Genomic DNA, 72,089 nt, shown 5'->3' on the forward strand with positions numbered 1-72,089 from the left:
TATTTAATTTATTAAATTATTCAAGAAGTTAATAATCCATACATTCCCCCCAACCCGAGCAAAATATTTAGGTTTATAAATTGGATAGGTATCGGTTGGGGTTAAACCTATTCATTGGTTGGGCCACGTCTGGTTTGGGCTTTGCCTTTATATCAACAGAACTTATTAAGGCCCGTCTAAGCCTAGACCAACCATCAAGCCTAGATTTTGAGCCTGTGCCCGACCATCATATAAAGCTCGGATTTTTTGTTGCATAATTAGTTATTTACTTATTTTAAATAGTTAAAATATTTTATTGATTTAATTTACTAGATTATTTAATTATGTCCCTCCCTATCTTACTGCTCGGTGTCCAATATTTAAGGGTTGTCAACAGGTGGGGATTGGTTTAGGTAGCTTGGATATTTTTTTATTTTATTAAATTAAATTATTCAATTATATATTTTACAAAATAAAAAAGTTATTATCCATAGATTTTTATTTATTTAATTAACTAATTGTCTTCATTAATTAATCATTTATTAACAAATTAAGAAGGTTGGTTCACAAGCAGTTCCAAGTTTTGGTTGGACTTTGTCTTTATTCAATAGAATATATTGAAGCCCAACTTTGAGCCCGACCCAACCATTAGACCTATCTCTTGAGTTGAGCCGACGAGGAAAGCGTTATTGTTTCTTACTCTCTTATTTCCTCACCAATTTATTTATTTATTTAATTTAGTTAGTTAAAAAATTTTATTTATTTAATTTGCTAAATGATTTAATTTTATCAAAAAATTAATTCACTATATCTGTCCCTCCCCTAGTCTAATATTTTGGGTTATCAATGGGTCGGGCATTGTTTTAGATAGATTGGATATTTATTTTTAATTTTACTAAATGAATTGATCATTATATATTGATTTTATTATTTAGGTTAATAAATTAGTTAATAACTTATTTTTCTCTTTCTCTGGATCCTTATTTTTTGGGTTATCAACGACTTCGGTCTAGTGTGGTATAGAATGTACCTATTCCGTTCGAACGATTAATGAAATTTTATTTATTTTACTAAACTAAATTATTCGTTTATATATTTAAATACTTTAGATAAACTATTATGTATAAATTTTTATTTATTTGATTCAACCCGACACCCAATAATAAATGAGTATATAGTAATTTTATTAAATTAAAGTTTTGATTTGTTTATTTTACATAATTTAGTAAAATATTATCCATAGATTTCTATTTTTTAATTTACAAAATTATTCAAGTAATTTATCATTTATTTAACCATTTTGTTATTTCGATCTGTCTCCCTAAGCCTAATATTTAGTGCTATTAGTAGGTTAGGTCTCAGCTTGGATTAAAATTATTAACGAGAACAAAAGAACATATTTATGCGCAAGTCTAAGTCCAGGTTGAACTTCGAGAATACATCTTGAGCATGAGCCTAAAGTTCATATAGAGCTTGAAACATGGTGAGGAAATTCCTTGTTCCTCTCATTTTCTCACCTAATTACTTATTTAGTTATTCTATTAAGTTAAAAATTATTTACTGAACTTACTAAATTAATTTACTTTATAAACAAATTATTTCTCTCCCTTTTCTCTCTCTCTCTCTCTCTCTCTCTCTCTCTCTCTCCCTCCTGAGTTACATATTTAGGGTTGTGAATGGGTTGGGTTTGGATTTAGATAGTTTGGATATTTATTTATTTTTCCAAGAGTATGTAAATTATTATCCATAGGTTTTATTTATTTACATAACTAAATTGTTCATCTAATTAATGATTTACTTTTTGAACAATGGATTAGTTCTGGTGTCGAATAGGTTGTACATGTCTTGCCCCAATAATAACTAAAAATTTATTTATTTATTTTACTAAATTAAATTATTCATTTATTTGTTTTAATATATTAAAAAAATTATTCTCTATAAAGTTTTATTTATCTAATTCAACATGTTACCAATACTTACGGTTGTCAATGGTGCAAGTTTGGTTGGGGATAGCTTGGACTAGTCTTGCACCAATCACAAGTGAATATTTATTTATATTTTTTTCTTAAAGTTAACTATTTATTTATCTATTTTATAAAATTAAGTAAATTATTATCCATAGATTTCTATTTACTTAATTTATTGAATTCTTTAATTAACTAATTAATTAATTATATTCCTAACAAATTATTTCTCTCTCTCTCTCTCTCTCTCTCCTAGAGACTATTTTTAGGGTAACTAATATGTTTTGTGAATATGGGATAGGATGTACCTATCCCGTGCCAATAATAAATGTAATTTTATTTATTTATTTTACTAAACCAAATTAATGATTAGTTATTTTACAAAATTAACTAAATTGGTATCCATAGGTTCCTATTTATTTAATTTATTAAATTATTCAAGAAGTTAATAATCCATACATTCCCCCCAACCCGAGCAAAATATTTAGGTTTATAAATTGGATAGGTATCGGTTGGGGTTAAACCTATTCATTGGTTGGGCCACGTCTGGTTTGGGCTTTGCCTTTATATCAACAGAACTTATTAAGGCCCGTCTAAGCCTAGACCAACCATCAAGCCTAGATTTTGAGCCTGTGCCCGACCATCATATAAAGCTCGGATTTTTTGTTGCATAATTAGTTATTTACTTATTTTAAATAGTTAAAATATTTTATTGATTTAATTTACTAGATTATTTAATTATGTCCCTCCCTATCTTACTGCTCGGTGTCCAATATTTAAGGGTTGTCAACAGGTGGGGATTGGTCTAGGTAGCTTGGATATTTTTTTATTTTATTAAATTAAATTATTCAATTATATATTTTACAAAATAAAAAAGTTATTATCCATAGATTTTTATTTATTTAATTAACTAATTGTCTTCATTAATTAATCATTTATTAACAAATTAAGAAGGTTGGTTCACAGGCAGTGCCAAGTTTGGGTTGGACTTTGTCTTTATTCAATAGAATATATTGAAGCCCAACTTTGAGCCCGACCCAACCATTAGACCTATCTCTTGAGTTGAGCCGACGAGGAAAGCGTTATTGTTTCTTACTCTCTTATTTCCTCACCAATTTATTTATTTATTTAATTTAGTTAGTTAAAAAATTTTATTTATTTAATTTGCTAAATGATTTAATTTTATCAAAAAATTAATTCACTATATCTGTCCCTCCCCAAGTCTAATATTTTGGGTTATCAATGGGCCGGGCATTGTTTTAGATAGATTGGATATTTATTTTTAATTTTACTAAATGAATTGATCATTATATATTGATTTTATTATTTAGGTTAATAAATTAGTTAATAACTTATTTTTCTCTTTCTCTGGATCCTTATTTTTTGGGTTATCAACGACTTCGGTCTAGTGTGGTATAGAATGTACCTATCCCGTTCGAACGATTAATGAAATTTTATTTATTTTACTAAACTAAATTATTCGTTTATATATTTAAATACTTTAGATAAACTATTATGTATAAATTTTTATTTATTTGATTCAAGCCGACACCCAATAATAAATGAGTATATAGTAATTTTATTAAATTAAAGTTTTGATTTGTTTATTTTACATAATTTAGTAAAATATTATCCATAGATTTCTATTTTTTAATTTACAAAATTATTCAAGTAATTTATCATTTATTTAACCATTTTGTTATTTCGATCTGTCTCCCTAAGCCTAATATTTAGTGCTATTAGTAGGTTAGGTCTCAGCTTGGATTAAAATTATTAACGAGAACAAAAGAACATATTTATGCGCAAGTGTAAGTCCAGGTTGAACTTCGAGAATACATCTTGAGCATGAGCCTAAAGTTCATATAGAGCCTGAAACATGGTGAGGAAATTCCTTGTTCCTCTCATTTTCTCACCTAATTACTTATTTAGTTATTCTATTAAGTTAAAAATTATTTACTGAACTTACTAAATTAATTTACTTTATAAACAAATTATTTCTCTCCCTCTCTCTCTCTCTCTCTCTCTCTCTCTCTCTCTCTCTCTCTCCCTCCTGAGTTACATATTTAGGGTTGTGAATGGGTTGGGTTTGGATTTAGATAGTTTGGATATTTATTTATTTTTCCAAGAGTATGTAAATTATTATCCATAGGTTTTATTTATTTACATAACTAAATTGTTCATCTAATTAATGATTTACTTTTTGAACAATGGATTAGTTCTGGTGTCGAATAGGTTGTACATGTCTTGTTTTAATATATTAAAAAAATTATTCTCTATAAAGTTTTATTATCTAATTCAACATGTTACCAATACTTACGGTTGTCAATGGTGCAAGTTTGGTTGGGGATAGCTTGGACTAGTCTTGCACCAATCACAAGTGAATATTTATTTATATTTTTTTCTTAAAGTTAACTATTTATTTATCTATTTTATAAAATTAAGTAAATTATTATCCATAGATTTCTATTTACTTAATTTATTGAATTCTTTAATTAACTAATTAATTAATTATATTCCTAACAAATTATTTCTCTCTCTCTCTCTCTCTCTCTCTCCTAGAGACTATTTTTAGGGTAACTAATATGTTTTGTGAATATGGGATAGGATGTACCTATCCCGTGCCAATAATAAATGTAATTTTATTTATTTATTTTACTAAACCAAATTAATGATTAGTTATTTTACAAAATTAACTAAATTGGTATCCATAGGTTCCTATTTATTTAATTTATTAAATTATTCAAGAAGTTAATAATCCATACATTCCCCCCAACCCGAGCAAAATATTTAGGTTTATAAATTGGATAGGTATCGGTTGGGGTTAAACCTATTCATTGGTTGGGCCACGTCTGGTTTGGGCTTTGCCTTTATATCAACAGAACTTATTAAGGCCCGTCTAAGCCTAGACCAACCATCAAGCCTAGATTTTGAGCCTGTGCCCGACCATCATATAAAGCTCGGATTTTTTGTTGCATAATTAGTTATTTACTTATTTTAAATAGTTAAAATATTTTATTGATTTAATTTACTAGATTATTTAATTATGTCCCTCCCTATCTTACTGCTCGGTGTCCAATATTTAAGGGTTGTCAACAGGTGGGGATTGGTCTAGGTAGCTTGGATATTTTTTTATTTTATTAAATTAAATTATTCAATTATATATTTTACAAAATAAAAAAGTTATTATCCATAGATTTTTATTTATTTAATTAACTAATTGTCTTCATTAATTAATCATTTATTAACAAATTAAGAAGGTTGGTTCACAGGCAGTGCCAAGTTTGGGTTGGACTTTGTCTTTATTCAATAGAATATATTGAAGCCCAACTTTGAGCCCGACCCAACCATTAGACCTATCTCTTGAGTTGAGCCGACGAGGAAAGCGTTATTGTTTCTTACTCTCTTATTTCCTCACCAATTTATTTATTTATTTAATTTAGTTAGTTAAAAAATTTTATTTATTTAATTTGCTAAATGATTTAATTTTATCAAAAAATTAATTCACTATATCTGTCCCTCCCCAAGTCTAATATTTTGGGTTATCAATGGGCCGGGCATTGTTTTAGATAGATTGGATATTTATTTTTAATTTTACTAAATGAATTGATCATTATATATTGATTTTATTATTTAGGTTAATAAATTAGTTAATAACTTATTTTTCTCTTTCTCTGGATCCTTATTTTTTGGGTTATCAACGACTTCGGTCTAGTGTGGTATAGAATGTACCTATCCCGTTCGAACGATTAATGAAATTTTATTTATTTTACTAAACTAAATTATTCGTTTATATATTTAAATACTTTAGATAAACTATTATGTATAAATTTTTATTTATTTGATTCAACCCGACACCCAATAATAAATGAGTATATAGTAATTTTATTAAATTAAAGTTTTGATTTGTTTATTTTACATAATTTAGTAAAATATTATCCATAGATTTCTATTTTTTAATTTACAAAATTATTCAAGTAATTTATCATTTATTTAACCATTTTGTTATTTCGATCTGTCTCCCTAAGCCTAATATTTAGTGCTATTAGTAGGTTAGGTCTCAGCTTGGATTAAAATTATTAACGAGAACAAAAGAACATATTTATGCGCAAGTCTAAGTCCAGGTTGAACTTCGAGAATACATCTTGAGCATGAGCCTAAAGTTCATATAGAGCCTGAAACATGGTGAGGAAATTCCTTGTTCCTCTCATTTTCTCACCTAATTACTTATTTAGTTATTCTATTAAGTTAAAAATTATTTACTGAACTTACTAAATTAATTTACTTTATAAACAAATTATTTCTCTCCCTCTCTCTCTCTCTCTCTCTCTCTCTCTCTCTCTCTCCCTCCTGAGTTACATATTTAGGGTTGTGAATGGGTTGGGTTTGGATTTAGATAGTTTGGATATTTATTTATTTTTCCAAGAGTATGTAAATTATTATCCATAGGTTTTATTTATTTACATAACTAAATTGTTCATCTAATTAATGATTTACTTTTTGAACAATGGATTAGTTCTGGTGTCGAATAGGTTGTACATGTCTTGCCCCAATAATATCTAAAAATTTATTTATTTATTTTACTAAATTAAATTATTCATTTATTTGTTTTAATATATTAAAAAAATTATTCTCTATAAAGTTTTATTATCTAATTCAACATGTTACCAATACTTACGGTTGTCAATGGTGCAAGTTTGGTTGGGGATAGCTTGGACTAGTCTTGCACCAATCACAAGTGAATATTTATTTATATTTTTTTCTTAAAGTTAACTATTTATTTATCTATTTTATAAAATTAAGTAAATTATTATCCATAGATTTCTATTTACTTAATTTATTGAATTCTTTAATTAACTAATTAATTAATTATATTCCTAACAAATTATTTCTCTCTCTCTCTCTCTCTCTCTCTCTCTCTCTCCTAGAGACTATTTTTAGGGTAACTAATATGTTTTGTGAATATGGGATAGGATGTACCTATCCCGTGCCAATAATAAATGTAATTTTATTTATTTATTTTACTAAACCAAATTAATGATTAGTTATTTTACAAAATTAACTAAATTGGTATCCATAGGTTCCTATTTATTTAATTTATTAAATTATTCAAGAAGTTAATAATCCATACATTCCCCCCAACCCGAGCAAAATATTTAGGTTTATAAATTGGATAGGTATCGGTTGGGGTTAAACCTATTCATTGGTTGGGCCACGTCTGGTTTGGGCTTTGCCTTTATATCAACAGAACTTATTAAGGCCCGTCTAAGCCTAGACCAACCATCAAGCCTAGATTTTGAGCCTGTGCCCGACCATCATATAAAGCTCGGATTTTTTGTTGCATAATTAGTTATTTACTTATTTTAAATAGTTAAAATATTTTATTGATTTAATTTACTAGATTATTTAATTATGTCCCTCCCTATCTTACTGCTCGGTGTCCAATATTTAAGGGTTGTCAACAGGTGGGGATTGGTCTAGGTAGCTTGGATATTTTTTTATTTTATTAAATTAAATTGTTCAATTATATATTTTACAAAATAAAAAAGTTATTATCCATAGATTTTTATTTATTTAATTAACTAATTGTCTTCATTAATTAATCATTTATTAACAAATTAAGAAGGTTGGTTCACAGGCAGTGCCAAGTTTGGGTTGGACTTTGTCTTTATTCAATAGAATATATTGAAGCCCAACTTTGAGCCCGACCCAACCATTAGACCTATCTCTTGAGTTGAGCCGACGAGGAAAGCGTTATTGTTTCTTACTCTCTTATTTCCTCACCAATTTATTTATTTATTTAATTTAGTTAGTTAAAAAATTTTATTTATTTAATTTGCTAAATGATTTAATTTTATCAAAAAATTAATTCACTATATCTGTCCCTCCCCAAGTCTAATATTTTGGGTTATCAATGGGCCGGGCATTGTTTTAGATAGATTGGATATTTATTTTTAATTTTACTAAATGAATTGATCATTATATATTGATTTTATTATTTAGGTTAATAAATTAGTTAATAACTTATTTTTCTCTTTCTCTGGATCCTTATTTTTTGGGTTATCAACGACTTCGGTCTAGTGTGGTATAGAATGTACCTATCCCGTTCGAACGATTAATGAAATTTTATTTATTTTACTAAACTAAATTATTCGTTTATATATTTAAATACTTTAGATAAACTATTATGTATAAATTTTTATTTATTTGATTCAAGCCGACACCCAATAATAAATGAGTATATAGTAATTTTATTAAATTAAAGTTTTGATTTGTTTATTTTACATAATTTAGTAAAATATTATCCATAGATTTCTATTTTTTAATTTACAAAATTATTCAAGTAATTTATCATTTATTTAACCATTTTGTTATTTCGATCTGTCTCCCTAAGCCTAATATTTAGTGCTATTAGTAGGTTAGGTCTCAGCTTGGATTAAAATTATTAACGAGAACAAAAGAACATATTTATGCGCAAGTCTAAGTCCAGGTTGAACTTCGAGAATACATCTTGAGCATGAGCCTAAAGTTCATATAGAGCCTGAAACATGGTGAGGAAATTCCTTGTTCCTCTCATTTTCTCACCTAATTACTTATTTAGTTATTCTATTAAGTTAAAAATTATTTACTGAACTTACTAAATTAATTTACTTTATAAACAAATTATTTCTCTCCCTCTCTCTCTCTCTCTCTCTCTCTCTCTCTCTCTCTCTCTCTCTCCCTCCTGAGTTACATATTTAGGGTTGTGAATGGGTTGGGTTTGGATTTAGATAGTTTGGATATTTATTTATTTTTCCAAGAGTATGTAAATTATTATCCATAGGTTTTATTTATTTACATAACTAAATTGTTCATCTAATTAATGATTTACTTTTTGAACAATGGATTAGTTCTGGTGTCGAATAGGTTGTACATGTCTTGCCCCAATAATATCTAAAAATTTATTTATTTATTTTACTAAATTAAATTATTCATTTATTTGTTTTAATATATTAAAAAAATTATTCTCTATAAAGTTTTATTATCTAATTCAACATGTTACCAATACTTACGGTTGTCAATGGTGCAAGTTTGGTTGGGGATAGCTTGGACTAGTCTTGCACCAATCACAAGTGAATATTTATTTATATTTTTTTCTTAAAGTTAACTATTTATTTATCTATTTTATAAAATTAAGTAAATTATTATCCATAGATTTCTATTTACTTAATTTATTGAATTCTTTAATTAACTAATTAATTAATTATATTCCTAACAAATTATTTCTCTCTCTCTCTCTCTCTCTCTCTCTCTCTCTCTCCTAGAGACTATTTTTAGGGTAACTAATATGTTTTGTGAATATGGGATAGGATGTACCTATCCCGTGCCAATAATAAATGTAATTTTATTTATTTATTTTACTAAACCAAATTAATGATTAGTTATTTTACAAAATTAACTAAATTGGTATCCATAGGTTCCTATTTATTTAATTTATTAAATTATTCAAGAAGTTAATAATCCATACATTCCCCCCAACCCGAGCAAAATATTTAGGTTTATAAATTGGATAGGTATCGGTTGGGGTTAAACCTATTCATTGGTTGGGCCACGTCTGGTTTGGGCTTTGCCTTTATATCAACAGAACTTATTAAGGCCCGTCTAAGCCTAGACCAACCATCAAGCCTAGATTTTGAGCCTGTGCCCGACCATCATATAAAGCTCGGATTTTTTGTTGCATAATTAGTTATTTACTTATTTTAAATAGTTAAAATATTTTATTGATTTAATTTACTAGATTATTTAATTATGTCCCTCCCTATCTTACTGCTCGGTGTCCAATATTTAAGGGTTGTCAACAGGTGGGGATTGGTCTAGGTAGCTTGGATATTTTTTTATTTTATTAAATTAAATTGTTCAATTATATATTTTACAAAATAAAAAAGTTATTATCCATAGATTTTTATTTATTTAATTAACTAATTGTCTTCATTAATTAATCATTTATTAACAAATTAAGAAGGTTGGTTCACAGGCAGTGCCAAGTTTGGGTTGGACTTTGTCTTTATTCAATAGAATATATTGAAGCCCAACTTTGAGCCCGACCCAACCATTAGACCTATCTCTTGAGTTGAGCCGACGAGGAAAGCGTTATTGTTTCTTACTCTCTTATTTCCTCACCAATTTATTTATTTATTTAATTTAGTTAGTTAAAAAATTTTATTTATTTAATTTGCTAAATGATTTAATTTTATCAAAAAATTAATTCACTATATCTGTCCCTCCCCAAGTCTAATATTTTGGGTTATCAATGGGCCGGGCATTGTTTTAGATAGATTGGATATTTATTTTTAATTTTACTAAATGAATTGATCATTATATATTGATTTTATTATTTAGGTTAATAAATTAGTTAATAACTTATTTTTCTCTTTCTCTGGATCCTTATTTTTTGGGTTATCAACGACTTCGGTCTAGTGTGGTATAGAATGTACCTATCCCGTTCGAACGATTAATGAAATTTTATTTATTTTACTAAACTAAATTATTCGTTTATATATTTAAATACTTTAGATAAACTATTATGTATAAATTTTTATTTATTTGATTCAAGCCGACACCCAATAATAAATGAGTATATAGTAATTTTATTAAATTAAAGTTTTGATTTGTTTATTTTACATAATTTAGTAAAATATTATCCATAGATTTCTATTTTTTAATTTACAAAATTATTCAAGTAATTTATCATTTATTTAACCATTTTGTTATTTCGATCTGTCTCCCTAAGCCTAATATTTAGTGCTATTAGTAGGTTAGGTCTCAGCTTGGATTAAAATTATTAACGAGAACAAAAGAACATATTTATGCGCAAGTCTAAGTCCAGGTTGAATTTCGAGAATACATCTTGAGCATGAGCCTAAAGTTCATATAGAGCCTGAAACATGGTGAGGAAATTCCTTGTTCCTCTCATTTTCTCACCTAATTACTTATTTAGTTATTCTATTAAGTTAAAAATTATTTACTGAACTTACTAAATTAATTTACTTTATAAACAAATTATTTCTCTCCCTCTCTCTCTCTCTCTCTCTCTCTCTCTCTCTCTCTCTCCCTCCTGAGTTACATATTTAGGGTTGTGAATGGGTTGGGTTTGGATTTAGATAGTTTGGATATTTATTTATTTTTCCAAGAGTATGTAAATTATTATCCATAGGTTTTATTTATTTACATAACTAAATTGTTCATCTAATTAATGATTTACTTTTTGAACAATGGATTAGTTCTGGTGTCGAATAGGTTGTACATGTCTTGCCCCAATAATATCTAAAAATTTATTTATTTGATTTACTAAATTAAATTATTCATTTATTTGTTTTAATATATTAAAAAAATTATTCTCTATAAAGTTTTATTATCTAATTCAACATGTTACCAATACTTACGGTTGTCAATGGTGCAAGTTTGGTTGGGGATAGCTTGGACTAGTCTTGCACCAATCACAAGTGAATATTTATTTATATTTTTTTCTTAAAGTTAACTATTTATTTATCTATTTTATAAAATTAAGTAAATTATTATCCATAGATTTCTATTTACTTAATTTATTGAATTCTTTAATTAACTAATTAATTAATTATATTCCTAACAAATTATTTCTCTCTCTCTCTCTCTCTCTCTCTCTCTCTCTCTCCTAGAGACTATTTTTAGGGTAACTAATATGTTTTGTGAATATGGGATAGGATGTACCTATCCCGTGCCAATAATAAATGTAATTTTATTTATTTATTTTACTAAACCAAATTAATGATTAGTTATTTTACAAAATTAACTAAATTGGTATCCATAGGTTCCTATTTATTTAATTTATTAAATTATTCAAGAAGTTAATAATCCATACATTCCCCCCAACCCGAGCAAAATATTTAGGTTTATAAATTGGATAGGTATCGGTTGGGGTTAAACCTATTCATTGGTTGGGCCACGTCTGGTTTGGGCTTTGCCTTTATATCAACAGAACTTATTAAGGCCCGTCTAAGCCTAGACCAACCATCAAGCCTAGATTTTGAGCCTGTGCCCGACCATCATATAAAGCTCGGATTTTTTGTTGCATAATTAGTTATTTACTTATTTTAAATAGTTAAAATATTTTATTGATTTAATTTACTAGATTATTTAATTATGTCCCTCCCTATCTTACTGCTCGGTGTCCAATATTTAAGGGTTGTCAACAGGTGGGGATTGGTCTAGGTAGCTTGGATATTTTTTTATTTTATTAAATTAAATTATTCAATTATATATTTTACAAAATAAAAAAGTTATTATCCATAGATTTTTATTTATTTAATTAACTAATTGTCTTCATTAATTAATCATTTATTAACAAATTAAGAAGGTTGGTTCACAGGCAGTGCCAAGTTTGGGTTGGACTTTGTCTTTATTCAATAGAATATATTGAAGCCCAACTTTGAGCCCGACCCAACCATTAGACCTATCTCTTGAGTTGAGCCGACGAGGAAAGCGTTATTGTTTCTTACTCTCTTATTTCCTCACCAATTTATTTATTTATTTAATTTAGTTAGTTAAAAAATTTTATTTATTTAATTTGCTAAATGATTTAATTTTATCAAAAAATTAATTCACTATATCTGTCCCTCCCCAAGTCTAATATTTTGGGTTATCAATGGGCCGGGCATTGTTTTAGATAGATTGGATATTTATTTTTAATTTTACTAAATGAATTGATCATTATATATTGATTTTATTATTTAGGTTAATAAATTAGTTAATAACTTATTTTTCTCTTTCTCTGGATCCTTATTTTTTGGGTTATCAACGACTTCGGTCTAGTGTGGTATAGAATGTACCTATCCCGTTCGAACGATTAATGAAATTTTATTTATTTTACTAAACTAAATTATTCGTTTATATATTTAAATACTTTAGATAAACTATTATGTATAAATTTTTATTTATTTGATTCAACCCGACACCCAATAATAAATGAGTATATAGTAATTTTATTAAATTAAAGTTTTGATTTGTTTATTTTACATAATTTAGTAAAATATTATCCATAGATTTCTATTTTTTAATTTACAAAATTATTCAAGTAATTTATCATTTATTTAACCATTTTGTTATTTCGATCTGTCTCCCTAAGCCTAATATTTAGTGCTATTAGTAGGTTAGGTCTCAGCTTGGATTAAAATTATTAACGAGAACAAAAGAACATATTTATGCGCAAGTCTAAGTCCAGGTTGAACTTCGAGAATACATCTTGAGCATGAGCCTAAAGTTCATATAGAGCCTGAAACATGGTGAGGAAATTCCTTGTTCCTCTCATTTTCTCACCTAATTACTTATTTAGTTATTCTATTAAGTTAAAAATTATTTACTGAACTTACTAAATTAATTATTTTATAAACAAATTATTTCTCTCCCTCTCTCTCTCTCTCTCTCTCTCTCTCTCTCTCTCTCTCTCTCCCTCCTGAGTTACATATTTAGGGTTGTGAATGGGTTGGGTTTGGATTTAGATAGTTTGGATATTTATTTATTTTTCCAAGAGTATGTAAATTATTATCCATAGGTTTTATTTATTTACATAACTAAATTGTTCATCTAATTAATGATTTACTTTTTGAACAATGGATTAGTTCTGGTGTCGAATAGGCCCCAATAATATCTAAAAATTTATTTATTTATTTTACTAAATTAAATTATTCATTTATTTGTACATGTGTTTTAATATATTAAAAAAATTATTCTCTATAAAGTTTTATTTATCTAATTCAACATGTTACCAATACTTACGGTTGTCAATGGTGCAAGTTTGGTTGGGGATAGCTTGGACTAGTCTTGCACCAATCACAAGTGAATATTTATTTATATTTTTTTCTTAAAGTTAACTATTTATTTATCTATTTTATAAAATTAAGTAAATTATTATCCATAGATTTCTATTTACTTAATTTATTGAATTCTTTAATTAACTAATTAATTAATTATATTCCTAACAAATTATTTCTCTCTCTCTCTCTCTCTCTCTCTCTCTCTCCTAGAGACTATTTTTAGGGTAACTAATATGTTTTGTGAATATGGGATAGGATGTACCTATCCCGTGCCAATAATAAATGTAATTTTATTTATTTATTTTACTAAACCAAATTAATGATTAGTTATTTTACAAAATTAACTAAATTGGTATCCATAGGTTCCTATTTATTTAATTTATTAAATTATTCAAGAAGTTAATAATCCATACATTCCCCCCAACCCGAGCAAAATATTTAGGTTTATAAATTGGATAGGTATCGGTTGGGGTTAAACCTATTCATTGGTTGGGCCACGTCTGGTTTGGGCTTTGCCTTTATATCAACAGAACTTATTAAGGCCCGTCTAAGCCTAGACCAACCATCAAGCCTAGATTTTGAGCCTGTGCCCGACCATCATATAAAGCTCGGATTTTTTGTTGCATAATTAGTTATTTACTTATTTTAAATAGTTAAAATATTTTATTGATTTAATTTACTAGATTATTTAATTATGTCCCTCCCTATCTTACTGCTCGGTGTCCAATATTTAAGGGTTGTCAACAGGTGGGGATTGGTCTAGGTAGCTTGGATATTTTTTTATTTTATTAAATTAAATTATTCAATTATATATTTTACAAAATAAAAAAGTTATTATCCATAGATTTTTATTTATTTAATTAACTAATTGTCTTCATTAATTAATCATTTATTAACAAATTAAGAAGGTTGGTTCACAGGCAGTGCCAAGTTTGGGTTGGACTTTGTCTTTATTCAATAGAATATATTGAAGCCCAACTTTGAGCCCGACCCAACCATTAGACCTATCTCTTGAGTTGAGCCGACGAGGAAAGCGTTATTGTTTCTTACTCTCTTATTTCCTCACCAATTTATTTATTTATTTAATTTAGTTAGTTAAAAAATTTTATTTATTTAATTTGCTAAATGATTTAATTTTATCAAAAAATTAATTCACTATATCTGTCCCTCCCCAAGTCTAATATTTTGGGTTATCAATGGGCCGGGCATTGTTTTAGATAGATTGGATATTTATTTTTAATTTTACTAAATGAATTGATCATTATTTATTGATTTTATTATTTAGGTTAATAAATTAGTTAATAACTTATTTTTCTCTTTCTCTGGATCCTTATTTTTTGGGTTATCAACGACTTCGGTCTAGTGTGGTATAGAATGTACCTATCCCGTTCGAACGATTAATGAAATTTTATTTATTTTACTAAACTAAATTATTCGTTTATATATTTAAATACTTTAGATAAACTATTATGTATAAATTTTTATTTATTTGATTCAACCCGACACCCAATAATAAATGAGTATATAGTAATTTTATTAAATTAAAGTTTTGATTTGTTTATTTTACATAATTTAGTAAAATATTATCCATAGATTTCTATTTTTTAATTTACAAAATTATTCAAGTAATTTATCATTTATTTAACCATTTTGTTATTTCGATCTGTCTCCCTAAGCCTAATATTTAGTGCTATTAGTAGGTTAGGTCTCAGCTTGGATTAAAATTATTAACGAGAACAAAAGAACATATTTATGCGCAAGTCTAAGTCCAGGTTGAACTTCGAGAATACATCTTGAGCATGAGCCTAAAGTTCATATAGAGCCTGAAACATGGTGAGGAAATTCCTTGTTCCTCTCATTTTCTCACCTAATTACTTATTTAGTTATTCTATTAAGTTAAAAATTATTTACTGAACTTACTAAATTAATTTACTTTATAAACAAATTATTTCTCTCCCTCTCTCTCTCTCTCTCTCTCTCTCTCTCTCTCTCTCTCTCTCTCCCTCCTGAGTTACATATTTAGGGTTGTGAATGGGTTGGGTTTGGATTTAGATAGTTTGGATATTTATTTATTTTTCCAAGAGTATGTAAATTATTATCCATAGGTTTTATTTATTTACATAACTAAATTGTTCATCTAATTAATGATTTACTTTTTGAACAATGGATTAGTTCTGGTGTCGAATAGGTTGTAATGTCTTGCCACAATAATATCTAAAAATTTATTTATTTATTTTACTAAATTAAATTATTCATTTATTTGTTTTAATATATTAAAAAAATTATTCTCTATAAAGTTTTATTTATCTAATTCAACATGTTACCAATACTTACGGTTGTCAATGGTGCAAGTTTGGTTGGGGATAGCTTGGACTAGTCTTGCACCAATCACAAGTGAATATTTATTTATATTTTTTTCTTAAAGTTAACTATTTATTTATCTATTTTATAAAATTAAGTAAATTATTATCCATAGATTTCTATTTACTTAATTTATTGAATTCTTTAATTAACTAATTAATTAATTATATTCCTAACAAATTATTTCTCTCTCTCTCTCTCTCTCTCTCTCTCTCTCTCTCTCCTAGAGACTATTTTTAGGGTAACTAATATGTTTTGTGAATATGGGATAGGATGTACCTATCCCGTGCCAATAATAAATGTAATTTTATTTATTTATTTTACTAAACCAAATTAATGATTAGTTATTTTACAAAATTAACTAAATTGGTATCCATAGGTTCCTATTTATTTAATTTATTAAATTATTCAAGAAGTTAATAATCCATACATTCCCCCCAACCCGAGCAAAATATTTAGGTTTATAAATTGGATAGGTATCGGTTGGGGTTAAACCTATTCATTGGTTGGGCCACGTCTGGTTTGGGCTTTGCCTTTATATCAACAGAACTTATTAAGGCCCGTCTAAGCCTAGACCAACCATCAAGCCTAGATTTTGAGCCTGTGCCCGACCATCATATAAAGCTCGGATTTTTTGTTGCATAATTAGTTATTTACTTATTTTAAATAGTTAAAATATTTTATTGATTTAATTTACTAGATTATTTAATTATGTCCCTCCCTATCTTACTGCTCGGTGTCCAATATTTAAGGGTTGTCAACAGGTGGGGATTGGTCTAGGTAGCTTGGATATTTTTTTATTTTATTAAATTAAATTATTCAATTATATATTTTACAAAATAAAAAAGTTATTATCCATAGATTTTTATTTATTTAATTAACTAATTGTCTTCATTAATTAATCATTTATTAACAAATTAAGAAGGTTGGTTCACAGGCAGTGCCAAGTTTGGGTTGGACTTTGTCTTTATTCAATAGAATATATTGAAGCCCAACTTTGAGCCCGACCCAACCATTAGACCTATCTCTTGAGTTGAGCCGACGAGGAAAGCGTTATTGTTTCTTACTCTCTTATTTCCTCACCAATTTATTTATTTATTTAATTTAGTTAGTTAAAAAATTTTATTTATTTAATTTGCTAAATGATTTAATTTTATCAAAAAATTAATTCACTATATCTGTCCCTCCCCAAGTCTAATATTTTGGGTTATCAATGGGCCGGGCATTGTTTTAGATAGATTGGATATTTATTTTTAATTTTACTAAATGAATTGATCATTATATATTGATTTTATTATTTAGGTTAATAAATTAGTTAATAACTTATTTTTCTCTTTCTCTGGATCCTTATTTTTTGGGTTATCAACGACTTCGGTCTAGTGTGGTATAGAATGTACCTATCCCGTTCGAACGATTAATGAAATTTTATTTATTTTACTAAACTAAATTATTCGTTTATATATTTAAATACTTTAGATAAACTATTATGTATAAATTTTTATTTATTTGATTCAACCCGACACCCAATAATAAATGAGTATATAGTAATTTTATTAAATTAAAGTTTTGATTTGTTTATTTTACATAATTTAGTAAAATATTATCCATAGATTTCTATTTTTTAATTTACAAAATTATTCAAGTAATTTATCATTTATTTAACCATTTTGTTATTTCGATCTGTCTCCCTAAGCCTAATATTTAGTGCTATTAGTAGGTTAGGTCTCAGCTTGGATTAAAATTATTAACGAGAACAAAAGAACATATTTATGCGCAAGTCTAAGTCCAGGTTGAACTTCGAGAATACATCTTGAGCATGAGCCTAAAGTTCATATAGAGCCTGAAACATGGTGAGGAAATTCCTTGTTCCTCTCATTTTCTCACCTAATTACTTATTTAGTTATTCTATTAAGTTAAAAATTATTTACTGAACTTACTAAATTAATTTACTTTATAAACAAATTATTTCTCTCCCTCTCTCTCTCTCTCTCTCTCTCTCTCTCTCTCTCTCTCTCCCTCCTGAGTTACATATTTAGGGTTGTGAATGGGTTGGGTTTGGATTTAGATAGTTTGGATATTTATTTATTTTTCCAAGAGTATGTAAATTATTATCCATAGGTTTTATTTATTTACATAACTAAATTGTTCATCTAATTAATGATTTACTTTTTGAACAATGGATTAGTTCTGGTGTCGAATAGGTTGTACATGTCTTGCCCCAATAATATCTAAAAATTTATTTATTTATTTTACTAAATTAAATTATTCATTTATTTGTTTTAATATATTAAAAAAATTATTCTCTATAAAGTTTTATTTATCTAATTCAACATGTTACCAATACTTACGGTTGTCAATGGTGCAAGTTTGGTTGGGGATAGCTTGGACTAGTCTTGCACCAATCACAAGTGAATATTTATTTATATTTTTTTCTTAAAGTTAACTATATATTTATCTATTTTATAAAATTAAGTAAATTATTATCCATAGATTTCTATTTACTTAATTTATTGAATTCTTTAATTAACTAATTAATTAATTATATTCCTAACAAATTATTTCTCTCTCTCTCTCTCTCTCTCTCCTAGAGACTATTTTTAGGGTAACTAATATGTTTTGTGAATATGGGATAGGATGTACCTATCCCGTGCCAATAATAAATGTAATTTTATTTATTTATTTTACTAAACCAAATTAATGATTAGTTATTTTACAAAATTAACTAAATTGGTATCCATAGGTTCCTATTTATTTAATTTATTAAATTATTCAAGAAGTTAACAATCCATACATTCCCCCCAACCCGAGCAAAATATTTAGGTTTATAAATTGGATAGGTATCGGTTAGGGTTAAACCTATTCATTGGTTGGGCCACGTCTGGTTTGGGCTTTGCCTTTATATCAACAGAACTTATTAAGGCCCGTCTAAGCCTAGACCAACCATCAAGCCTAGATTTTGAGCCTGTGCCCGACCATCATATAAAGCTCGGATTTTTTGTTGCATAATTAGTTATTTACTTATTTTAAATAGTTAAAATATTTTATTGATTTAATTTACTAGATTATTTAATTATGTCCCTCCCTATCTTACTGCTCGGTGTCCAATATTTAAGGGTTGTCAACAGGTGGGGATTGGTCTAGGTAGCTTGGATATTTTTTTATTTTATTAAATTAAATTATTCAATTATATATTTTACAAAATAAAAAAGTTATTATCCATAGATTTTTATTTATTTAATTAACTAATTGTCTTCATTAATTAATCATTTATTAACAAATTAAGAAGGTTGGTTCACAGGCAGTGCCAAGTTGGGGTTGGACTTTGTCTTTATTCAATAGAATATATTGAAGCCCAACTTTGAGCCCGACCCAACCATGAGACCTATCTCTTGAGTGGAGCCGACGAGGAAAGCGTTATTGTTTCTTACTCTCTTATTTTCTCACCAATTTATTTATTTATTTAATTTAGTTAGTTAAAAAATTTTATTTATTTAATTTGCTAAATGATTTAATTTTATCAAAAAATTAATTCACTATATCTGTCCCTCCCCAAGTCTAATATTTATGGTTATCAATGGGCCGGGCATTGTTTTAGATAGATTGGATATTTATTTTTAATTTTACTAAATGAATTGATCATTATATATTGATTTTATTATTTAGGTTAATAAATTAGTTAATAACTTATTTTTCTCTTTCTCTGGATCCTTATTTTTTGGGTTATCAACGACTTCGGTCTAGTGTGGTATAGAATGTACCTATCCCGTTCGAACGATTAATGAAATTTTATTTATTTTACTAAACTAAATTATTCGTTTATATATTTAAATACTTTAGATAAACTATTATGTATAAATTTTTATTTATTTGATTCAACCCGACACCCAATAATAAATGAGTATATAGTAATTTTATTAAATTAAAGTTTTGATTTGTTTATTTTACATAATTTAGTAAAATATTATCCATAGATTTCTATTTTTTAATTTACAAAATTATTCAAGTAATTAATCATTTATTTAAATATTTTGTTATTTCGATCTCTCTCCCTAAGCCTAATATTTAGGGCTATTAGTAGGTTAGGACTCAGCTTGGATTAAAATTATTAACGAGAACAAAAGAACATATTTATGCGCAAGTCTGAGTCCAGGTTGAACTTCGGGCCTACATCTTGAGCATGAGCTTAAAGTTCATATAGAGCCTGAATAATGGTGAGGAAATTCCTTGTTCCTCTCATTTTCTCACCTAATTACTTATTTAGTTATTCTATTAAGTTAAAAATTATTTACTGAACTTACTAAATTAATTTACTTTATAAACAAATTATTTCTCTCCCTCTCTCTCTCTCTCTCTCTCTCTCTCTCTCTCTCTCTCCCTCCTGAGTTACATATTTAGGGTTGTGAATGGGTTGGGTTTGGATTTAGATAGTTTGGATATTTATTTATTTTTCCAAGAGTATGTAAATTATTATCCATAGGTTTTATTTATTTACATAACTAAATTGTTCATCTAATTAATGATTTACTTTTTGAACAATGGATTAGTTCTGGTGTCGAATAGGTTGTACATGTCTTGCCCCAATAATAACTAAAAATTTATTTATTTATTTTACTAAATTAAATTATTCATTTATTTGTTTTAATATATTAAAAAAATTATTCTCTATAAAGTTTTATTTATCTAATTCAACATGTTACCAATACTTACGGTTGTCAATGGTGCAAGTTTGGTTGGGGATAGCTTGGACTAGTCTTGCACCAATCACAAGTGAATATTTATTTATATTTTTTTCTTAAAGTTAACTATTTATTTATCTATTTTATAAAATTAAGTAAATTATTATCCATAGATTGCTATTTACTTAATTTATTGAATTCTTTAATTAACTAATTAATTAATTATATTCCTAACAAATTATTTCTCTCTCTCTCTCTCTCTCTCTCTCTCTCTCTCTCTCCTAGAGACTATTTTTAGGGTAACTAATATGTTTTGTGAATATGGGATAGGATGTACCTATCCCGTGCCAATAATAAATGTAATTTTATTTATTTATTTTACTAAACCAAATTAATGATTAGTTATTTTACAAAATTAACTAAATTGGTATCCATAGGTTCCTATTTATTTAATTTATTAAATTATTCAAGAAGTTAACAATCCATACATTCCCCCCAACCCGAGCAAAATATTTAGGTTTATAAATTGGATAGGTATCGGTTGGGGTTAAACCTATTCATTGGTTGGGCCACGTCTGGTTTGGGCTTTGTCTTTATATCAACAGAACTTATTAAGGCCCGTCTAAGCCTAGACCAACCATCAAGCCTAGATTTTGAGCCTGTGCCCGACCATCATATAAAGCTCGGATTTTTTGTTGCATAATTAGTTATTTACTTATTTTAAATAGTTAAAATATTTTATTGATTTAATTTACTAGATTATTTAATTATGTCCCTCCCTATCTTACTGCTCGGTGTCCAATATTTAAGGGTTGTCAACAGGTGGGGATTGGTCTAGGTAGCTTGGATATTTTTTTATTTTATTAAATTAAATTATTCAATTATATATTTTACAAAATAAAAAAGTTATTATCCATAGATTTTTATTTATTTAATTAACTAATTGTCTTCATTAATTAATCATTTATTAACAAATTAAGAAGGTTGGTTCACAGGCAGTGCCAAGTTTGGGTTGGACTTTGTCTTTATTCAATAGAATATATTGAAGCCCAATTTTGAGCCCGACCCAACCATGAGACCTATCTCTTGAGTGGAGCCGACGAGGAAAGCGTTATTGTTTCTTACTCTCTTATTTTCTCACCAATTTATTTATTTATTTAATTTAGTTAGTTAAAAAATTTTATTTATTTAATTTGCTAAATGATTTAATTTTATCAAAAAATTAATTCACTATATCTGTCCCTCCCCAAGTCTAATATTTATGGTTATCAATGGGCCGGGCATTGTTTTAGATAGATTGGATATTTATTTTTAATTTTACTAAATGAATTGATCATTATATATTGATTTTATTATTTAGGTTAATAAATTAGTTAATAACTTATTTTTCTCTTTCTCTGGATCCTTATTTTTTGGGTTATCAACGACTTCGGTCTAGTGTGGTATAGAATGTACCTATCCCGTTCGAACGATTAATGAAATTTTATTTATTTTACTAAACTAAATTATTCGTTTATATATTTAAATACTTTAGATAAACTATTATGTATAAATTTTTATTTATTTGATTCAAGCCGACACCCAATAATAAATGAGTATATAGTAATTTTATTAAATTAAAGTTTTGATTTGTTTATTTTACATAATTTAGTAAAATATTATCCATAGATTTCTATTTTTTAATTTACAAAATTATTCAAGTAATTTATCATTTATTTAACCATTTTGTTATTTCGATCTGTCTCCCTAAGCCTAATATTTAGTGCTATTAGTAGGTTAGGTCTCAGCTTGGATTAAAATTATTAACGAGAACAAAAGAACATATTTATGCGCAAGTCTAAGTCCAGGTTGAACTTCGAGAATACATCTTGAGCATGAGCCTAAAGTTCATATAGAGCCTGAAACATGGTGAGGAAATTCCTTGTTCCTCTCATTTTCTCACCTAATTACTTATTTAGTTATTCTATTAAGTTAAAAATTATTTACTGAACTTACTAAATTAATTTACTTTATAAACAAATTATTTCTCTCCCTCTCTCTCTCTCTCTCTCTCTCTCTCTCTCTCTCTCTCTCTCTCCTGAGTTACATATTTAGGGTTGTGAATGGGTTGGGTTTGGATTTAGATAGTTTGGATATTTATTTATTTTTCCAAGAGTATGTAAATTATTATCCATAGGTTTTATTTATTTACATAACTAAATTGTTCATCTAATTAATGATTTACTTTTTGAACAATGGATTAGTTTTGGTGTCGAATAGGTTGTACATGTCTTGCCAATAACTAAAAATTTATTTATTTATTTTACTAAATTAAATTATTCATTTATTTGTTTTAATATATTAAAAAAATTATTCTCTATAAAGTTTTATTTATCTGATTCAACATGTTACCAATACTTACGGTTGTCAATGGTGCAAGTTTGGTTGGGGATAGCTTGGACTAGTCTTGCACCAATCACAAGTGAATATTTATTTATATTTTTTTCTTAAAGTTAACTATTTATTTATCTATTTTATAAAATTAAGTAAATTATTATCCATAGATTTCTATTTACTTAATTTATTGAATTCTTTAATTAACTAACTAATTAATTATATTCCTAACAAATTATTTCTCTCTCTCTCTCTCTCTCTCTCTCTCTCCTAGAGACTATTTTTAGGGTAACTAATATGTTTTGTGAATATGGGATAGGATGTACCTATCCCGTGCCAATAATAAATGTAATTTTATTTATTTATTTTACTAAACCAAATTAATGATTAGTTATTTTACAAAATTAACTAAATTGGTATCCATAGGTTCCTATTTATTTAATTTATTAAATTATTCAAGAAGTTAACAATCCATACATTCCCCCCAACCCGAGCAAAATATTTAGGTTTATAAATTGGATAGGTATCGGTTGGGGTTAAACCTATTCATTGGTTGGGCCACGTCTGGTTTGGGCTTTGTCTTTATATCAACAGAACTTATTAAGGCCCGTCTAAGCCTAGACCAACCATCAAGCCTAGATTTTGAGCCTGTGCCCGACCATCATATAAAGCTCGGATTTTTTGTTGCATAATTAGTTATTTACTTATTTTAAATAGTTAAAATATTTTATTGATTTAATTTACTAGATTATTTAATTATGTCCCTCCCTATCTTACTGCTCGGTGTCCAATATTTAAGGGTTGTCAACAGGTGGGGATTGGTCTAGGTAGCTTGGATATTTTTTTATTTTATTAAATTAAATTATTCAATTATATATTTTACAAAATAAAAAAGTTATTATCCATAGATTTTTATTTATTTAATTAACTAATTGTCTTCATTAATTAATCATTTATTAACAAATTAAGAAGGTTGGTTCACAGGCAGTGCCAAGTTTGGGTTGGACTTTGTCTTTATTCAATAGAATATATTGAAGCCCAACTTTGAGCCCGACCCAACCATGAGACCTATCTCTTGAGTGGAGCCGACGAGGAAAGCGTTATTGTTTCTTACTCTCTTATTTTCTCACCAATTTATTTATTTATTTAATTTAGTTAGTTAAAAAATTTTATTTATTTAATTTGCTAAATGATTTAATTTTATCAAAAAATTAATTCACTATATCTGTCCCTCCCCAAGTCTAATATTTATGGTTATCAATGGGCCGGGCATTGTTTTAGATAGATTGGATATTTATTTTTAATTTTACTAAATGAATTGATCATTATATATTGATTTTATTATTTAGGTTAATAAATTAGTTAATAACTTATTTTTCTCTTTCTCTGGATCCTTATTTTTTGGGTTATCAACGACTTCGGTCTAGTGTGGTATAGAATGTACCTATCCCGTTCGAACGATTAATGAAATTTTATTTATTTTACTAAACTAAATTATTCGTTTATATATTTAAATACTTTAGATAAACTATTATGTATAAATTTTTATTTATTTGATTCAAGCCGACACCCAATAATAAATGAGTATATAGTAATTTTATGAAATTAAAGTTTTGATTTGTTTATTTTACATAATTTAGTAAAATATTATCCATAGATTTCTATTTTTTAATTTACAAAATTATTCAAGTAATTTATCATTTATTTAACCATTTTGTTATTTCGATCTGTCTCCCTAAGCCTAATATTTAGTGCTATTAGTAGGTTAGGTCTCAGCTTGGATTAAAATTATTAACGAGAACAAAAGAACATATTTATGCGCAAGTCTAAGTCCAGGTTGAACTTCGAGAATACATCTTGAGCATGAGCCTAAAGTTCATATAGAGCCTGAAACATGGTGAGGAAATTCCTTGTTCCTCTCATTTTCTCACCTAATTACTTATTTAGTTATTCTATTAAGTTAAAAATTATTTACTGAACTTACTAAATTAATTTACTTTATAAACAAATTATTTCTCTCCCTCTCTCTCTCTCTCTCTCTCTCTCTCTCTCTCCCTCCTGAGTTACATATTTAGGGTTGTGAATGGGTTGGGTTTGGATTTAGATAGTTTGGATATTTATTTATTTTTCCAAGAGTATGTAAATTATTATCCATAGGTTTTATTTATTTACATAACTAAATTGTTCATCTAATTAATGATTTACTTTTTGAACAATGGATTAGTTCTGGTGTCGAATAGGTTGTACATGTCTTGCCCCAATAATATCTAAAAATTTATTTATTTATTTTACTAAATTAAATTATTCATTTATTTGTTTTAATATATTAAAAAAATTATTCTCTATAAAGTTTTATTTATCTAATTCAACATGTTACCAATACTTACGGTTGTCAATGGTGCAAGTTTGGTTGGGGATAGCTTGGACTAGTCTTGCACCAATCACAAGTGAATATTTATTTATATTTTTTTCTTAAAGTTAACTATTTATTTATCTATTTTATAAAATTAAGTAAATTATTATCCATAGATTTCTATTTACTTAATTTATTGAATTCTTTAATTAACTAATTAATTAATTATATTCCTAACAAATTATTTCTCTCTCTCTCTCTCTCTCTCTCCTAGAGACTATTTTTAGGGTAACTAATATGTTTTGTGAATATGGGATAGGATGTACCTATCCCGTGCCAATAATAAATGTAATTTTATTTATTTATTTTACTAAACCAAATTAATGATTAGTTATTTTACAAAATTAACTAAATTGGTATCCATAGGTTCCTATTTATTTAATTTATTAAATTATTCAAGAAGTTAATAATCCATACATTCCCCCCAACCCGAGCAAAATATTTAGGTTTATAAATTGGATAGGTATCGGTTGGGGTTAAACCTATTCATTGGTTGGGCCACGTCTGGTTTGGGCTTTGCCTTTATATCAACAGAACTTATTAAGGCCCGTCTAAGCCTAGACCAACCATCAAGCCTAGATTTTGAGCCTGTGCCCGACCATCATATAAAGCTCGGATTTTTTGTTGCATAATTAGTTATTTACTTATTTTAAATAGTTAAAATATTTTATTGATTTAATTTACTAGATTATTTAATTATGTCCCTCCCTATCTTACTGCTCGGTGTCCAATATTTAAGGGTTGTCAACAGGTGGGGATTGGTCTAGGTAGCTTGGATATTTTTTTATTTTATTAAATTAAATTATTCAATTATATATTTTACAAAATAAAAAAGTTATTATCCATAGATTTTTATTTATTTAATTAACTAATTGTCTTCATTAATTAATCATTTATTAACAAATTAAGAAGGTTGGTTCACAGGCAGTGCCAAGTTTGGGTTGGACTTTGTCTTTATTCAATAGAATATATTGAAGCCCAACTTTGAGCCCGACCCAACCATGAGACCTATCTCTTGAGTGGAGCCGACGAGGAAAGCGTTATTGTTTCTTACTCTCTTATTTTCTCACCAATTTATTTATTTATTTAATTTAGTTAGTTAAAAAATTTTATTTATTTAATTTGCTAAATGATTTAATTTTATCAAAAAATTAATTCACTATATCTGTCCCTCCCCAAGTCTAATATTTATGGTTATCAATGGGCCGGGCATTGTTTTAGATAGATTGGATATTTATTTTTAATTTTACTAAATGAATTGATCATTATATATTGATTTTATTATTTAGGTTAATAAATTAGTTAATAACTTATTTTTCTCTTTCTCTGGATCCTTATTTTTTGGGTTATCAACGACTTCGGTCTAGTGTGGTATAGAATGTACCTATCCCGTTCGAACGATTAATGAAATTTTATTTATTTTACTAAACTAAATTATTCGTTTATATATTTAAATACTTTAGATAAACTATTATGTATAAATTTTTATTTATTTGATTCAACCCGACACCCAATAATAAATGAGTATATAGTAATTTTATTAAATTAAAGTTTTGATTTGTTTATTTTACATAATTTAGTAAAATATTATCCATAAATTTCTATTTTTTAATTTACAAAATTATTCAAGTAATTAATCATTTATTTAAATATTTTGTTATTTCGATCTCTCTCCCTAAGCCTAATATTTAGGGCTATTAGTAGGTTAGGACTCAGCTTGGATTAAAATTATTAACGAGAACAAAAGAACATATTTATGCGCAAGTCTGAGTCCAGGTTGAACTTCGGGCCTACATCTTGAGCATGAGCTTAAAGTTCATATAGAGCCTGAATAATGGTGAGGAAATTCCTTGTTCCTCTCATTTTCTCACCTAATTACTTATTTAGTTATTCTATTAAGTTAAAAATTATTTACTGAACTTACTAAATTAATTTACTTTATAAACAAATTATTTCTCTCCTCTCTCTCTCTCTCTCTCTCTCTCTCTCTCTCTCTCTCTCTCCCTCCTGAGTTACATATTTAGGGTTGTGAATGGGTTGGGTTTGGATTTAGATAGTTTGGATATTTATTTATTTTTCCAAGAGTATGTAAATTATTATCCATAGGTTTTATTTATTTACATAACTAAATTGTTCATCTAATTAATGATTTACTTTTTGAACAATGGATTAGTTCTGGTGTCGAATAGGTTGTACATGTCTTGCCCCAATAATAACTAAAAATTTATTTATTTATTTTACTAAATTAAATTATTCATTTATTTGTTTTAATATATTAAAAAAATTATTCTCTATAAAGTTTTATTTATCTAATTCAACATGTTACCAATACTTACGGTTGTCAATGGTGCAAGTTTGGTTGGGGATAGCTTGGACTAGTCTTGCACCAATCACAAGTGAATATTTATTTATATTTTTTTCTTAAAGTTAACTATTTATTTATCTATTTTATAAAATTAAGTAAATTATTATCCATAGATTGCTATTTACTTAATTTATTGAATTCTTTAATTAACTAATTAATTAATTATATTCCTAACAAATTATTTCTCTCTCTCTCTCTCTCTCTCTCTCTCTCTCTCTCTCCTAGAGACTATTTTTAGGGTAACTAATATGTTTTGTGAATATGGGATAGGATGTACCTATCCCGTGCCAATAATAAATGTAATTTTATTTATTTATTTTACTAAACCAAATTAATGATTAGTTATTTTACAAAATTAACTAAATTGGTATCCATAGGTTCCTATTTATTTAATTTATTAAATTATTCAAGAAGTTAACAATCCATACATTCCCCCCAACCCGAGCAAAATATTTAGGTTTATAAATTGGATAGGTATCGGTTGGGGTTAAACCTATTCATTGGTTGGGCCACGTCTGGTTTGGGCTTTGTCTTTATATCAACAGAACTTATTAAGGCCCGTCTAAGCCTAGACCAACCATCAAGCCTAGATTTTGAGCCTGTGCCCGACCATCATATAAAGCTCGGATTTTTTGTTGCATAATTAGTTATTTACTTATTTTAAATAGTTAAAATATTTTATTGATTTAATTTACTAGATTATTTAATTATGTCCCTCCCTATCTTACTGCTCGGTGTCCAATATTTAAGGGTTGTCAACAGGTGGGGATTGGTCTAGGTAGCTTGGATATTTTTTTTATTTTATTAAATTAAATTATTCAATTATATATTTTACAAAATAAAAAAGTTATTATCCATAGATTTTTATTTATTTAATTAACTAATTGTCTTCATTAATTAATCATTTATTAACAAATTAAGAAGGTTGGTTCACAGGCAGTGCCAAGTTTGGGTTGGACTTTGTCTTTATTCAATAGAATATATTGAAGCCCAATTTTGAGCCCGACCCAACCATGAGACCTATCTCTTGAGTGGAGCCGACGAGGAAAGCGTTATTGTTTCTTACTCTCTTATTTTCTCACCAATTTATTTATTTATTTAATTTAGTTAGTTAAAAAATTTTATTTATTTAATTTGCTAAATGATTTAATTTTATCAAAAAATTAATTCACTATATCTGTCCCTCCCCAAGTCTAATATTTATGGTTATCAATGGGCCGGGCATTGTTTTAGATAGATTGGATATTTATTTTTAATTTTACTAAATGAATTGATCATTATATATTGATTTTATTATTTAGGTTAATAAATTAGTTAATAACTTATTTTTCTCTTTCTCTGGATCCTTATTTTTTGGGTTATCAACGACTTCGGTCTAGTGTGGTATAGAATGTACCTATCCCGTTCGAACGATTAATGAAATTTTATTTATTTTACTAAACTAAATTATTCGTTTATATATTTAAATACTTTAGATAAACTATTATGTATAAATTTTTATTTATTTGATTCAAGCCGACACCCAATAATAAATGAGTATATAGTAATTTTATTAAATTAAAGTTTTGATTTGTTTATTTTACATAATTTAGTAAAATATTATCCATAGATTTCTATTTTTTAATTTACAAAATTATTCAAGTAATTTATCATTTATTTAACCATTTTGTTATTTCGATCTGTCTCCCTAAGCCTAATATTTAGTGCTATTAGTAGGTTAGGTCTCAGCTTGGATTAAAATTATTAACGAGAACAAAAGAACATATTTATGCGCAAGTCTAAGTCCAGGTTGAACTTCGAGAATACATCTTGAGCATGAGCCTAAAGTTCATATAGAGCCTGAAACATGGTGAGGAAATTCCTTGTTCCTCTCATTTTCTCACCTAATTACTTATTTAGTTATTCTATTAAGTTAAAAATTATTTACTGAACTTACTAAATTAATTTACTTTATAAACAAATTATTTCTCTCCCTCTCTCTCTCTCTCTCTCTCTCTCTCTCTCTCTCTCTCTCTCTCTCCTGGGTTACATATTTAGGGTTGTGAGTGGGTTGGGTTTGGATCTAGATAGTTTGGATATTTATTTATTTTTCCAAAAGTAAGTAAATTGTTATCCATAGGTTTTATTTATTTACATAACTAAATTGTTCATCTAATTATTGATTTACTTATTGAAAAATGGATTAGTTCTAGTGTCGAATAGGTTGTACATGTCTTTCCCCAATAATAACTGAAAATTTATTTATTTATTTTACTAAATTAAACTATTCATTTATTTGTTTTAATATATTAAAAAAATTATTCTCCATAAAGTTTTATTTATCTGATTCAACATGTTACCAATACTTACGGTTGTCAATGGTGCAAGTTTGGTTGGGGATAGCTTGGACTAGTCTTGCACCAAATCACAAGTGAATATTTATTTATATTTTTTTCTTAAAGTTAACTATTTATTTATCTATTTTATAAAATTAAGTAAATTATTATCCATAGATTTTCTATTTACTTAATTTATTGAATTCTTTAATTAACTAATTAATTAATTATATTCCTAACAAATTATTTCTCTCTCTCTCTCTCTCTCTCTCTCTCTCCTAGAGACTATTTTTAGGGTAACTAATATGTTTTGTGAATATGGGATAGGATGTACCTATCCCGTGCCAATAATAAATGTAATTTTATTTATTTATTTTACTAAACCAAATTAATGATTAGTTATTTTACAAAATTAACTAAATTGGTATCCATAGGTTCCTATTTATTTAATTTATTAAATTATTCAAGAAGTTAACAATCCATACATTCCCCCCAACCCGAGCAAAATATTTAGGTTTATAAATTGGATAGGTATCGGTTGGGGTTAAACCTATTCATTGGTTGGGCCACGTCTGGTTTGGGCTTTGTCTTTATATCAACAGAACTTATTAAGGCCCGTCTAAGCCTAGACCAACCATCAAGCCTAGATTTTGAGCCTGTGCCCGACCATCATATAAAGCTCGGATTTTTTGTTGCATAATTAGTTATTTACTTATTTTAAATAGTTAAAATATTTTATTGATTTAATTTACTAGATTATTTAATTATGTCCCTCTCTATCTTACTGCTCGGTGTCCAATATTTAAGGGTTGTCAACAGGTGGGGATTGGTCTAGGTAGCTTGGATATTTTTTTATTTTATTAAATTAAATTATTCAATTATATATTTTACAAAATAAAAAAGTTATTATCCATAGATTTTTATTTATTTAATTAACTAATTGTCTTCATTAATTAATCATTTATTAGCAAATTAAGAAGGTTGGTTCACAGGCAGTGCCAAGTTTGGGTTGGACTTTGTCTTTATTCAATAGAATATATTGAAGCCCAACTTTGAGCCCGACCCAACCATTAGACCTATCTCTTGAGTTGAGCCGACGAGGAAAGCGTTATTGTTTCTTACTCTCTTATTTCCTCACCAATTTATTTATTTTATTTAATTTAGTTAGTTAAAAAATTTTATTTATTTAATTTGCTAAATGATTTAATTTTATCAAAAAATTAATTCACTATATCTGTCCCTCCCCAAGTCTAATATTTTGGGTTATCAATGGGCCGGGCATTGTTTTAGATAGATTGGATATTTATTTTTAATTTTATTAAATGAATTGATCATTATATATTGATTTTATTATTTAGGTTAATAAATTAGTTAATAACTTATTTTTCTCTTTCTCTGGATCCTTATCTTTTGGGTTATCAACGACTTCGGTCTAGTGTGGTATAGAATGTACCTATCCCGTTCGAACGATTAATGAAATTTTATTTATTTTACTAAACTAAATTATTCATTTATATATTTAAATACTTTAGATAAACTATTATGTATAAATTTTTATTTATTTGATTCAACCCGACACCCAATAATAAATGAGTATATAGTAATTTTATTAAATTAAAGTTTTGATTTGTTTTTTTTACATAATTTAGTAAAATATTATCCATAGATTTCTATTTTTTAATTTACAAAATTATTCAAGTAATTAATCATTTATTTAAATATTTTGTTATTTCGATCTCTCTCCCTAAGCCTAATATTTAGGGCTATTAGTAGGTTAGGACTCAGCTTGGATTAAAATTATTAACGAGAACAAAAGAACATATTTATGCGCAAGTCTGAGTCCAGGTTGAACTTCGGGCCTACATCTTGAGCATGGGCTTAAAGTTCATATAGAGCCTGAATCATGGTGAGGAAATTCTTTGTTCCTTCCATTTTCTCAACCTAATTACTTATTAAGTTATGCTATTAAGTTAAAAACTATTTACTGAACTTAGTAAATCAATTTACTTTATAAACAAATTATTTCTCTCTTCTCTCTCTCTCTCTCTCTCTCTCTCTCTCTCTCTCTCTCTCCCCTGAGTTACATATTTTGGGTTGTGAGTGGGTTGGGTTTGGATCTAGATAGTTTGGATATTTATTTTATTTTTCCAAAAGTAAGTAAATTGTTATCCATAGGTTTTATTTATTTACATAACTAAATTGTTCATCTAATTATTGATTTTCTTATTGAAAAATGGATTAGTTCTAGTGTAGAATAGGTTGTACATACTTGCCCCAATATTAACTGAGAATTTATTTATTTATTTTACTAAATTAAATTATTCATTTATTTGTTTTACATATATTAAAAAAATTATTCTCCATAAAGTGTTATTTATCTAATTCAACATGTTACCAATACTTACGGTTGTCAATGGTGCAAGTTTGGTTGGGGATAGCTTGGACTAGTCTTGCACCAATCACTAGTGAATATTTATTTATATTTTTTTCTTAAAGTGAACTATTTATTTATCTATTTTATAAAATTAAGTAAGTTATTATCCATAGATTTCTATTTACTTAATTTATTGAATTCTTTAATTAACTAATTAATTAATTATATTCCTAACAAATTATTTCTCTCTCTTCTCTCTCTCTCTCTCTCTCTCTCCTAGAGACTATTTTTAGGGTAACTAATATGTTTTGTGAATATGGGATAGGATGTACCTATCCCGTGCCAATAATAAATGTAATTTTATTTATTTATTTTACTAAACCAAATTAATGGATTAGTTATTTTACAAAATTAACTAAATTGGTATCCATAGGTTCCTATTTATTTAATTTATTAAATTATTCAAGAAGTTAATAATCCATACATTCCCCCCAACCCGAGCAAAATATTTAGGTTTATAAATTGGATAGGTATCGGTTGGGGTTAAACCTATTCATTGGTTGGGCCACGTCTGGTTTGGGCTTTGCCTTTATATCAACAGAACTTATTAAGGCCCGTCTAAGCCTAGACCAACCATCAAGCCTAGATTTTGAGCCTGTGCCCGACCATCATATAAAGCTCGGATTTTTTGTTGCATAATTAGTTATTTACTTATTTTAAATAGTTAAAATATTTTATTGATGTAATTTACTAGATTATTTAATTATGTCCCTCCCTATCTTACTGCTCGGTGTCCAATATTTAAGGGTTGTCAACAGGTGGGGATTGGTCTAGGTAGCTTGGATATTTTTTTATTTTTATTAAATTAAATTATTCAATTATATATTTTACAAAATAAAAAAGTTATTATCCATAGATTTTTATTTATTTAATTAACTAATTGTCTTCATTAATTAATCATTTATTAACAAATTAAGAAGGTTGGTTCACAGGCAGTGCCAAGTTTGGGTTGGACTTTGTCTTTATTCAATAGAATATATTGAAGCCCAACTTTGAGCCCGACCCAACCATTAGACCTATCTCTTGAGTTGAGCCGACGAGGAAAGCGTTATTGTTTCTTACTCTCTTATTTCCTCACCAATTTATTTATTTATTTAATTTAGTTAGTTAAAAAATTTTATTTATTTAATTTGCTAAATGATTTAATTTTATCAAAAAATTAATTCACTATATCTGTCCCTCCCCAAGTCTAATATTTTGGGTTATCAATGGACCGGGCATTGTTTTAGATAGATTGGATATTTATTTTTAATTTTACTAAATGAATTGATCATTATATATTGATTTTATTATTTAGGTTAATAAATTAGTTAATAACTTATTTTTCTCTTTCTCTGGATCCTTATTTTTTGGGTTATCAACGACTTCGGTCTAGTGTGGTATAGAATGTACCTATCCCGTTCGAACGATTAATGAAATTTTATTTATTTTACTAAACTAAATTATTCGTTTATATATTTAAATACTTTAGATAAACTATTATGTATAAATTTTTATTTATTTGATTCAACCCGACACCCAATAATAAATGAGTATATAGTAATTTTATTAAATTAAAGTTTTGATTTCTTTATTTTACAAAATTTAGTAAAATATTATCCATAGATTTCTATTTTTTAATTTACAAAATTATTCAAGTAATTTATCATTTATTTAAATATTTTGTTATTTCGATCTCTCTCCCTAAGCCTAATATTTAGGGCTATTAGTAGGTTAGGACTCAGCTTGGATTAAAATTATTAACGAGAACAAAAGAACAAATTTATGCGCAAGTCTGAGTCCAGGTTGAACTTCGGGCCTACATCTTGAGCATGGGCTTAAAGTTCATATAGAGCTGAACATGGTGAGGAAATTCCTTGTTCCTCTCATTTTCTCACCTAATTACTTATTTAGTTATTCTATTAAGTTAAAAACTATTTACTGAACTTACTAAATCAATTTACTTTATAAACAAATTATTTCTCTCTCTCTCTCTCTCTCCCTCCCTCCTGAGTTACATATTTAGGGTTGTGAGTGGGTTGGGTATGGATCTAGATAGTTTGGATATTTATTTATTTTTCCAAAAGTAAGTAAATTGTTATCCATAGGTTTTATTTATTTACATAACTAAATTGTTCATCTAATTATTGATTTACTTATTGAAAAATGGATTAGTTCTAGTGTCGAATAGGTTGTACATACTTGCCCCAATAATAACTGAAAATTTATTTATTTATTTTACTAAATTAAATTATTCATTTATTTGTTTTAATATATTAAAAAAATTATTCTCCATAAAGTGTTATTTATCTAATTCAACATGTTACCAATACTTACGGTTGTCAATGGTGCAAGTTTGGTTGGGGATAGCTTGGACTAGTCTTGCACCAATCACAAGTGAATATTTATTTATATTTTTTTCTTAAAGTTAACTATTGATTTATCTATTTTATAAAATTAAGTAAATTATTATCCATAGATTTCTATTTACTTAATTTATTGAATTCTTTAATTAACTAATTAATTAATTATATTCCTAACAAATTATCTCTCTCTCTCTCTCTCTCTCTCTCTCTCTCTCTCTCTCCTAGAGACTATTTTTAGGGTAACTAATATGTTTTGTGAATATGGGATAGGATGTACCTATCCCGTGCCAATAATAAATGTAATTTTATTTATTTATTTTACTAAACCAAATTAATGATTAGTTATTTTACAAAATTAACTAAATTGGTATCCATAGGTTCCTATTTATTTAATTTATTAAATTATTCAAGAAGTTAATAATCCATACATTCCCCCCAACCCGAGCAAAATATTTAGGTTTATAAATTGGATAGGTATCGGTTGGGGTTAAACCTATTCATTGGTTGGGCCACGTCTGGTTTGGGCTTTGCCTTTATATCAACAGAACTTATTAAGGCCCGTCTAAGCCTAGACCAACCATCAAGCCTAGATTTTGAGCCTGTGCCCGACCATCATATAAAGCTCGGATTTTTTGTTGCATAATTAGTTATTTACTTATTTTAAATAGTTAAAATATTTTATTGATTTAATTTACTAGATTATTTAATTATGTCCCTCTCTATCTTACTGCTCGGTGTCCAATATTTAAGGGTTGTCAACAGGTGGGGATTGGTCTAGGTAGCTTGGATATTTTTTTATTTTATTAAATTAAATTATTCAATTATATATTTTACAAAATAAAAAAGTTATTATCCATAGATTTTTATTTATTTAATTAACTAATTGTCTTCATTAATTAATCATTTATTAACAAATTAAGAAGGTTGGTTCACAGGCAGTGCCAAGTTTGGGTTGGACTTTGTCTTTATTCAATAGAATATATTGAAGCCCAACTTTGAGCCCGACCCAACCATTAGACCTATCTCTTGAGTTGAGCCGACGAGGAAAGCGTTATTGTTTCTTACTCTCTTATTTCCTCACCAATTTATTTATTTATTTAATTTAGTTAGTTAAAAAATTTTATTTATTTAATTTGCTAAATGATTTAATTTTATCAAAAAATTAATTCACTATATCTGTCCCTCCCCAAGTCTAATATTTTGGGTTATCAATGGGCCGGGCATTGTTTTAGATAGATTGGATATTTATTTTTAATTTTACTAAATGAATTGATCATTATATATTGATTTTATTATTTAGGTTAATAAATTAGTTAATAACTTATTTTTCTCTTTCTCTGGATCCTTATTTTTTGGGTTATCAACGACTTCGGTCTAGTGTGGTATAGAATGTACCTATCCCGTTCGAACGATTAATGAAATTTTATTTATTTTACTAAACTAAATTATTCGTTTATATATTTAAATACTTTAGATAAACTATTATGTATAAATTTTTATTTATTTGATTCAACCCGACACCCAATAATAAATGAGTATATAGTAATTTTATTAAATTAAAGTTTTGATTTGTTTATTTTACATAATTTAGTAAAATATTATCCATAGATTTCTATTTTTTAATTTACAAAATTATTCAAGTAATTAATCATTTATTTAAATATTTTGTTATTTCGATCTCTCTCCCTAAGCCTAATATTTAGGGCTATTAGTAGGTTAGGACTCAGCTTGGATTAAAATTATTAACGAGAACAAAAGAACATATTTATGCGCAAGTCTGAGTCCAGGTTGAACTTCGGGCCTACATCTTGAGCATGGGCTTAAAGTTCATATAGAGCCTGAATCATGGTGAGGAAATTCTTTGTTCCTTCCATTTTCTCAACCTAATTACTTATTTTAGTTATGCTATTAAGTTAAAAAACTATTTACTGAACTTACTAAATCAATTTACTTTATAAACAAATTATTTCTCTCTTTCTCTCTCTCTCCCTCCCTCCTGGAGTTACATATTTAGGGTTGTGAGTGGGTTGGGTATGGATCTAGATAGTTTGGATATTTATTTATTTTTCCAAAAGTAAGTAAATTGTTATCCATAGGTTTTATTTATTTACATAACTAAATTGTTCATCTAATTATTGATTTACTTATTGAAAAATGGATTAGTTCTAGTGTCGAATAGGTTGTACATACATGCCCCAATAATAACTGAAAATTTATTTATTTATTTTACTAAATTAAATTATTCATTTATTTGTTTTAATATATTAAAAAAATTATTCTCCATAAAGTGTTATTTATCTAATTCAACATGTTACCAATACTTACGGTTGTCAATGGTGTAAGTTTGGTTGGGGATAGCTTGGACTAGTCTTGCACCAATCACAAGTGAATATTTATTTATATTTTTTTCTTAAAGTTAACTATTGATTTATCTATTTTATAAAATTAAGTAAATTATTATCCATAGATTTCTATTTACTTAATTTATTGAATTCTTTAATTAACTAATTAATTAATTATATTCCTAACAAATTATTTCTCTCTCTCTCTCTCTCTCTCTCTCTCCTAGAGACTATTTTTAGGGTAACTAATATGTTTTGTGAATATGGGATAGGATGTACCTATCCCGTGCCAATAATAAATGTAATTTTATTTATTTATTTTACTAAACCAAATTAATGATTAGTTATTTTACAAAATTAACTAAATTGGTATCCATAGGTTCCTATTTATTTAATTTATTAAATTATTCAAGAAGTTAATAATCCATACATTCCCCCCAACCCGAGCAAAATATTTAGGTTTATAAATTGGATAGGTATCGGTTGGGGTTAAACCTATTCATTGGTTGGGCCACGTCTGGTTTGGGCTTTGCCTTTATATCAACAGAACTTATTAAGGCCCGTCTAAGCCTAGACCAACCATCAAGCCTAGATTTTGAGCCTGTGCCCGACCATCATATAAAGCTCGGATTTTTTGTTGCATAATTAGTTATTTACTTATTTTAAATAGTTAAAATATTTTATTGATTTAATTTACTAGATTATTTAATTATGTCCCTCTCTATCTTACTGCTCGGTGTCCAATATTTAAGGGTTGTCAACAGGTGGGGATTGGTCTAGGTAGCTTGGATATTTTTTTATTTTATTAAATTAAATTATTCAATTATATATTTTACAAAATAAAAAAGTTATTATCCATAGATTTTTATTTATTTAATTAACTAATTGTCTTCATTAATTAATCATTTATTAACAAATTAAGAAGGTTGGTTCACAGGCAGTGCCAAGTTTGGGTTGGACTTTGTCTTTATTCAATAGAATATATTGAAGCCCAACTTTGAGCCCGACCCAACCATTAGACCTATCTCTTGAGTTGAGCCGACGAGGAAAGCGTTATTGTTTCTTACTCTCTTATTTCCTCACCAATTTATTTATTTATTTAATTTAGTTAGTTAAAAAATTTTATTTATTTAATTTGCTAAATGATTTAATTTTATCAAAAAATTAATTCACTATATCTGTCCCTCCCCAAGTCTAATATTTTGGGTTATCAATGGGCCGGGCATTGTTTTAGATAGATTGGATATTTATTTTTAATTTTACTAAATGAATTGATCATTATATATTGATTTTATTATTTAGGTTAATAAATTAGTTAATAACTTATTTTTCTCTTTCTCTGGATCCTTATTTTTTGGGTTATCAACGACTTCGGTCTAGTGTGGTATAGAATGTACCTATCCCGTTCGAACGATTAATGAAATTTTATTTATTTTACTAAACTAAATTATTCGTTTATATATTTAAATACTTTAGATAAACTATTATGTATAAATTTTTATTTATTTGATTCAACCCGACACCCAATAATAAATGAGTATATAGTAATTTTATTAAATTAAAGTTTTGATTTGTTTATTTTACATAATTTAGTAAAATATTATCCATAGATTTCTATTTTTTAATTTACAAAATTATTCAAGTAATTAATCATTTATTTAAATATTTTGTTTATTTCGATCTCTCTCCCTAAGCCTAATATTTAGGGCTATTAGTAGGTTAGGACTCAGCTTGGATTAAAATTATTAACGAGAACAAAAGAACATATTTATGCGCAAGTCTGAGTCCAGGTTGAACTTCGGGCCTACATCTTGAGCATGGGCTTAAAGTTCATATAGAGCCTGAATCATGGTGAGGAAATTCTTTGTTCCTTCCATTTTCTCAACCTAATTACTTATTTAGTTATGCTATTAAGTTAAAAACTATTTACTGAACTTACTAAATCAATTTACTTTATAAACAAATTATTTCTCTCTTTCTCTCTCTCTCCCTCCCTCCTGAGTTACATATTTAGGGTTGTGAGTGGGTTGGGTATGGATCTAGATAGTTTGGATATTTATTTATTTTTCCAAAAGTAAGTAAAATTGTTATCCATAGGTTTTATTTATTTACATAACTAAATTGTTCATCTAATTATTGATTTACTTATTGAAAAATGGATTAGTTCTAGTGTCGAATAGGTTGTACATACATGCCCCAATAATAACTGAAAATTTATTTATTTATTTTACTAAATTAAATTATTCATTTATTTGTTTTAATATATTAAAAAAATTATTCTCCATAAAGTGTTATTTATCTAATTCAACATGTTACCAATACTTACGGTTGTCAATGGTGTAAGTTTGGTTGGGGATAGCTTGGACTAGTCTTGCACCAATCACAAGTGAATATTTATTTATATTTTTTTCTTAAAGTTAACTATTGATTTATCTATTTTATAAAATTAAGTAAATTATTATCCATAGATTTCTATTTACTTAATTTATTGAATTCTTTAATTAACTAATTAATTAATTATATTCCTAACAAATTATTTCTCTCTCTCTCTCTCTCTCTCTCTCTCCTAGAGACTATTTTTAGGGTAACTAATATGTTTTGTGAATATGGGATAGGATGTACCTATCCCGTGCCAATAATAAATGTAATTTTATTTATTTATTTTACTAAACCAAATTAATGATTAGTTATTTTACAAAATTAACTAAATTGGTATCCATAGGTTCCTATTTATTTAATTTATTAAATTATTCAAGAAGTTAATAATCCATACATTCCCCCCAACCCGAGCAAAATATTTAGGTTTATAAATTGGATAGGTATCGGTTGGGGTTAAACCTATTCATTGGTTGGGCCACGTCTGGTTTGGGCTTTGCCTTTATATCAACAGAACTTATTAAGGCCCGTCTAAGCCTAGACCAACCATCAAGCCTAGATTTTGAGCCTGTGCCCGACCATCATATAAAGCTCGGATTTTTTGTTGCATAATTAGTTATTTACTTATTTTAAATAGTTAAAATATTTTATTGATTTAATTTACTAGATTATTTAATTATGTCCCTCTCTATCTTACTGCTCGGTGTCCAATATTTAAGGGTTGTCAACAGGTGGGGATTGGTCTAGGTAGCTTGGATATTTTTTTATTTTATTAAATTAAATTATTCAATTATATATTTTACAAAATAAAAAAGTTATTATCCATAGATTTTTATTTATTTAATTAACTAATTGTCTTCATTAATTAATCATTTATTAACAAATTAAGAAGGTTGGTTCACAGGCAGTGCCAAGTTTGGGTTGGACTTTGTCTTTATTCAATAGAATATATTGAAGCCCAACTTTGAGCCCGACCCAACCATTAGACCTATCTCTTGAGTTGAGCCGACGAGGAAAGCGTTATTGTTTCTTACTCTCTTATTTCCTCACCAATTTATTTATTTATTTAATTTAGTTAGTTAAAAAATTTTATTTATTTAATTTTGCTAAATGATTTAATTTTATCAAAAAATTAATTCACTATATCTGTCCCTCCCCAAGTCTAATATTTTGGGTTATCAATGGGCCGGGCATTGTTTTAGATAGATTGGATATTTATTTTTTAATTTTACTAAATGAATTGATCATTATATATTGATTTTATTATTTAGGTTAATAAATTAGTTAATAACTTATTTTTCTCTTTCTCTGGATCCTTATTTTTTGGGTTATCAACGACTTCGGTCTAGTGTGGTATAGAATGTACCTATCCCGTTCGAACGATTAATGAAATTTTATTTATTTTACTAAACTAAATTATTCGTTTATATATTTAAATACTTTAGATAAACTATTATGTATAAATTTTTATTTATTTGATTCAACCCGACACCCAATAATAAATGAGTATATAGTAATTTTATTAAATTAAAGTTTTGATTTGTTTATTTTACATTATTTAGTAAAATATTATCCATAGATTTCTATTTTTTAATTTACAAAATTATTCAAGTAATTAATCATTTATTTAAATATTTTGTTATTTCGATCTCTCTCCCTAAGCCTAATATTTAGGGCTATTAGTAGGTTAGGACTCAGCTTGGATTAAAATTATTAACGAGAACAAAAGAACATATTTATGCGCAAGTCTGAGTCCAGGTTGAACTTCGGGCCTACATCTTGAGCATGGGCTTAAAGTTCATACAGAGCCTGAATCATGGTGAGGAAATTCTTTGTTCCTTCCATTTTCTCAACCTAATTACTTATTTAGTTATGCTATTAAGTTAAAAACTATTTACTGAACTTACTAAATCAATTTACTTTATAAACAAATTATTTCTCTCTCTCTCTCTCTCTCTCTCCCTCCCTCCTGAGTTACATATTTAGGGTTGTGAGTGGGTTGGGTTTGGATCTAGATAGTTTGGATATTTATTTATTTTTCCAAATGTAAGTAAATTGTTATCCATAGGTTTTATTTATTTACATAACTAAATTGTTCATCTAATTATTGATTTTCTTATTGAAAAATGGATTAGTTCTAGTGTCGAATAGGTTGTACATACTTGCCCCAATAATAACTGAAAATTTATTTATTTATTTTACTAAATTAAATTATTCATTTATTTGTTTTAATATATTAAAAAAATTATTCTCCATAAAGTGTTATTTATCTAATTCAACATGTTACCAATACTTACGGTTGTCAATGGTGCAAGTTTGGTTGGGGATAGCTTGGACTAGTCTTGCACCAATCACAAGTGAATATTTATTTATATTTTTTTCTTAAAGTTAACTATTTATTTATCTATTTTATAAAATTAAGTAAATTATTATCCATAGATTTCTATTTACTTAATTTATTGAATTCTTTAATTAACTAATTAATTAATTATATTCCTAACAAATTATTTCTCTCTCTCTCTCTCTCTCTCTCTCTCTCTCTCCTAGAGACTATTTTTAGGGTAACTAATATGTTTTGTGAATATGGGATAGGATGTACCTATCCCGTGCCAATAATAAATGTAATTTTATTTATTTATTTTACTAAAACCAAATTAATGATTAGTTATTTTACAAAATTAACTAAATTGGTATCCATAGGTTCCTATTTATTTAATTTATTAAATTATTCAAGAAGTTAATAATCCATACATTCCCCCCAACCCGAGCAAAATATTTAGGTTTATAAATTGGATAGGTATCGGTTGGGGTTAAACCTATTCATTGGTTGGGCCACGTCTGGTTTGGGCTTTGTCCTTTATATCAACAGAACTTATTAAGGCCCCGTCTAAGCCTAGACCAACCATCAAGCCTAGATTTTGAGCCTGTGCCCGACCATCATATAAAGCTCGGATTTTTTGTTGCATAATTAGTTATTTACTTATTTTAAATAGTTAAAATATTTTATTGATTTAATTTACTAGATTATTTAATTATGTCCCTCTCTATCTTACTGCTCGGTGTCCAATATTTAAGGGTTGTCAACAGGTGGGGATTGGTCTAGGTAGCTTGGATATTTTTTTATTTTATTAAATTAAATTATTCAATTATATATTTTACAAAATAAAAAAGTTATTATCCATAGATTTTTATTTATTTAATTAACTAATTGTCTTCATTAATTAATCATTTATTAGCAAATTAAGAAGGTTGGTTCACAGGCAGTGCCAAGTTTGGGTTGGACTTTGTCTTTATTCAATAGAATATATTGAAGCCCAACTTTGAGCCCGACCCAACCATTAGACCTATCTCTTGAGTTGAGCCGACGAGGAAAGCGTTATTGTTTCTTACTCTCTTATTTCCTCACCAATTTATTTATTTATTTAATTTAGTTAGTTAAAAAATTTTATTTATTTAATTTGCTAAATGATTTAATTTTATCAAAAAATTAATTCACTATATCTGTCCCTCCCCAAGTCTAATATTTTGGGTTATCAATGGGCCGGGCATTGTTTTAGATAGATTGGATATTTATTTTTAATTTTACTAAATGAATTGATCATTATATATTGATTTTATTATTTAGGTTAATAAATTAGTTAATAACTTATTTTTCTCTTTCTCTGGATCCTTATTTTTTGGGTTATCAACGACTTCGGTCTAGTGTGGTATAGAATGTACCTATCCCGTTCGAACGATTAATGAAATTTTATTTATTTTACTAAACTAAATTATTCATTTATATATTTAAATACTTTAGATAAACTATTATGTATAAATTTTTATTTATTTGATTCAACCCGACACCCAATAATAAATGAGTATATAGTAATTTTATTAAATTAAAGTTTTGATTTGTTTATTTTACATAATTTAGTAAAATATTATCCATAGATTTCTATTTTTTAATTTACAAAATTATTCAAGTAATTAATCATTTATTTAAATATTTTGTTATTTCGATCTCTCTCCCTAAGCCTAATATTTAGGGCTATTAGTAGGTTAGGACTCAGCTTGGATTAAAATTATTAACGAGAACAAAAGAACATATTTATGCGCAAGTCTGAGTCCAGGTTGAACTTCGGGCCTACATCTTGAGCATGGGCTTAAAGTTCATATAGAGCCTGAATCATGGTGAGGAAATTCTTTGTTCCTTCCATTTTCTCAACCTAATTACTTATTAAGTTATGCTATTAAGTTAAAAACTATTTACTGAACTTACTAAATCAATTTACTTTATAAACAAATTATTTCTCTCTCTCTCTCTCTCTCTCCCTCCCTCCTGAGTTACATATTTAGGGTTGTGAGTGGGTTGGGTTTGGATCTAGATAGTTTGGATATTTATTTATTTTTCCAAAAGTAAGTAAATTGTTATCCATAGGTTTTATTTATTTACATAACTAAATTGTTCATCTAATTATTGATTTTCTTATTGAAAAATGGATTAGTTCTAGTGTCGAATAGGTTGTACATACTTGCCCCAATAATAACTGAAAATTTATTTATTTATTTTACTAAATTAAATTATTCATTTATTTGTTTTAATATATTAAAAAAATTATTCTCCATAAAGTGTTATTTATCTAATTCAACATGTTACCAATACTTACGGTTGTCAATGGTGCAAGTTTGGTTGGGGATAGCTTGGACTAGTCTTGCACCAATCACTAGTGAATATTTATTTATATTTTTTTCTTAAAGTGAACTATTTATTTATCTATTTTATAAAATTAAGTAAATTATTATCCATAGATTTCTATTTACTTAATTTATTGAATTCTTTAATTAACTAATTAATTAATTATATTCCTAACAAATTATTTCTCTCTCTCTCTCTCTCTCTCTCTCTCCTAGAGACTATTTTTAGGGTAACTAATATGTTTTGTGAATATGGGATAGGATGTACCTATCCCGTGGCCAATAATAAATGTAATTTTATTTATTTATTTTACTAAACCAAATTAATGATTAGTTATTTTACAAAATTAACTAAATTGGTATCCATAGGTTCCTATTTATTTAATTTATTAAATTATTCAAGAAGTTAATAATCCATACATTCCCCCCAACCCGAGCAAAATATTTAGGTTTATAAATTGGATAGGTATCGGTTGGGGTTAAACCTATTCATTGGTTGGGCCACGTCTGGTTTGGGCTTTGCCTTTATATCAACAGAACTTATTAAGGCCCGTCTAAGCCTAGACCAACCATCAAGCCTAGATTTTGAGCCTGTGCCCGACCATCATATAAAGCTCGGATTTTTTGTTGCATAATTAGTTATTTACTTATTTTAAATAGTTAAAATATTTTATTGATGTAATTTACTAGATTATTTAATTATGTCCCTCTCTATCTTACTGCTCGGTGTCCAATATTTAAGGGTTGTCAACAGGTGGGGATTGGTCTAGGTAGCTTGGATATTTTTTTATTTTATTAAATTAAATTATTCAATTATATATTTTACAAAATAAAAAAGTTATTATCCATAGATTTTTATTTATTTAATTAACTAATTGTCTTCATTAATTAATCATTTATTAACAAATTAAGAAGGTTGGTTCACAGGCAGTGCCAAGTTTGGGTTGGACTTTGTCTTTATTCAATAGAATATATTGAAGCCCAACTTTGAGCCCGACCCAACCATTAGACCTATCTCTTGAGTTGAGCCGACGAGGAAAGCGTTATTGTTTCTTACTCTCTTATTTCCTCACCAATTTATTTATTTATTTAATTTAGTTAGTTAAAAAATTTTATTTATTTAATTTGCTAAATGATTTAATTTTATCAAAAAATTAATTCACTATATCTGTCCCTCCCCAAGTCTAATATTTTGGGTTATCAATGGACCGGGCATTGTTTTTGATAGATTGGATATTTATTTTTAATTTTACTAAATGAATTGATCATTATATATTGATTTTATTATTTAGGTTAATAAATTAGTTAATAACTTATTTTTCTCTTTCTCTGGATCCTTATTTTTTGGGTTATCAACGACTTCGGTCTAGTGTGGTATAGAATGTACCTATCCCGTTCGAACGATTAATGAAATTTTATTTATTTTACTAAACTAAATTATTCGTTTATATATTTAAATACTTTAGATAAACTATTATGTATAAATTTTTATTTATTTGATTCAACCCGACACCCAATAATAAATGAGTATATAGTAATTTTATTAAATTAAAGTTTTGATTTGTTTATTTTACATTATTTAGTAAAATATTATCCATAGATTTCTATTTTTTAATTTACAAAATTATTCAAGTAATTAATCATTTATTTAAATATTTTGTTATTTCGATCTCTCTCCCTAAGCCTAATATTTAGGGCTATTAGTAGGTTAGGGACTCAGCTTGGATTAAAATTATTAACGAGAACAAAAGAACATATTTATGCGCAAGTCTGAGTCCAGGTTGAACTTCGGGCCTACATCTTGAGCATGGGCTTAAAGTTCATACAGAGCCTGAATCATGGTGAGGAAATTCTTTGTTCCTTCCATTTTCTCAACCTAATTACTTATTTAGTTATGCTATTAAGTTAAAAACTATTTACTGAACTTACTAAATCAATTTACTTTATAAACAAATTATTTCTCTCTCTCTCTCTCTCTCTCTCCCTCCCTCCTGAGTTACATATTTAGGGTTGTGAGTGGGTTGGGTTTGGATCTAGATAGTTTGGATATTTATTTATTTTTCCAAATGTAAGTAAATTGTTATCCATAGGTTTTATTTATTTACATAACTAAATTGTTCATCTAATTATTGATTTTCTTATTGAAAAATGGATTAGTTCTAGTGTCGAATAGGTTGTACATACTTGCCCCAATAATAACTGAAAATTTATTTATTTATTTTACTAAATTAAATTATTCATTTATTTGTTTTAATATATTAAAAAAATTATTCTCCATAAAGTGTTATTTATCTAATTCAACATGTTACCAATACTTACGGTTGTCAATGGTGCAAGTTTGGTTGGGGATAGCTTGGACTAGTCTTGCACCAATCACAAGTGAATATTTATTTATATTTTTTTTCTTAAAGTTAACTATTTATTTATCTATTTTATAAAATTAAGTAAATTATTATCCATAGATTTCTATTTACTTAATTTATTGAATTCTTTAATTAACTAATTAATTAATTATATTCCTAACAAATTATTTCTCTCTCTCTCTCTCTCTCTCTCTCTCTCTCTCCTAGAGACTATTTTTAGGGTAACTAATATGTTTTGTGAATATGGGATAGGATGTACCTATCCCGTGCCAATAATAAATGTAATTTTATTTATTTATTTTACTAAACCAAATTAATGATTAGTTATTTTACAAAATTAACTAAATTGGTATCCATAGGTTCCTATTTATTTAATTTATTAAATTATTCAAGAAGTTAATAATCCATACATTCCCCCAACCCGAGCAAAATATTTAGGTTTATAAATTGGATAGGTATCGGTTGGGGTTAAACCTATTCATTGGTTGGGCCACGTCTGGTTTGGGCTTTGCCTTTATATCAACAGAACATATTAAGGCCCGTCTAAACCTAGACCAACCATCAAGCCTAGATTTTGAGCCTGTGCCCGACCATCATATAAAGCTCGGATTTTTTGTTGCATAATTAGTTATTTACTTATTTTAAATAGTTAAAATATTTTATTGATTTAATTTACTAGATTATTTAATTATGTCCCTCTCTATCTTACTGCTCGGTGTCCAATATTTAAGGGTTGTCAACAGGTGGGGATTGGTCTAGGTAGCTTGGATATTTTTTTTTTTTATTAAATTAAATTATTCAATTATATATTTTACAAAATAAAAAAGTTATTATCCATAGATTTTTATTTGTTTAATTAACTAATTGTCTTCATTAATTAATCATTTATTAACAAATTAAGAAGGTTGTTTCACAGGCAGTGCCAAGTTTGGGTTGGACTTTGTCTTTATTCAATAGAATATATTGAAGCCCAACTTTGAGCCCGACCCAACCATTAGACCTATCTCTTGAGTTGAGCCGACGAGGAAAGCGTTATTGTTTCTTACTCTCTTATTTCCTCACCAATTTATTTATTTATTTAATTTAGTTAGTTAAAAAATTTTATTTATTTAATTTGCTAAATGATTTAATTTTATCAAAAAATTAATTCACTATATCTGTCCCTCCCCAAGTCTAATATTTTGGGTTATCAATGGGCCGGGCATTGTTTTAGATAGATTGGATATTTATTTTTAATTTTACTAAATGAATTGATCATTATATATTGATTTTATTATTTAGGTTAATAAATTAGTTAATAACTTATTTTTCTCTTTCTCTGGATCCTTATTTTTTGGGTTATCAACGACTTCGGTCTAGTGTGGTATAGAATGTACCTATCCCGTTCGAACGATTAATGAAATTTTATTTATTTTACTAAACTAAATTATTCATTTATATATTTAAATACTTTAGATAAACTATTATGTATAAATTTTTATTTAATTTGATTCAACCCGACACCCAATAATAAATGAGTATATAGTAATTTTATTAAATTAAAGTTTTGATTTGTTTATTTTACATAATTTAGTAAAATATTATCCATAGATTTCTATTTTTTAATTTACAAAATTATTCAAGTAATTAATCATTTATTTAAATATTTTGTTATTTCGATCTCTCTCCCTAAGCCTAATATTTAGGGCTATTAGTAGGTTAGGACTCAGCTTGGATTAAAATTATTAACGAGAACAAAAGAACATATTTATGCGCAAGTCTGAGTCCAGGTTGAACTTCGGGCCTACATCTTGAGCATGGGCTTAAAGTTCATATAGAGCCTGAATCATGGTGAGGAAATTCTTTGTTCCTTCCATTTTCTCAACCTAATTACTTATTAAGTTATGCTATTAAGTTAAAAACTATTTACTGAACTTACTAAATCAATTTACTTTATAAACAAATTATTTCTCTCTTTCTCTCTCTCTCCCTCCCTCCTGAGTTACATATTTAGGGTTGTGAGTGGGTTGGGTATGGATCTAGATAGTTTGGATATTTATTTATTTTTCCAAAAGTAAGTAAATTGTTATCCATAGGTTTTATTTATTTACATAACTAAATTGTTCATCTAATTATTGATTTTCTTATTGAAAAATGGATTAGTTCTAGTGTCGAATAGGTTGTACATACTTGCCCCAATAATAACTGAAAATTTATTTATTTATTTTACTAAATTAAATTATTCATTTATTTGTTTTAATATATTAAAAAAATTATTCTCCATAAAGTGTTATTTATCTAATTCAACATGTTACCAATACTTACGGTTGTCAATGGTGCAAGTTTGGTTGGGGATAGCTTGGACTAGTCTTGCACCAATCACTAGTGAATATTTATTTATATTTTTTTTCTTAAAGTGAACTATTTATTTATCTATTTTATAAAATTAAGTAAATTATTATCCATAGATTTCTATTTACTTAATTTATTGAATTCTTTAATTAACTAATTAATTAATTATATTCCTAACAAATTATTTCTCTCTCTCTCTCTCTCTCTCTCTCTCTCCTAGAGAACTATTTTTAGGGTAACTAATATGTTTTGTGAATATGGGATAGGATGTACCTATCCCGTGCCAATAATAAATGTAATTTTATTTATTTATTTTACTAAACCAAATTAATGATTAGTTATTTTACAAAATTAACTAAATTGGTATCCATAGGTTCCTATTTATTTAATTTATTAAATTATTCAAGAAGTTAATAATCCATACATTCCCCCCAACCCGAGCAAAATATTTAGGTTTATAAATTGGATAGGTATCGGTTGGGGTTAAACCTATTCATTGGTTGGGCCACGTCTGGTTTGGGCTTTGCCTTTATATCAACAGAACTTATTAAGGCCCGTCTAAGCCTAGACCAACCATCAAGCCTAGATTTTGAGCCTGTGCCCGACCATCATATAAAGCTCGGATTTTTTGTTGCATAATTAGTTATTTACTTATTTTAAATAGTTAAAATATTTTATTGATGTAATTTACTAGATTATTTAATTATGTCCCTCTCTATCTTACTGCTCGGTGTCCAATATTTAAGGGTTGTCAACAGGTGGGGATTGGTCTAGGTAGCTTGGATATTTTTTTATTTTATTAAATTAAATTATTCAATTATATATTTTACAAAATAAAAAAGTTATTATCCATAGATTTTTATTTATTTAATTAACTAATTGTCTTCATTAATTAATCATTTATTAACAAATTAAGAAGGTTGGTTCACAGGCAGTGCCAAGTTTGGGTTGGACTTTGTCTTTTTTCAATAGAATATATTGAAGCCCAACTTTGAGCCCGACCCAACCATTAGACCTATCTCTTGAGTTGAGCCGACGAGGAAAGCGTTATTGTTTCTTACTCTCTTATTTCCTCACCAATTTATTTATTTATTTAATTTAGTTAGTTAAAAAATTTTATTTATTTAATTTGCTAAATGATTTAATTTTATCAAAAAATTAATTCACTATATCTGTCCCTCCCCAAGTCTAATATTTTGGGTTATCAATGGACCGGGCATTGTTTTAGATAGATTGGATATTTATTTTTAATTTTACTAAATGAATTGATCATTATATATTGATTTTATTATTTAGGTTAATAAATTAGTTAATAACTTATTTTTCTCTTTCTCTGGATCCTTATTTTTTGGGTTATCAACGACTTCGGTCTAGTGTGGTATAGAATGTACCTATCCCGTTCGAACGATTAATGAAATTTTATTTATTTTACTAAACTAAATTATTCGTTTATATATTTAAATACTTTAGATAAACTATTATGTAAAAATTTTTATTTATTTGATTCAACCCGACACCCAATAATAAATGAGTATATAGTAATTTTATTAAATTAAAGTTTTGATTTGTTTATTTTACATAATTTAGTAAAATATTATCCATAGATTTCTATTTTTTAATTTACAAAATTATTCAAGTAATTTATCATTTATTTAACCATTTTGTTATTTCGATCTCTCTCCCTAAGCCTAATATTTAGTGCTATTAGTAGGTTAGGTCTCAGCTTGGATTAAAATTATTAACGAGAACAAAAGAACATATTTATGCGCAAGTCTAAGTCCAGGTTGAACTTCGAGACTACATCTTGAGCATGAGCCTAAAGTTCATATAGAGCCTGAAACATGGTGAGGAAATTCCATGTTCCTCTCATTTTCTCACCTAATTACTTACTTAGTTATTCTATTAAGTTAAAAATTATTTACTGAACTTACTAAATTAATTTACTTTATAAACAAATTATTTCTCTCCCCTCTCTCTCTCTCTCTCTCTCTCTCTCTCTCTCTCTCTACCTCCTGAGTTACATATTTAGGGTTGTGAATGGGTTGGGTTTGGATTTAGATAGTTTGGATATTTATTTATTTTTCCAAGAGTACGTAAATTATTATCCATAGGTTTTATTTATTTACATAACTAAATTGTTCATCTAATTAATGATTTACTTTTTGAACAATGGATTAGTTCTCGTGTCGAATAGGTTGTACATGTCTTGCCCCAATAATAACTGAAAATTTATTTATTTATTTTACTAAATTAAATTATTCATTTATTTGTTTTAATATATTAAAAAAATTATTCTCCATAAAGTGTTATTTATCTAATTCAACATGTTACCAATACTTACGGTTGTCAATGGTGCAAGTTTGGTTGGGGATAGCTTGGACTAGTCTTGCACCAATCACAAGTGAATATTTATTTATATTTTTTTCTTAAAGTTAACTATTTATTTATCTATTTTATAAAATTAAGTAAATTATTATCCATAGATTTCTATTTACTTAATTTATGGAATTCTTTAATTAACTAATTAATTAATTATATTCCTAACAAATTATTTCTCTCTCTCTCTCTCTCTCTCTCTCCTAGAGACTATTTTTAGGGTAACTAATATGTTTTGTGAATATGGGATAGGATGTACCTATCCCGTGCCAATAATAAATGTAATTTTATTTATTTATTTTACTAAACCAAATTAATGATTAGTTATTTTACAAAATTAACTAAATTGGTATCCATAGGTTCCTATTTATTTAATTTATTAAATTATTCAAGAAGTTAATAATCCATACATTCCCCCCAACCCGAGCAAAATATTTAGGTTTATAAATTGGATAGGTATCGGTTGGGGTTAAACCTATTCATTGGTTGGGCCACGTCTGGTTTGGGCTTTGCCTTTATATCAACAGAACTTATTAAGGCCCGTCTAAGCCTAGACCAACCATCAAGCCTAGATTTTGAGCCTGTGCCCGACCATCATATAAAGCTCGGATTTTTTGTTGCATAATTAGTTATTTACTTATTTTAAATAGTTAAAATATTTTATTGATTTAATTTACTAGATTATTTAATTATGTCCCTCTCTATCTTACTGCTCGGTGTCCAATATTTAAGGGTTGTCAACAGGTGGGGATTGGTCTAGGTAGCTTGGATATTTTTTTATTTTATTAAATTAAATTATTCAATTATATATTTTACAAAATAAAAAAGTTATTATCCATAGATTTTTATTTGTTTAATTAACTAATTGTCTTCATTAATTAATCATTTATTAACAATTTAAGAAGGTTGGTTCACAGGCAGTGCCAAGTTTGGGTTGGACTTTGTCTTTATTCAATAGAATATATTGAAGCCCAACTTTGAGCCCGACCCAACCATTAGACCTATCTCTTGAGTTGAGCCGACGAGGAAAGCGTTATTGTTTCTTACTCTCTTATTTCCTCACCAATTTATTTATTTATTTAATTTAGTTAGTTAAAAAATTTTATTTATTTAATTTGCTAAATGATTTAATTTTATCAAAAAATTAATTCACTATATCTGTCCCTCCCCAAGTCTAATATTTTGGGTTATCAATGGGCCGGGCATTGTTTTAGATAGATTGGATATTTATTTATAATTTTACTAAATGAATTGATCATTATATATTGATTTTATTATTTAGGTTAATAAATTAGTTAATAACTTATTTTTCTCTTTCTCTGGATCCTTATTTTTTGGGTTATCAACGACTTCGGTCTAGTGTGGTATAGAATGTACCTATCCCGTTCGAACGATTAATGAAATTTTATTTACTTTACTAAACTAAATTATTCGTTTATATATTTAAATACTTTAGATAAACTATTATGTATAAATTTTTATTTATTTGATTCAACCCGACACCCAATAATAAATGAGTATATAGTAATTTTATTAAATTAAAGTTTTGATTTGTTTTTTTTACATAATTTAGTAAAATATTATCCATAGATTTCTATTTTTTCATTTACAAAATTATTCAAGTAATTAATCATTTATTTAAATATTTTGTTATTTCGATCTCTCTCCCTAAGCCTAATATTTAGGGCTATTAGTAGGTTAGGACTCAGCTTGGATTAAAATTATTAACGAGAACAAAAGAACATATTTATGCGCAAGTCTGAGTCCAGGTTGAACTTCGGGCCTACATCTTGAGCATGGGCTTAAAGTTCATATAGAGCCTGAATCATGGTGAGAAATTCTTTGTTCCTTCCATTTTCTCAACCTAATTACTTATTTAGTTATGCTATTAAGTTAAAAACTATTTACTGAACTTACTAAATCAATTTACTTTATAAACAAATTATTTCTCTCTCTCTCTCTCTCTCTCTCCTTCTCTCCCTCCCTCCTGAGTTACATATTTAAGGTTGTGAGTGGGTTGGGTTTGGATCTAGATAGTTTGGATATTTATTTATTTTTCCAAAAGTAAGTAAATTGTTATCCATAGGTTTTATTTATTTACATAACTAAATTGTTCATCTAATTATTGATTTTCTTATTGAAAAATGGATTAGTTCTAGTGTCGAATAGGTTGTACATACTTGCCCCAATAATAACTGAAAATTTATTTATTTATTTTACTAAATTAAATTATTCATTTATTTGTTTTAATATATTAAAAAAATTATTCTCCATAAAGTGTTATTTATCTAATTCAACATGTTACCAATACTTACGGTTGTCAATGGTGCAAGTTTGGTTGGGGATAGCTTGGACTAGTCTTGCACCAATCACAAGTGAATATTTATTTATATTTTTTTCTTAAAGTTAACTATTTATTTATCTATTTTATAAAATTAAGTAAATTATTATCCATAGATTTCTATTTACTTAATTTATTGAATTCTTTAATTAACTAATTAATTAATTATATTCCTAACAAATTATTTTTCTCTCTCTCTCTCTCTCTCTCTCTCCTAGAGACTATTTTTAGGGTAACTAATATGTTTTGTGAATATGGGATAGGATGTACCTATCCCGTGCCAATAATAAATGTAATTTTATTTATTTATTTTACTAAACCAAATTAATGATTAGTTATTTTACAAAATTAACTAAATTGGTATCCATAGGTTCCTATTTATTTAATTTATTAAATTATTCAAGAAGTTAATAATCCATACATTCCCCCCAACCCGAGCAAAATATTTAGGTTTATAAATTGGATAGGTATCGGTTGGGGTTAAACCTATTCATTGGTTGGGCCACGTCTGGTTTGGGCTTTGCCTTTATATCAACAGAACTTATTAAGGCCCGTCTAAGCCTAGACCAACCATCAAGCCTAGATTTTGAGCCTGTGCCCGACCATCATATAAAGCTCGGATTTTTTGTTGCATAATTAGTTATTTACTTATTTTAAATAGTTAAAATATTTTATTGATTTAATTTACTAGATTATTTAATTATGTCCCTCTCTATCTTACTGCTCGGTGTCCAATATTTAAGGGTTGTCAACAGGTGGGGATTGGTCTAGGTAGCTTGGATATTTTTTTATTTTATTAAATTAAATTATTCAATTATATATTTTACAAAATAAAAAAGTTATTATCCATAGATTTTTATTTGTTTAATTAACTAATTGTCTTCATTAATTAATCATTTATTAACAAATTAAGAAGGTTGGTTCACAGGCAGTGCCAAGTTTGGGTTGGACTTTGTCTTTATTCAATAGAATATATTGAAGCCCAACTTTGAGCCCGACCCAACCATTAGACCTATCTCTTGAGTTGAGCCGACGAGGAAAGCGTTATTGTTTCTTACTCTCTTATTTCCTCACCAATTTATTTATTTATTTAATTTAGTTAGTTAAAAAATTTTATTTATTTAATTTGCTAAATGATTTAATTTTATCAAAAAATTAATTCACTATATCTGTCCCTCCCCAAGTCTAATATTTTGGGTTATCAATGGGCCGGGCATTGTTTTAGATAGATTGGATATTTATTTATAATTTTACTAAATGAATTGATCATTATATATTGATTTTATTATTTAGGTTAATAAATTAGTTAATAACTTATTTTTCTCTTTCTCTGGATCCTTATTTTTTGGGTTATCAACGACTTCGGTCTAGTGTGGTATAGAATGTACCTATCCCGTTCGAACGATTAATGAAATTTTATTTACTTTACTAAACTAAATTATTCGTTTATATATTTAAATACTTTAGATAAACTATTATGTATAAATTTTTATTTATTTGATTCAACCCGACACCCAATAATAAATGAGTATATAGTAATTTTATTAAATTAAAGTTTTGATTTGTTTTTTTTACATAATTTAGTAAAATATTATCCATAGATTTCTATTTTTTCATTTACAAAATTATTCAAGTAATTAATCATTTATTTAAATATTTTGTTATTTCGATCTCTCTCCCTAAGCCTAATATTTAGGGCTATTAGTAGGTTAGGACTCAGCTTGGATTAAAATTATTAACGAGAACAAAAGAACATATTTATGCGCAAGTCTGAGTCCAGGTTGAACTTCGGGCCTACATCTTGAGCATGGGCTTAAAGTTCATATAGAGCCTGAATCATGGTGAGAAATTCTTTGTTCCTTCCATTTTCTCAACCTAATTACTTATTTAGTTATGCTATTAAGTTAAAAACTATTTACTGAACTTACTAAATCAATTTACTTTATAAACAAATTATTTCTCTCTCTCTCTCTCTCTCTCTCCTTCTCTCCCTCCCTCCTGAGTTACATATTTAAGGTTGTGAGTGGGTTGGGTTTGGATCTAGATAGTTTGGATATTTATTTATTTTTCCAAAAGTAAGTAAATTGTTATCCATAGGTTTTATTTATTTACATAACTAAATTGTTCATCTAATTATTGATTTTCTTATTGAAAAATGGATTAGTTCTAGTGTCGAATAGGTTGTACATACTTGCCCCAATAATAACTGAAAATTTATTTATTTATTTTACTAAATTAAATTATTCATTTATTTGTTTTAATATATTAAAAAAATTATTCTCCATAAAGTGTTATTTATCTAATTCAACATGTTACCAATACTTACGGTTGTCAATGGTGCAAGTTTGGTTGGGGATAGCTTGGACTAGTCTTGCACCAATCACAAGTGAATATTTATTTATATTTTTTTCTTAAAGTTAACTATTTATTTATCTATTTTATAAAATTAAGTAAATTATTATCCATAGATTTCTATTTACTTAATTTATGGAATTCTTTAATTAACTAATTAATTAATTATATTCCTAACAAATTATCTCTCTCTCTCTCTCTCTCTCTCTCTCTCCTAGAGACTATTTTTAGGGTAACTAATATGTTTTGTGAATATGGGATAGGATGTACCTATCCCGTGCCAATAATAAATGTAATTTTATTTATTTATTTTGCTAAACCAAATTAATGATTAGTTATTTTACAAAATTAACTAAATTGGTATCCATAGGTTCCTATTTATTTAATTTATTAAATTATTCAAGAAGTTAATAATCCATACATTCCCCCCAACCCGAGCAAAATATTTAGGTTTATAAATTGGATAGGTATCGGTTGGGGTTAAACCTATTCATTGGTTGGGCCACGTCTGGTTTGGGCTTTGCCTTTATATCAACAGAACTTATTAAGGCCCGTCTAAACCTAGACCAACCATCAAGCCTAGATTTTGAGCCTGTGCCCGACCATCATATAAAGCTCGGATTTTTTGTTGCATAATTAGTTATTTACTTATTTTAAATAGTTAAAATATTTTATTGATTTAATTTACTAGATTATTTAATTATGTCCCTCTCTATCTTACTGCTCGGTGTCCAATATTTAAGGGTTGTCAACAGGTGGGGATTGGTCTAGGTAGCTTGGATATTTTTTTATTTTATTAAATTAAATTATTCAATTATATATTTTACAAAATAAAAAAGTTATTATCCATAGATTTTTATTTATTTAATTAACTAATTGTCTTCATTAATTAATCATTTATTAACAAATTAAGAAGGTTGGTTCACAGGCAGTGCCAAGTTTGGGTTGGACTTTGTCTTTATTCAATAGAATATATTGAAGCCCAACTTTGAGCCCGACCCAACCATTAGACCTATCTCTTGAGTTGAGCCGACGAGGAAAGCGTTATTGTTTCTTACTCTCTTATTTCCTCTCCAATTTATTTATTTATTTAATTTAGTTAGTTAAAAAATTTTATTTATTTAATTTGCTAAATGATTTAATTTTATCAAAAAATTAATTCACTATATCTGTCCCTCCCCAAGTCTAATATTTTGGGTTATCAATGGGCCGGGCATTGTTTTAGATAGATTGGATATTTATTTATAATTTTACTAAATGAATTGATCATTATATATTGATTTTATTATTTAGGTTAATAAATTAGTTAATAACTTATTTTTCTCTTTCTCTGGATCCTTATTTTTTGGGTTATCAACGACTTCGGTCTAGTGTGGTATAGAATGTACCTATCCCGTTCGAACGATTAATGAAATTTTATTTACTTTACTAAATTAAATTATTCGTTTATATATTTAAATACTTTAGATAAACTATTATGTATAAATTTTTATTTATTTGATTCAACCCGACACCCAATAATAAATGAGTATATAGTAATTTTATTAAATTAAAGTTTTGATTTGTTTTTTTTACATAATTTAGTAAAATATTATCCATAGATTTCTATTTTTTCATTTACAAAATTATTCAAGTAATTAATCATTTATTTAAATATTTTGTTATTTCGATCTCTCTCCCTAAGCCTAATATTTAGGGCTATTAGTAGGTTAGGACTCAGCTTGGATTAAAATTATTAACGAGAACAAAAGAACATATTTATGCGCAAGTCTGAGTCCAGGTTGAACTTCGGGCCTACATCTTGAGCATGGGCTTAAAGTTCATATAGAGCCTGAATCATGGTGAGGAAATTCTTTGTTCCTTCCATTTTCTCAACCTAATTACTTATTTAGTTATGCTATTAAGTTAAAAACTATTTACTGAACTTACTAAATCAATTTACTTTATAAACAAATTATTTCTCTCTCTCTCTCTCTCTCTCTCCTTCTCTCCCTCCCTCCTGAGTTACATATTTAAGGTTGTGAGTGGGTTGGGTTTGGATCTAGATAGTTTGGATATTTATTTATTTTTCCAAAAGTAAGTAAATTGTTATCCATAGGTTTTATTTATTTACATAACTAAATTGTTCATCTAATTATTGATTTTCTTATTGAAAAATGGATTAGTTCTAGTGTCGAATAGGTTGTACATACTTGCCCCAATAATAACTGAAAATTTATTTATTTATTTTACTAAATTAAATTATTCATTTATTTGTTTTAATATATTAAAAAAATTATTCTCCATAAAGTGTTATTTATCTAATTCAACATGTTACCAATACTTACGGTTGTCAATGGTGCAAGTTTGGTTGGGGATAGCTTGGACTAGTCTTGCACCAATCACAAGTGAATATTTATTTATATTTTTTTCTTAAAGTTAACTATTTATTTATCTATTTTATAAAATTAAGTAAATTATTATCCATAGATTTCTATTTACTTAATTTATTGAATTCTTTAATTAACTAATTAATTAATTATATTCCTAACAAATTATTTCTTCTCTCTCTCTCTCTCTCTCTCTCTCCTAGAGACTATTTTTAGGGTAACTAATATGTTTTGTGAATATGGGATAGGATGTACCTATCCCGTGCCAATAATAAATGTAATTTTATTTATTTATTTTACTAAACCAAATTAATGATTAGTTATTTTACAAAATTAACTAAATTGGTATCCATAGGTTCCTATTTATTTAATTTATTAAATTATTCAAGAAGTTAATAATCCATACATTCCCCCCAACCCGAGCAAAATATTTAGGTTTATAAATTGGATAGGTATCGGTTGGGGTTAAACCTATTCATTGGTTGGGCCACGTCTGGTTTGGGCTTTGCCTTTATATCAACAGAACTTATTAAGGCCCGTCTAAGCCTAGACCAACCATCAAGCCTAGATTTTGAGCCTGTGCCCGACCATCATATAAAGCTCGGATTTTTTGTTGCATAATTAGTTATTTACTTATTTTAAATAGTTAAAATATTTTATTGATTTAATTTACTAGATTATTTAATTATGTCCCTCTCTATCTTACTGCTCGGTGTCCAATATTTAAGGGTTGTCAACAGGTGGGGATTGGTCTAGGTAGCTTGGATATTTTTTTATTTTATTAAATTAAATTATTCAATTATATATTTTACAAAATAAAAAAGTTATTATCCATAGATTTTTATTTGTTTAATTAACTAATTGTCTTCATTAATTAATCATTTATTAACAATTTAAGAAGGTTGGTTCACAGGCAGTGCCAAGTTTGGGTTGGACTTTGTCTTTATTCAATAGAATATATTGAAGCCCAACTTTGAGCCCGACCCAACCATTAGACCTATCTCTTGAGTTGAGCCGACGAGGAAAGCGTTATTGTTTCTTACTCTCTTATTTCCTCACCAATTTATTTATTTATTTAATTTAGTTAGTTAAAAAATTTTATTTATTTAATTTGCTAAATGATTTAATTTTATCAAAAAATTAATTCACTATATCTGTCCCTCCCCAAGTCTAATATTTTGGGTTATCAATGGGCCGGGCATTGTTTTAGATAGATTGGATATTTATTTATAATTTTACTAAATGAATTGATCATTATATATTGATTTTATTATTTAGGTTAATAAATTAGTTAATAACTTATTTTTCTCTTTCTCTGGATCCTTATTTTTTGGGTTATCAACGACTTCGGTCTAGTGTGGTATAGAATGTACCTATCCCGTTCGAACGATTAATGAAATTTTATTTATTTTACTAAACTAAATTATTCGTTTATATATTTAAATACTTTAGATAAACTATTATGTATAAATTTTTATTTATTTGATTCAACCCGACACCCAATAATAAATGAGTATATAGTAATTTTATTAAATTAAAGTTTTGATTTGTTTATTTTACATAATTTAGTAAAATATTATCCATAGATTTCTATTTTTTCATTTACAAAATTATTCAAGTAATTAATCATTTATTTAAATATTTTGTTATTTCGATCTCTCTCCCTAAGCCTAATATTTAGGGCTATTAGTAGGTTAGGACTCAGCTTGGATTAAAATTATTAACGAGAACAAAAGAACATATTTATGCGCAAGTCTGAGTCCAGGTTGAACTTCGGGCCTACATCTTGAGCATGGGCTTAAAGTTCATATAGAGCCTGAATCATGGTGAGGAAATTCTTTGTTCCTTCCATTTTCTCAACCTAATTACTTATTTAGTTATGCTATTAAGTTAAAAACTATTTACTGAACTTACTAAATCAATTTACTTTATAAACAAATTATTTCTCTCTCTCTCTCTCTCTCTCTCCTTCTCTCCCTCCCTCCTGAGTTACATATTTAAGGTTGTGAGTGGGTTGGGTTTGGATCTAGATAGTTTGGATATTTATTTATTTTTCCAAAAGTAAGTAAATTGTTATCCATAGGTTTTATTTATTTACATAACTAAATTGTTCATCTAATTATTGATTTTCTTATTGAAAAATGGATTAGTTCTAGTGTCGAATAGGTTGTACATACTTGCCCCAATAATAACTGAAAATTTATTTATTTATTTTACTAAATTAAATTATTCATTTATTTGTTTTAATATATTAAAAAAATTATTCTCCATAAAGTGTTATTTATCTAATTCAACATGTTACCAATACTTACGGTTGTCAATGGTGCAAGTTTGGTTGGGGATAGCTTGGACTAGTCTTGCACCAATCACAAGTGAATATTTATTTATATTTTTTTCTTAAAGTTAACTATTTATTTATCTATTTTATAAAATTAAGTAAATTATTATCCATAGATTTCTATTTACTTAATTTATGGAATTCTTTAATTAACTAATTAATTAATTATATTCCTAACAAATTATTCTCTCTCTCTCTCTCTCTCTCTCTCTCTCCTAGAGACTATTTTTAGGGTAACTAATATGTTTTGTGAATATGGGATAGGATGTACCTATCCCGTGCCAATAATAAATGTAATTTTATTTATTTATTTTACTAAACCAAATTAATGATTAGTTATTTTACAAAATTAACTAAATTGGTATCCATAGGTTCCTATTTATTTAATTTATTAAATTATTCAAGAAGTTAATAATCCATACATTCCCCCCAACCCGAGCAAAATATTTAGGTTTATAAATTGGATAGGTATCGGTTGGGGTTAAACCTATTCATTGGTTGGGCCACGTCTGGTTTGGGCTTTGCCTTTATATCAACAGAACTTATTAAGGCCCGTCTAAGCCTAGACCAACCATCAAGCCTAGATTTTGAGCCTGTGCCCGACCATCATATAAAGCTCGGATTTTTTGTTGCATAATTAGTTATTTACTTATTTTAAATAGTTAAAATATTTTATTGATTTAATTTACTAGATTATTTAATTATGTCCCTCTCTATCTTACTGCTCGGTGTCCAATATTTAAGGGTTGTCAACAGGTGGGGATTGGTCTAGGTAGCTTGGATATTTTTTTATTTTATTAAATTAAATTATTCAATTATATATTTTACAAAATAAAAAAGTTATTATCCATAGATTTTTATTTGTTTAATTAACTAATTGTCTTCATTAATTAATCATTTATTAACAAATTAAGAAGGTTGGTTCACAGGCAGTGCCAAGTTTGGGTTGGACTTTGTCTTTATTCAATAGAATATATTGAAGCCCAACTTTGAGCCCGACCCAACCATTAGACCTATCTCTTGAGTTGAGCCGACGAGGAAAGCGTTATTGTTTCTTACTCTCTTATTTCCTCACCAATTTATTTATTTATTTAATTTAGTTAGTTAAAAAATTTTATTTATTTAATTTGCTAAATGATTTAATTTTATCAAAAAATTAATTCACTATATCTGTCCCTCCCCAAGTCTAATATTTTGGGTTATCAATGGGCCGGGCATTGTTTTAGATAGATTGGATATTTATTTATAATTTTACTAAATGAATTGATCATTATATATTGATTTTATTATTTAGGTTAATAAATTAGTTAATAACTTATTTTTCTCTTTCTCTGGATCCTTATTTTTTGGGTTATCAACGACTTCGGTCTAGTGTGGTATAGAATGTACCTATCCCGTTCGAACGATTAATGAAATTTTATTTACTTTACTAAACTAAATTATTCGTTTATATATTTAAATACTTTAGATAAACTATTATGTATAAATTTTTATTTATTTGATTCAACCCGACACCCAATAATAAATGAGTATATAGTAATTTTATTAAATTAAAGTTTTGATTTGTTTTTTTTACATAATTTAGTAAAATATTATCCATAGATTTCTATTTTTTCATTTACAAAATTATTCAAGTAATTAATCATTTATTTAAATATTTTGTTATTTCGATCTCTCTCCCTAAGCCTAATATTTAGGGCTATTAGTAGGTTAGGACTCAGCTTGGATTAAAATTATTAACGAGAACAAAAGAACATATTTATGCGCAAGTCTGAGTCCAGGTTGAACTTCGGGCCTACATCTTGAGCATGGGCTTAAAGTTCATATAGAGCCTGAATCATGGTGAGAAATTCTTTGTTCCTTCCATTTTCTCAACCTAATTACTTATTTAGTTATGCTATTAAGTTAAAAACTATTTACTGAACTTACTAAATCAATTTACTTTATAAACAAATTATTTCTCTCTCTCTCTCTCTCTCTCTCCTTCTCTCCCTCCCTCCTGAGTTACATATTTAAGGTTGTGAGTGGGTTGGGTTTGGATCTAGATAGTTTGGATATTTATTTATTTTTCCAAAAGTAAGTAAATTGTTATCCATAGGTTTTATTTATTTACATAACTAAATTGTTCATCTAATTATTGATTTTCTTATTGAAAAATGGATTAGTTCTAGTGTCGAATAGGTTGTACATACTTGCCCCAATAATAACTGAAAATTTATTTATTTATTTTACTAAATTAAATTATTCATTTATTTGTTTTAATATATTAAAAAAATTATTCTCCATAAAGTGTTATTTATCTAATTCAACATGTTACCAATACTTACGGTTGTCAATGGTGCAAGTTTGGTTGGGGATAGCTTGGACTAGTCTTGCACCAATCACAAGTGAATATTTATTTATATTTTTTTCTTAAAGTTAACTATTTATTTATCTATTTTATAAAATTAAGTAAATTATTATCCATAGATTTCTATTTACTTAATTTATTGAATTCTTTAATTAACTAATTAATTAATTATATTCCTAACAAATTATTTCTCTCTCTCTCTCTCTCTCTCTCTCTCCTAGAGACTATTTTTAGGGTAACTAATATGTTTTGTGAATATGGGATAGGATGTACCTATCCCGTGCCAATAATAAATGTAATTTTATTTATTTATTTTACTAAACCAAATTAATGATTAGTTATTTTACAAAATTAACTAAATTGGTATCCATAGGTTCCTATTTATTTAATTTATTAAATTATTCAAGAAGTTAATAATCCATACATTCCCCCCAACCCGAGCAAAATATTTAGGTTTATAAATTGGATAGGTATCGGTTGGGGTTAAACCTATTCATTGGTTGGGCCACGTCTGGTTTGGGCTTTGCCTTTATATCAACAGAACTTATTAAGGCCCGTCTAAGCCTAGACCAACCATCAAGCCTAGATTTTGAGCCTGTGCCCGACCATCATATAAAGCTCGGATTTTTTGTTGCATAATTAGTTATTTACTTATTTTAAATAGTTAAAATATTTTATTGATTTAATTTACTAGATTATTTAATTATGTCCCTCTCTATCTTACTGCTCGGTGTCCAATATTTAAGGGTTGTCAACAGGTGGGGATTGGTCTAGGTAGCTTGGATATTTTTTTATTTTATTAAATTAAATTATTCAATTATATATTTTACAAAATAAAAAAGTTATTATCCATAGATTTTTATTTATTTAATTAACTAATTGTCTTCATTAATTAATCATTTATTAACAAATTAAGAAGGTTGGTTCACAGGCAGTGCCAAGTTTGGGTTGGACTTTGTCTTTATTCAATAGAATATATTGAAGCCCAACTTTGAGCCCGACCCAACCATTAGACCTATCTCTTGAGTTGAGCCGACGAGGAAAGCGTTATTGTTTCTTACTCTCTTATTTCCTCACCAATTTATTTATTTATTTAATTTAGTTAGTTAAAAAATTTTATTTATTTAATTTGCTAAATGATTTAATTTTATCAAAAAATTAATTCACTATATCTGTCCCTCCCCAAGTCTAATATTTTGGGTTATCAATGGGCCGGGCATTGTTTTAGATAGATTGGATATTTATTTTTAATTTTACTAAATGAATTGATCATTATATATTGATTTTATTATTTAGGTTAATAAATTAGTTAATAACTTATTTTTCTCTTTCTCTGGATCCTTATTTTTTGGGTTATCAACGACTTCGGTCTAGTGTGGTATAGAATGTACCTATCCCGTTCGAACGATTAATGAAATTTTATTTATTTTACTAAACTAAATTATTCGTTTATATATTTAAATACTTTAGATAAACTATTATGTATAAATTTTTATTTATTTGATTCAACCCGACACCCAATAATAAATGAGTATATAGTAATTTTATTAAATTAAAGTTTTGATTTGTTTATTTTACAAAATTTAGTAAAATATTATCCATAGATTTCTATTTTTTAATTTACAAAATTATTCAAGTAATTAATCATTTATTTAAATATTTTGTTATTTCGATCTCTCTCCCTAAGCCTAATATTTAGGGCTATTAGTAGGTTAGGACTCAGCTTGGATTAAAATTATTAACGAGAACAAAAGAACATATTTATGCGCAAGTCTGAGTCCAGGTTGAACTTCGGGCCTACATCTTGAGCATGGGCTTAAAGTTCATATAGAGCCTGAATCATGGTGAGGAAATTCTTTGTTCCTTCCATTTTCTCAACCTAATTACTTATTTAGTTATGCTATTAAGTTAAAAACTATTTACTGAACTTACTAAATCAATTTACTTTATAAACAAATTATTTCTCTCTCTCTCTCTCTCTCTCTCTCTTCTCTCCCTCCCTCCTGAGTTACATATTTAGGGTTGTGAGTGGGTTGGGTTTGGATCTAGATAGTTTGGATATTTATTTATTTTTCCAAAAGTAAGTAAATTGTTATCCATAGGTTTTATTTATTTACATAACTAAATTGTTCATCTAATTATTGATTTTCTTATTGAAAAATGGATTAGTTCTAGTGTCGAATAGGTTGTACATACTTGCCCCAATAATAACTGAAAATTTATTTATTTATTTTACTAAATTAAATTATTCATTTATTTGTTTTAATATATTAAAAAAATTATTCTCCATAAAGTGTTATTTATCTAATTCAACATGTTACCAATACTTACGGTTGTCAATGGTGCAAGTTTGGTTGGGGATAGCTTGGACTAGTCTTGCACCAATCACAAGTGAATATTTATTTATATTTTTTTCTTAAAGTTAACTATTTATTTATCTATTTTATAAAATTAAGTAAATTATTATCCATAGATTTCTATTTACTTAATTTATGGAATTCTTTAATTAACTAATTAATTAATTACATTCCTAACAAATTATTTTCTCTCTCTCTCTCTCTCTCTCTCCTAGAGACTATTTTTAGGGTAACTAATATGTTTTGTGAATATGGGATAGGATGTACCTATCCCGTGCCAATAATAAATGTAATTTTATTTATTTATTTTACTAAACCAAATTAATGATTAGTTATTTTACAAAATTAACTAAATTGGTATCCATAGGTTCCTATTTATTTAATTTATTAAATTATTCAAGAAGTTAATAATCCATACATTCCCCCCAACCCGAGCAAAATATTTAGGTTTATAAATTGGATAGGTATCGGTTGGGGTTAAACCTATTCATTGGTTGGGCCACGTCTGGTTTGGGCTTTGCCTTTATATCAACAGAACTTATTAAGGCCCGTCTAAGCCTAGACCAACCATCAAGCCTAGATTTTGAGCCTGTGCCCGACCATCATATAAAGCTCGGATTTTTTGTTGCATAATTAGTTATTTACTTATTTTAAATAGTTAAAATATTTTATTGATTTAATTTACTAGATTATTTAATTATGTCCCTCTCTATCTTACTGCTCGGTGTCCAATATTTAAGGGTTGTCAACAGGTGGGGATTGGTCTAGGTAGCTTGGATATTTTTTTATTTTATTAAATTAAATTATTCAATTATATATTTTACAAAATAAAAAAGTTATTATCCATAGATTTTTATTTATTTAATTAACTAATTGTCTTCATTAATTAATCATTTATTAACAAATTAAGAAGGTTGGTTCACAGGCAGTGCCAAGTTTGGGTTGGACTTTGTCTTTATTCAATAGAATATATTGAAGCCCAACTTTGAGCCCGACCCAACCATTAGACCTATCTCTTGAGTTGAGCCGACGAGGAAAGCGTTATTGTTTCTTACTCTCTTATTTCCTCACCAATTTATTTATTTATTTAATTTAGTTAGTTAAAAAATTTTATTTATTTAATTTGCTAAATGATTTAATTTTATCAAAAAATTAATTCACTATATCTGTCCCTCCCCAAGTCTAATATTTTGGGTTATCAATGGGCCGGGCATTGTTTTAGATAGATTGGATATTTATTTTTAATTTTACTAAATGAATTGATCATTATATATTGATTTTATTATTTAGGTTAATAAATTAGTTAATAACTTATTTTTCTCTTTCTCTGGATCCTTATTTTTTGGGTTATCAACGACTTCGGTCTAGTGTGGTATAGAATGTACCTATCCCGTTCGAACGATTAATGAAATTTTATTTATTTTACTAAACTAAATTATTCGTTTATATATTTAAATACTTTAGATAAACTATTATGTATAAATTTTTATTTATTTGATTCAACCCGACACCCAATAATAAATGAGTATATAGTAATTTTATTAAATTAAAGTTTTGATTTGTTTATTTTACATAATTTAGTAAAATATTATCCATAGATTTCTATTTTTTAATTTACAAAATTATTCAAGTAATTAATCATTTATTTAAATATTTTGCTATTTCGATCTCTCTCCCTAAGCCTAATATTTAGGGCTATTAGTAGGTTAGGTCTCAGCTTGGATTAAAATTATTAACGAGAACAAAAGAACATATTTATGCGCAAGTCTAAGTCCAGGTTGAACTTCGAGCCTACATCGTGAGCATGAGCTTAAAGTTCATATAGAGCCTGAATCGTGGTGAGGAAATTCCTTGTTCCTCTCCATTTTGTCAACCTAATTACTTATTTAGTTATGCTATTAAGTTAAAAATTATTTACTGAACTTACTAAATTAATTTACTTTATAAACAAATTATTTCTCTCTCTCTCTCTCTCTCTCTCTCTCTCTCTCTCTCTCCCTCCTGAGTTACATATTTAGGGTTGTGAATGGGTTGGGTTTGGATCTAGATAGTTTGGATATTTATTTATTTTACCAAAAGTAAGTAAATTATTATCCATAGGTTTTATTTATTTACATAACTAAATTGTTCATCTAATTAATGATTTACTTTTTGAACAATGTATTAGTTCTGGTGTCGAGTAGGTTGTACATGTCTTGCCCCAATAATAACTGAAAATTTATTTATTTATTTTACTAATTAAATTATTCATTTATTTGTTTTAATATATTAAAAAAATTATTCTCCATAAAGTGTTATTTATCTAATTCAACATGTTACCAATACTTACGGTTGTCAATGGTGCAAGTTTGGTTGGGGATAGCTTGGACTAGTCTTGCACCAATCACAAGTGAATATTTATTTATATTTTTTTCTTAAAGTTAACTATTTATTTATCTATTTTATAAAATTAAGTAAATTATTATCCATAGATTTCTATTTACTTAATTTATTGAATTCTTTAATTAACTAATTAATTAATTATATTCCTAACAAATTATTTCTCTCTCTCTCTCTCTCTCTCTCCTAGAGACTATTTTTAGGGTAACTAATATGTTTTGTGAATATGGGATAGGATGTACCTATCCCGTGCCAATAATAAATGTAATTTTATTTATTTATTTTACTAAACCAAATTAATGATTAGTTATTTTACAAAATTAACTAAATTGGTATCCATAGGTTCCTATTTATTTAATTTATTAAATTATTCAAGAAGTTAATAATCCATACATTCCCCCCAACCCGAGCAAAATATTTAGGTTTATAAATTGGATAGGTATCGGTTGGGGTTAAACCTATTCATTGGTTGGGCCACGTCTGGTTTGGGCTTTGCCTTTATATCAACAGAACTTATTAAGGCCCGTCTAAGCCTAGACCAACCATCAAGCCTAGATTTTGAGCCTGTGCCCGACCATCATATAAAGCTCGGATTTTTTGTTGCATAATTATTTATTTACTTATTTTAAATAGTTAAAATATTTTATTGATTTAATTTACTAGATTATTTAATTATGTCCCTCTCTATCTTACTGCTCGGTGTCCAATATTTAAGGGTTGTCAACAGGTGGGGATTGGTCTAGGTAGCTTGGATATTTTTTTATTTTATTAAATTAAATTATTCAATTATATATTTTACAAAATAAAAAAGTTATTATCCATAGATTTTTATTTGTTTAATTAACTAATTGTCTTCATTAATTAATCATTTATTAACAATTTAAGAAGGTTGGTTCACAGGCAGTGCCAAGTTTGGGTTGGACTTTGTCTTTATTCAATAGAATATATTGAAGCCCAACTTTGAGCCCGACCCAACCATTAGACCTATCTCTTGAGTTGAGCCGACGAGGAAAGCGTTATTGTTTCTTACTCTCTTATTTCCTCACCAATTTATTTATTTATTTAATTTAGTTAGTTAAAAAATTTTATTTATTTAATTTGCTAAATGATTTAATTTTATCAAAAAATTAATTCACTATATCTGTCCCTCCCCAAGTCTAATATTTTGGGTTATCAATGGGCCGGGCATTGTTTTAGATAGATTGGATATTTATTTATAATTTTACTAAATGAATTGATCATTATATAATGATTTTATTATTTAGGTTAATAAATTAGATAAAAACTTATTTTTCTCTTTCTCTGGATCCTTATTTTTTGGTTTATCAACGAGTTCGGTCTAGTCTGGTACAGAATGTACCTATCCCGTCCGAATGATTAATGAAATTTTATTTATTTTACTAAACTAAATTATTCGTTTATATATTTAAATACTTTAGATAAACTAATATGTATAAATTTTTATTTATTTGATTCAACCCGACACCCAATAATAAATGAGTATATAGTAATTTTATTAAATTAAAATTTTGATTTGTTTATTTTACAAAATTTAGTAAAATATTATCCATAGATTTCTATTTTTTAATTTACAAAATTATTCAAGTAATTAATCATTTATTTAAATATTTTGCTATTTCGATCTCTCTCCCTAAGCCTAATATTTAGGGCTATTAGTAGGTTAGGTCTCAGCTTGGATTAAAATTATTAACGAGAACAAAAGAACATATTTATGCGCAAGTCTAAGTCCAGGTTGAACTTCGAGCCTACATCGTGAGCATGAGCTTAAAGTTCATATAGAGCCTGAATCGTGGTGAGGAAATTCCTTGTTCCTCTCCATTTTGTCAACCTAATTACTTATTTAGTTATGCTATTAAGTTAAAAATTATTTACTGAACTTACTAAATTAATTTACTTTATAAACAAATTATTTCTCTCTCTCTCTCTCTCTCTCTCTCTTCTCTCTCTCCCTCCTGAGTTACATATTTAGGGTTGTGAATGGGTTGGGTTTGGATCTAGATAGTTTGGATATTTATTTATTTTACCAAAAGTAAGTAAATTATTATCCATAGGTTTTATTTATTTACATAACTAAATTGTTCATCTAATTAATGATTTACTTTTTGAACAATGTATTAGTTCTGGTGTCGAGTAGGTTGTACATGTCTTGCCCCAATAATAACTGAAAATTTATTTATTTATTTTACTAAATTAAATTATTCATTTATTTGTTTTAATATATTAAAAAAATTATTCTCCATAAAGTGTTATTTATCTAATTCAACATGTTACCAATACTTACGGTTGTCAATGGTGCAAGTTTGGTTGGGGATAGCTTGGACTAGTCTTGCACCAATCACAAGTGAATATTTATTTATATTTTTTTCTTAAAGTTAACTATTTATTTATCTATTTTATAAAATTAAGTAAATTATTATCCATAGATTTCTATTTACTTAATTTATGGAATTCTTTAATTAACTAATTAATTAATTATATTCCAAACAAATTATTTCTCTCTCTCTCTCTCTCTCTCTCTCCTAGAGACTATTTTTAGGGTAACTAATATGTTTTGTGAATATGGGATAGGATGTACCTATCCGTGCCAATAATAAATGTAATTTTATTTATTTATTTTACTAAACCAAATTAATGATTAGTTATTTTACAAAATTAACTAAATTGGTATCCATAGGTTCCTATTTATTTAATTTATTAAATTATTCAAGAAGTTAATAATCCATACATTCCCCCCAACCCGAGCAAAATATTTAGGTTTATAAATTGGATAGGTATCGGTTGGGGTTAAACCTATTCATTGGTTGGGCCACGTCTGGTTTGGGCTTTGCCTTTATATCAACAGAACTTATTAAGGCCCGTCTAAGCCTAGACCAACCATCAAGCCTAGATTTTGAGCCTGTGCCCGACCATCATATAAAGCTCGGATTTTTTGTTGCATAATTAGTTATTTACTTATTTTAAATAGTTAAAATATTTTATTGATTTAATTTACTAGATTATTTAATTATGTCCCTCTCTATCTTACTGCTCGGTGTCCAATATTTAAGGGTTGTCAACAGGTGGGGATTGGTCTAGGTAGCTTGGATATTTTTTTATTTTATTAAATTAAATTATTCAATTATATATTTTACAAAATAAAAAAGTTATTATCCATAGATTTTTATTTGTTTAATTAACTAATTGTCTTCATTAATTAATCATTTATTAACAATTTAAGAAGGTTGGTTCACAGGCAGTGCCAAGTTTGGGTTGGACTTTGTCTTTATTCAATAGAATATATTGAAGCCCAACTTTGAGCCCGACCCAACCATTAGACCTATCTCTTGAGTTGAGCCGACGAGGAAAGCGTTATTGTTTCTTACTCTCTTATTTCCTCACCAATTTATTTATTTATTTAATTTAGTTAGTTAAAAAATTTATTTATTTAATTTGCTAAATGATTTAATTTTATCAAAAAATTAATTCACTATATCTGTCCCTCCCCAAGTCTAATATTTTGGGTTTATCAATGGGCCGGGCATTGTTTTAGATAGATTGGATATTTATTTATAATTTTACTAAATGAATTGATCATTATATATTGATTTTATTATTTAGGTTAATAAAATTAGTTAATAACTTATTTTTCTCTTTCTCTGGATCCTTATTTTTTGGGTTATCAACGACTTCGGTCTAGTGTGGTATAGAATGTACCTATCCCGTTCGAACGATTAATGAAATTTTATTTACTTTACTAAATTAAATTATTCGTTTATATATTTAAATACTTTAGATAAACTATTATGTATAAATTTTTATTTTATTTGATTCAACCCTGACACCCAATAATAAATGAGTATATAGTAATTTTATTAAATTAAAGTTTTGATTTGTTTTTTTTACATAATTTAGTAAAATATTATCCATAGATTTCTATTTTTTCATTTACAAAATTATTCAAGTAATTAATCATTTATTTAAATATTTTGTTATTTCGATCTCTCTCCCTAAGCCTAATATTTAGGGCTATTAGTAGGTTAGGACTCAGCTTGGATTAAAATTATTAACGAGAACAAAAGAACATATTT

Source organism: Nelumbo lutea, chromosome 6 (genome assembly GCF_056320005.1).
Source record: "Nelumbo lutea isolate HS-2025 chromosome 6, American lotus-T2T, whole genome shotgun sequence".
Lineage (NCBI taxonomy): Eukaryota > Viridiplantae > Streptophyta > Magnoliopsida > Proteales > Nelumbonaceae > Nelumbo > Nelumbo lutea.